The sequence below is a fragment of the Mesoplodon densirostris genome, chromosome 16 (genome assembly GCF_025265405.1).
Source record: "Mesoplodon densirostris isolate mMesDen1 chromosome 16, mMesDen1 primary haplotype, whole genome shotgun sequence".
In the NCBI taxonomy this organism is placed as follows: Eukaryota; Metazoa; Chordata; class Mammalia; order Artiodactyla; family Ziphiidae; genus Mesoplodon; species Mesoplodon densirostris.
The window spans coordinates 24,094,027-24,150,640 of record NC_082676.1 but is presented as its reverse complement, the minus strand read 5'-3'; the positions used below and the strand labels follow the sequence as shown (position 1 = coordinate 24,150,640).

At 48.9% G+C, this 56,614-nt stretch overlaps 1 protein-coding gene across 9 annotated transcripts; it reads left to right on the top strand.

The window, feature by feature from the left end:
- Positions 1-3,759: 3,759 nt before the first annotated feature.
- On the top strand, positions 3,760-53,560 carry CEP250 (centrosomal protein 250). 9 transcript variants are annotated; one of them, XM_060120451.1, is made up of 33 exons: positions 3,760-3,848; positions 11,161-11,455; positions 11,920-11,976; positions 13,085-13,167; positions 13,393-13,558; positions 14,301-14,407; positions 14,665-14,919; positions 17,546-17,642; positions 19,721-19,822; positions 20,345-20,506; positions 21,046-21,224; positions 21,537-21,719; positions 23,499-23,643; positions 24,493-24,639; positions 25,335-25,565; positions 26,417-26,610; positions 26,834-26,961; positions 27,147-27,316; positions 33,186-33,353; positions 33,760-33,894; positions 35,172-35,315; positions 35,941-36,074; positions 37,032-37,170; positions 38,112-38,454; positions 39,732-39,853; positions 40,842-40,962; positions 42,006-42,127; positions 42,602-45,217; positions 48,473-48,586; positions 48,769-48,924; positions 49,330-49,431; positions 50,377-50,439; positions 51,771-53,560. In XM_060120451.1, the coding sequence occupies exons 2-33, from the start codon at positions 11,270-11,272 to the stop codon at positions 52,032-52,034; spliced, it is 7,335 nt and encodes a 2,444-aa protein (XP_059976434.1). In that variant the 5' UTR covers positions 3,760-3,848; positions 11,161-11,269; the 3' UTR covers positions 52,035-53,560. The 9 variants fall into 9 exon arrangements, with proteins under 9 accessions (XP_059976434.1, XP_059976436.1, XP_059976435.1 ...); XM_060120452.1 differs by having other exon boundaries at positions 3,761-3,843; XM_060120453.1 differs by lacking the exon at positions 25,335-25,565.
- Positions 53,561-56,614: the final 3,054 nt, after the last annotated feature.

Below are 56,614 nucleotides of genomic sequence, written 5' to 3'. Positions count from 1 at the left end.
ATAAACCCAAGGAGACTCATACGATACAACCAAGTGGCAGAATCAGCCAGAGGAGTGCCCAGAGGAAATCCCCGGCATTCCCCAAACATCCATGCCTTTGCACATCACTGTTCCATGAACACTGCTTGGAATGCCCTTCCTGCCTTTGTCTGCTCAGCAGCTTAATCCTTCATAATTAGGTTATATTGTCACCACCTCTATGAAGCCAGCCACTCCCTCTTTATAGAATTTACCACCCTGTAAATATGTGAAATATACATTACTCACCTGTCTCTACTTAAGTCTGTGGACGGAGGCTCTAGGCAGGGTCCATGTGTTATTGTTCTTTGGGTCTCTCCCAGTGTCTGGCACAGGATTTGACACATAGTAGGTTCTTAATCAATATTTGTTTAATGATAAATAAATGGACTCTGATGGAAAGCAGCGAGTGGTTCACAATCTATTACGAGATGCCATATTCTTTTGGTGCCTCGAGCTCTGCTTCTGGCAGTTAGCTTGCAGTGAGAAAGAGGGGAATGATTGAGGGTTATTTTTTTTCCCTCAATTTTTCCCCTGTCATCCTCAGCTCACCTTAGTCACTCAGAGTGTTGACATGGAGAGGAAGATGGAGCAAGGGGTGGGAAAAGTCTTTGAATTCGTGTCGTAGCTGGCTTTGTGCTTTCTGGGTTTGGCAGATGTTTATAGCTGTTTCTGTCCATCAACAAAGCATCATGGAGGGCTTTTATGGGCTCTTCAGGGATTCCCTGCTGGAGCCCTCTCCTGCACTCCTCTTAGCAAAGGCATCTCTATTGCCAATGGTCATTTGTCTTCTCACTTCTGGAGTCCCTTTACCCCTCTAGGAGGCCCTACCGAACAGGACCCAGGATAGGCCTATGCAGCTCTCCTTCTTTTACTTAGTCTCCATCCAGCCTACAGAAAACATTCCCTGACAAATTCTGGGAGAGCAGGACAACCCCAACACAGCAGCACTCTCCTGGGTCTGCCACCAAATCAGTTAGCAGGCTTGTCTCTTGTTGATAGATTTCCTGGGCAGCAGGTAGATCTGGTCATTATGCTCCCCAACTGCAATGGGGTTGGGATGTGGTACCTCATACCCTCCTGGAACGCCCCTCTTCCAATCACTTGGCTGAAGCAGTTACATCTTCCCTGAGAAGGGTGGGGACTCACAGCCAGAAATACCTCCACACAAATTTTCTATCCTCCATTCTCTTGACACCATAGCTAAAGGATTTAAGAACGTTAAAACAGATTTTAGGCTACTAGAAAAAAATATATATAGATAGATAGATATATATGGGTTTTTAGTCCATCACTTTGAAATTCCACATATGTAAGTTTAAAAAGAAAGAAAGTCAGTCAGTCCAGGCAGCCTCTTGGTATGGGGCAGGGGGAATATCTATAAATAATGAGCAAGCCTGGGGTGCAGGATCCACTTTACAGTCCTGGAAAAGAGTTGAGATAAAAAGCATGTTCCCAGAGATGGAATTTAGGGCATAAAGAAAGAGCTCCAGTTCACTTGGAGGGGACCACGGTTGGTTTTCTTTCAACTGATTCGTTGTCTCTCCCTCCAATCCAGCCTCCTTTGAGGCCTTCTCCCCACTCTAGTTCATCAGACAGGTTTGAAAACGGCCAGACTCTAATTGTGGCTGGATTAAGTCTTTCCCTACAGGGCTCTTGGGTCCCAAGCAATTTAAGTGCTGTATATGAACACTTTTTTTTGTCCCAAACATTCCTGGCACTTCATAGGATGTTTGAAGGCTGATGTACTCTCAAAGCCTATAGAATCTCTAGGGGGGATGCTACCCACTCTCACACATCAGCTAACTCCACTTTCTCCTCTGGCCCAGACAAAATACCCAGTTGTACTACTTTTTTATGTTTTAATACAATTTCCAACTTGCTGTTAATACATTGTATTATTATCCAATACTAGCACATAACAAATATTCCATAAATGTTTGTTGGATGAATGAGTAAATGAATAAGGGAATGAATGAACGAATTCCCTTTTACAAAAATCAAAGATCACTGTTTATTTTAATCCTCTTTGCTTATTCTTCATGGTCTTAAAGTGTATTATGTAGTTTGTTGATGGATTTTATGTCATTAACCTTTGTAACACTGAGGCTGACTCCATTCATTCATTTCATGGATGCTTATTTAGCACCTACCCTGTGTCAGGCTCTGTGTTAAATGCTAAGAATAAGTCAGACATAGCCTCCTATTCTCATGAAGCTTAAATTTTCAAGGGGGAGAAAGATAATAGGTAAACCAAAATAAGTAAGTAAAAAGTACTATGAAAAGAGTACTGCAATAGAAAATGATAGGGTATTACTTTACATAACATGATCAGGGAAGACCTAGCTGAGGAAGTACCATTTAAGTTGAGACCTGAAGGAGGGGAAGTTGTCAGCTAATCCAAGAGTTTGGGGTAAACTGGTTTAGGAGATGGCAAAGTATGCCATCTCCCTGAGGTTGCAAATGCCCTGAAGTTGGTGTAACATTCCAAATACTGTAGTGAACATTCTTGCACACAACCTGTTGGGAGAATATTTCCCTGGGGTGGACTCCCACACAACTGAGTCTTTGCATCCTTTCGTCTGTCCAATGTCTGGGATGTTTCTTCTTCCCTCTCAGCATAGTTTGCCTTTAAGAATCACTGTCCTACCCCCACCCCCACTTACTTTCTCTTTTTCTCAAGGTAACTATTAAGAACTTGTTTTGTTCTTATAGGAGAAAAATACAAAGATACTCTTATCAAAGTGTTCTCTTTTCAGGTTCCCTTTGGCTGTGAATTGCCTGTTTCACTCCTGCTATCCATTCATACATACATCTATTCACTCAGCACTTACTTAGCTCCTATTTTGTACTAAGCCTTGTGCTGGGTGCTACAGATACACAGTCTTATATAGTGTTTCTCAAAATATGTTCCCAACGCATCGGGAATCACCCAAGGTATTTGGTTGAATTCAGAGTCCCGGGCTCCACGCCTGGTTTACTGACTCTCTAGTGTGGGAATCCGAGAGACTGCACTTTAAGAAGTTCCCCAGTTTTTTTTTTTTTTTTAATCCCAACTAAAACTTTAGACCCACTGAGTGGAGAAGAGAGACAGGTGAATGAAAGTGCATTGATAATCTACGCACAAAACGCTATGGAAAAAACGCCTCTAGAGTCCCCTAGAGAAAATCAGGTTTACGCATAAAATTGGACAAACTGCAGTTCTCCGGACGGATGCAGGACATTCAGGCAAAGAAAACACCCTGTTCAAAGCCATGTGTGTTCAAATGACACTGAGTAACTATGCTGTAAGTGTTGTGTTGCCTGAAGCCTTTTGGGGCTTCGGGGGTCTGAAGATGAAGTTGTATCCCGACGAAGCGCCCTTGTTAATTGTACTCGGGTTTGTGGGTGGAACAGTGCGCAGGCGCACCTAGAACCAGGTGACCATACACATGCGCAATGTGTAATCCCGAAGCCAAAAGGGGTATGATTGAGGGCAGTTTTTTTCTGTTACTAAGACTTCCCTTGCTCGAATCCAGCAAGCCTGGCTGTCCACATTTCTGGCGAGGGAATCTTAATATCTCTTAATATTATCCCCTTTTTTCTTCTGGGCCACACTTTTAAGTCGGTTGCCAGTACTCAACATGGCGGAGGCCCCTAGGTGGCGCAGTTCGTCCTTAGGCGTGCTGCACGGAGGGGCGGGGCCCTTCGAAAGGGCGGGAGTTTGAGGGGCGGGGCCTGCGCCCCAGCCCCTTGGTGGGCCCCCGCCCCCGGCCGGGCCTTAACTGCTGCTTCAGGCGCTGCGGCGCTGAGGAGCATCCGAAGAGTCTGCGGGAGCCGAGCGTGGTGAGGTGGGGCCTCAAGGGCAGGCGGGAGGTGCCCGGGTTAACGGTCTGAGGCCCAGAGGCCGGCCCTCTTAGAGCGCCTTAGGGAATTCCGTTCGGGCAGCGGCCTCCAGTTCCCCGGGAGGAGCCCGAGGCCCAGAGAGGGGCTGGGACCTGTCCTAGGCGGGTGTGTCCGCGTGCTGCTGCCGCCAACACTCTGCAGTCCAGTCCGCGTAAAAAGGGATCTTCCGAGCCCGGGGTTGTCCGATAAGGCGCTGCGCTCTCCTAAGCGTCCCGCTCCTGGCTCCCAGAATTTTGCGGTTCCCTCTGCCTTTGGGGCTTTGCATGTGATCTGTCCGAAAGTCCAGTCCTACTCGCCACCCTTCTCTGGAACGCTCATTCTTCGGGACCCACCTTAAATAGCACTTCCTCAGAAACCTTTTCCAACTGCTTTCTGAAGGCGCAGTTAGCTCGCTGCTGGGTTTTTGCACTCATTGCACCGAGTTACTTTTCCTGCTTCTCTTTTACAGCTGTGCACTTGTTGGGGCGTTATGCTTTGCCTTTTTCATCTGTATCCCAGGGTCTAGCACGTGATGATCATAATAATAGCTAATATTTATTGAACAGTCACAAAGATGCTACGAAATGCATTACCTGTAAAGGCCCATTTAATCCTCAGAGCAATTCCATAAGGTGGGTTCTATATCTTCACATTTTATGCGTGAAGAAGCTAAGGCACTCTTAGATCAATTTGCGTAGAGTCCCACAACTAATAAGTGAGTGGAGCTGGGATATGAATTCTAGGCTGTCCGTCCCCAGAGCATGTAATAATTCCTAGATTGCCTTTGGGTTTGGTAAATGTCTGTTGAATTGGTGTTTACATTAGGTCCATGAGTTATGGAGGCCAAGATTATGATGCACATGAGAAAGCTTAGAAAGGAGAATTGATGTTCCCAAATGTACAGAGTGAATTCACGAGGAACTAGAACCTGGTGCTAGCCCTTGTTCCTTCAGTCACACTCTACCTTTCTTTGGTCCTTGTCCATCAGACAGCCGAAGACTTAGACCTCATCATTTCACACCCTTTAGAAAGTGTCCCTCCCAGAGCTGTGATTTCATATTTCATGATTTAGGGGGCAGCATTTTGTAATGGAAGGGCCTAGAGTTTCGAAGCAGATTGGGGTTCAGTAGTTGCTCTGCCGCTGACCAGTTATACCCCTTCCGTGTTTTGAGCCTTAGTTTTCTTGTCCATAAAATGAAGGCAATAATTTCTTCCCAAAGTGTTTTTTATGAAGATTGCAAATAATTGTGAGAGAGTAAAGTGCTGTACAAACTACATGATCTGTTTCTTTTGGGGTTTTTTGTTTGTTTTACCTTTTAGAAGGTTATAGAATTGTCAGCATTTTGCAAGACCTTTGATATGGATCATGTTGCCTAATGTTCTTATATCCATTCATTTAGTCAAATATCTAATGAGTACCTGCTATATACTAGGCACTGTTTTAGGAGCTGAGAATACAGCAGTCAACAAAACAATATTCTTGCACTTGGGAAATTTACATTGGGTTAGATATAGTACACATAATACTCAGATAGGGACAGATGAAGCATGGTAAGGAAAGTAGAAAAATACCAGGGACTTCTCTGGCAGCCCCGTAGTTAAGACTCCCCGCTTCCACTGCAGGGGGCACGGGTTCAATGCCTGGTTGGGGAACTAAGAGATCCTGCGTGCCGCGTGGTGCGGCCAAAAAAAAAAAAGAAAGAAAAGAAAAATACCAGTTTGTGTGGAGGGGTGATGGTATTTTATATTGGGTGGTTAGGGAACAACTTACTGAGAAGGGAACATTTGAACAGAGAAGGTGGCAAGGGAGCCAATCGTGAGGATAACTGGAAGAAGAGGCCCTGGATGCGTGTGTGGCTTGGTGTGTTCCAAGCATGTACAGCAAGGAGGGCTGTGTGGCTGGAGGGATGTGAGCAAAGGGGAGAGGAGTAAGAAATGGAATTAAAACAATTGGAGGCTGGGATCAAATAATTAGGACCAGGTAAGCCAATACAGTGATTGTGGTTTTTGCTCTTGATTAACCACTGGAGGGTTCTAAGTGACCGAATCTGTCACTGTTTTAATATTTATTTATTTATTTATTGCTTTATTTATTTATTTATGCCATACCATGTGGGATGTGGGATCTTAGTTCCCCAACCAGGGATCGAACCCACGCCCCCTACAGTGGAAGCTCGGAGTCTTAACCAATGGACGACCCAGGAAGTCCCTGTCACTGTTTTAAAAGGATCACTCTGACTATTCTGCTGAGAAAAAGCAAATTTTGAAAGCAAGGGTAGAAGCATTGCTACCACCTAGGAAGCTTTTGCAGTTGTCCAGGTGTATTAGTTATCTATTGCTATGCACGAAATTACCCCAAAACTTAGCAGCTTGAAACAGCAGTCATTTATTATCTCATATAGTTGTGGGTCTGAAATCTGGGAGCAGCTCAGCTGGCTCTTTCTCGCTTAGGATCTCTCAGGAGATCGCAGTCAAACTGATGTCTGGTCTGCTCCCAAGATGTGGTTCCTTACCACTGGGCCTCTTCACAGGACTGCCTGGGTGTCCTCAGGACACAGCAGAGAGAGTGGGGAGAGAGCAAGAGCTAGAGAGAGGGGAGGCCTTTTATGACCTTGTCTTGGAAGTCATTTCCACTTTATTCAGCTTCATTAACTTTATTCCAGATCATGCTCAAGGGGAGAGAGTTTAAGCTCCACCTCTTGAAGGGAGGAGTATCAAAGAATTTGTGGGCATACCTTAAAGCCACCACATCAGGCAAGAGTGGCTTGGCTCAGGATGTTGGTGGGGGTGGGTCAGAAGCGATAGGAACTGGTAGAGCCAACAGGATTTGCTAATGGGTTGGTTATAGGCTGTGGGAGAATGGAGTCAGTATAACTGTAAGGCTTTTGGGCTTGAGCAACCAGAAGGATGGAATTAGCACGTACCGAAATGGGGAAGATTGGAGGAACAGGAGTTCACTTTTGGATGAGTTAACTTTGGGATGCCTGTTAGACATCTATATGGAGAAGTTAAATAAACATTTGGATTTAGTATAGGAGAGTGATGTGCCAGATGGGCTGGAGATGTAACACTGGGAGTCATGGGTGTATAGGTACAGTTTTAAGCCATGAAACTGGATGAGATTATCTAGAAAATGAATGTAAGTGGAGAAGAGGTCTGAAGCCTGAGCCCTGGGGCCTCCAACCTTGAGATGGTGGGGAGGTGAGGAGGAGCCAGCAGAGGAGACTAAGGGGAGAGAGGCCTTAGAGGTGGGAGGAGGACGGAGAGAGAGGCCCCACATATGAGATTTATATAAGGAGCTGTGTGCTAATTTCTTTTTTTCTGGAATAAGAAACAAATTGTCTCTGCAGACAAATATATATATATATATATATATATATACACACAGTTTCTTTGCTCAGGAAATAAAATGTCTGTGCCCTCACGTGTTTTTTCTTTTTTGCTTTAAGTGACAAATTCTGTTTAATAATACCAGTTCTCCTCTTAGTCCTTGTAACATTTACACCTCTACTTCAAGTTTAGGTGGTGTTGCTGCTATTTTTAATTTATTTAAATACTCCTTTTGGAAGAATTTGGATGAGAAGAGACAAAATATATAATTTATGTCACTCTTCTCTCACTCTTCACTCTAGGTTCAGAGGTCACTGCCCTTCCCAGCCTGGTTCCTAGCAAAAGTAGGAAGTCAGTCTTCCTCACTGTGGCCAGTTACCTGATGCTAAGCTGGGGAATTCATGAGTGTTTACAGGATAAATTAACGTATAAAAGAAGTGAATCTTTTTCCTTTTCCTGTGGTAATGATAACATCTATTCAGTGGTTTACAGTTTACGGAGCACACTGACATCCATTATTCTCATTGAATGCAATTCAGTCTGTTACCATTTGCCAGCTACTGACCTTTTCCTTTCCTGAGGGCCATTGAAACCTACCTTTCTTTTGGAGCTATGCTTGTTTATTTATTCTCTGGCTGATCCGACAGTGTGTTAATGAAAAGTGCTGAACTGTGTCTTGAGGAAGCTCAGAACTGAATCTCAATTTCAGAAAAATTCCTAGTGTAATTTTTCTCTGTTCCCTCCATCTTTTTATTCCTGTTTTTTTTTTTTTTGGCAGAGGGGGGGGCATTAATCATAAAACAATTCAAATCATTTTTTAAATAAACTTAACTTTTAGAACAATTTTAGATTTACAGAACTTGCATAGTACAGCAAGTTCCTATGTACCCTGCACCCAGTTTCCCCTGTTAGTAACATCTTACATTAGTATGGTACATTTGCTACAATTTCACATCCTTTTTGAAGTAAGTGGGGCATACCAATAAAATATGAACAAAATGAAGTTACTTCATCTCTGTAAGCCTCAGTTTCCTTATCTGTAAAATGAGAGGGTTGGACTAAATTTTTAAATAGCTCTAAAATTTTTAAGTTATCTGCTAAAGTAAAATAATCATATAATTCTAATATAATTCCATTTTTTTACTGAAGTGTTACTATCATTTTCTAAAATAATGTATACGCATTAACAACAGCCTTATTCTAAAAGAGGATTTAGAGAATTCCCTGCCAGTCCAGTGGTTAGGACTCTTGAGCTTCCACTGCAGGGGGCGCAGATCAAACTAAGATGTTGCAAGCCACTAGGTGTGGCCAAAAATAAATAAATAAATAAAAAGAATAAAAGAGGATTTAACAGGAGAATTCCAGGAACTATGAGAGGGCTGCTTATATATTAGGTTTGTATAATATATATAAATATATGATTATAAATATATATAATATTATTATATTAGGTTGAATTACGTGAAATTATCATTAGGTTTAAAAAAGGGCAGATATTGGCAATTTCATGGGGTTTAACCGAATGCTTTGGGGGTAGGGATTCAGAGGAGGGTTAGGGAGCCTTTGGGGCCTCTGAGACTCTGCAAAAGCCTGGCCCATCCCTCACAGTGTTCGGAGAGAAAAGGCTCTTCAGGTCCCTTGAAGCATCTCAGAGCTACTCTTGTTGTTAGTCGTGTTGGCAGTAAGAGCTATTTCCCAGCAGGTTTGTGCCTCCAACCAGAAGAGAGAGATTGAGCCAGCATTTCACAGCTGTGGTGGAAGGGCAGAAAGGGAGGACACTGGAAGTACTAACCCAGTTGATCAGCTAGGACGAGGCATCCTGGGGTGTTGGTGCCACTACGCCTTTACTGGTGCCACTCTACTCTTCCTACTTTATGCCCTTTCCTTACTGTCTACTACAAGCTCAGCAAACCCGGGTATCTGCAGTTGCCCAGGAGGTGATTAGTAAGCTGAGTTTTCCTCTGTAACCCTGTTATAAGAAAAAGAATAGCACAAGTGCAATGACATGACAACTAAAATCTGCTATCGGTGTGAGGGAGAGGCTAGGCCAGGGCAGGGGCCTGAGGCTAAGGTGAACTGGAGAGCATATGCCTTATCTAAAGGGACCAGACACTGTTGCACTGCAGCCTGTTGTCACCTTGTGGGAATGTGGGTCAAGGGTCACTAGATGTGCTGATTATCCAAAGGAGCCAGAAATATGAATTTTTATATGTATTTTGCCAATGGTAAATGTTGGCACCTAACTTAAGTTCTTAAAAACCATTGTATAGGCCACACAATGATTGAAAAGAACCCGCAGGCTACATTTGTAACCTCTGGCCAAGGGTTTAGATCTGCCAGGAGTGAGGCCCACATGCATTTCTTCATTATGCGTTGTTGACAAGTTACTAATGACCAAAATGAATTAGCTCCTGCCTTTGAGGAACTCACCGGTTAGTGGAGAAGATAGACAAATAGTAATGATAAGATGTAACATAGACATTCTCTCTATACATTAAATATAAATTTATATATATTGTATATATGGCTATAAAACGGATAAATTATTCCTGGATACGTCTGGGAGGACCTGATAGGAAGTGGCATTTGAGCCAGGATGTAGAAGATCAACAGTTTGGTGCATTAAAGGGACATGGGGCCCCTGAAACTCCCACTGTATGTGCAAATGTTACATTTGCATTTGCTGTATATGCCATTTTCTTCAGATTATGAGACTGATGCTGCCAAGAAGGCAGCTCTAATAGACCACTTTCTTGATAGGTAGCTGGAAATACAGATACTCCTCAAACCTGCTGATGGGTGTCTCAGGGCTGATAAGATGAGAGAACTCTACCCCCCTCCTCTGCCCCCAGGTTATCGTGTGTTTTAGAGGCCTAAGCAACTCAGAGGTCATGGAGCTGGGCACCCTCCTTTTTGGATGAGGAGCCTGAGGAAGTGGCGTGCTCGAGGTCCTAGAGCCCATTAGAGACAGAACTTGGACTAGCACCCCAAACTCTTGGTCATCTTGCCTCCCCCTCTCCTGGGTGTCTCTGAAGTCACTGGTTAGGCTGGCCTCCCTCACCTGCCCCCATTGCCCTGTTCTGGCCCATCTCCTGGTGGATGAGGAGGGTTTGCCATCCTGCTGAAGCTGGTCCCTTCTTCCCTCTGTTTTTTGGTTCCCCTGCCTGAAATGCCTGCTACTCTCTGTCAGAGAGTCAGATTGCTTGTATTCAAATCCCTAGTCAACCAAATGCCAACTGTGTGAACTAGGACAAATTGTTTAACCTTTCTGATTTCTCAACTAAGGCTTAGCCTTTGTAAGCCTCAGTTTCCTCATCCATATGTAAAGTTAAAATAGTACCAATGCTGAAGTATGATAGGAAAGCATTGGAAGGTTTCAAGATTCTTGTGAAGCCAAAATGACATGGTATGTGTAAAGCACTTCAAGTGACTGACCCATAGAAGCACTTAACAAGTATTAATTATGATGATGATGATTCACAATGTTCACAGCCCCACAGGTTGGGTTAAATGTCCTTCTGTTGTCTTCCCATACTATCCTGTGATGTCTCTGTTATTACTGCACAGACCACATTGCATGGTAATTGTGTCCATCTCCCCTGCTAGCCTAAAATCACCTTCAGTGATTCATTCAGCAGATGTTTATTAGGCACTGTGCCAGGCACTAGGGATGCAATGGTAAACTAGGAGCTCTTGGTTGAGTGCAGAGTTACAAAAGTCATGCCAGGAAACACTAGTCCTGTGAGCTTGTGTCATGGTCCAATAAATTTGGGAAATGATGCTCATCACGTTTCCCCCCCCCCTTTAGAGATTAGGTCCATCTTAGTATTTGAAAAGCTCTGAGGAGTACTGTACTTTGTCCAGCCCAATTTTACTGGACTTAATGAGTATTTCCTGAATAAATTTGAGTCATCTAAGTAGTTCTTTCATCTCCACTGTGTGCTTTAGTCCCCAGCTCAAGAGGAGGTCCAAGGGACACAGCAATGATTAGAGAGCCTGCTGGGAGCGAACAGCCTCTGGCTGCATAGGGACCTGTGGACTTCTGTCTGGTGCCCCCATGGAGACAGGGGGCCCTGGGTTGAACAATATGAAGCCCCGGTCACTGCAGCGGATGCTGGAGGAGCAGGTGCTGGCACTACAGCAGCAGATGGCAGAGAACCAAGCAGCCTCCTGGCGGAAGCTGAAGAGCTCCCAGGAGGCTCAGCAAAGGCAAGCAACCCTCGTGAGGAAGCTGCAGGCCAAGGTGAGGCAGCTGCCCTTTCAGGAAGGGGAAAGAGGAGGACACTTGGGGCTGGGGACTGAAGCGGGATGAGGTTTGCAGAAGATGGAGCCACGTGGTGGGAATGTCCTAAACAGCTCTGTTTTGATATCTACAACTTCTCCACCAGCCATCTGCGATGTCCCTTTCAAAGGTGACCTTCATGAGGGTTAAGTTAGTTGTCTAGGATTGCTCTCCTAGTCTAGAGCTAGGATCTGATCCTAAGTTTTCCGGTTCCAAAGCCCATGAACTTCCTTCTCCAATACAAGAGCTGTATAGAACATATGATTAAATGACCAAATGGAAACTGTAAGATGTTATGGCCTCACTTCACTGTCATCACCCAGTCCCTCATTCACAGCGCGTTTGCCCATGACCCTTGGGGACCTTTGCTTTGGGCTGTTGGTACCAGCCGTGCCCATTGCCGTGTCCTGCTCTGTTTGCCTCAGGTGTTGCAGTACCGGAGCTGGTGCCAAGAGCTGGAGAAGCGGCTGGAAGCCACTGGGGTGAGTGAGGCTCTTCTGTGTTCCTCCTGAGCCCTCAGGGAGTATAGTTAGGCCTCATTTGCCGACTGAGGGAGGCTGGGGTGTGATAAGGCGGTGTTTGGAAGAAGCCTCTCTTTCGTCAGCCCCTGAGAGCTTCATCAGATACCTTCACAGGACCTAGCTATTTCTGCCCCATCAGACTCCAACCCCGGGCTCTCTAAGGACAAAAGGAGCTTTAGGAGACTTAATATTACCAGATTGGAAGGGGTGTGGAATCCGAGAGAAGAGATGCATTTTTCCTCCAGGAGGTGTCAGTGTTTATCTGTCTTGGAGAGATGTGTGCCTTTGCAGGCCTGAAAAAAACGTATTTGTGGCAGAGAGATTTCTTTGTGCTGTGGGCTGGGTAGAACTGGCTTTCAAAGACCTATCTGCCTTTCTTCCAGCTCCCTCTCAGCATCTTCTCACATTACCCTCGGAAGAGTTCTCTCAGGAAGGAAAGGACGAGACTTAACTATGTACCATTCTATGTAGGCCAGGCACCCTTAGGCATTGTCATAGAATTATGCCACTTAACCTGCAAAGCAACTTTCTCAGGGGAGTGATATCACCTTCATTTTGGAGCTGAAGACTTTGTGGCTTAGAGAAGTTATAACTTCCCAAGGTCCAAAAATTAGTGTAGTAGAAGCCAAGACCATTAGTGAAAGCTGTATTTTATGCTTCTTAGGTCAAAAATTCTTTTCACTACCAAATGCCATCTTTCAGGAGAAGTCACTGGTTTACGTTTGGAGAGAGGGATGCAGTGGGTTTACTTGCAAAATGCAGTGATTGAGAAAAGAGACATATTACTAACAAAGGCGAGAGAATAAAAAGAAAGCTGGGGAATTCCCTGGCAGTCCAGTGGTTAGGACTCTGCGCTTTCACTTCTGGGGGGTGGTGGTGGGGTTATCCCTGGCTGGGAGGGGTGCTAAGATCCCATAAGCTGCTCGGTGTGGCCAAAAATAAAGATAAAATAAACGGATGAACTTTAAAAAAAATAAGCAGGCTGCAGTAGAAGGGGGCATCAGGGAATTGGTCTGTGGGATGTTCTCGTTGGAGGTAAATAAAGAAAGCTTGCTTTTGTCTGGCTAAGGGACCGGTCCCTCAGAGGTGGGAAAGTGTGGAGGAGCCAAACCTGGAACGGCTGCTAACCCGATTGGAGGAGGAGCAACAGAGGTGATGGGCCCCAACTTTCTGGCCTGGGTGGTTGGCAGGCGGGTAGAGAAGGTTGATGGAAAACCTCTGTCTCGAGGGCTAACATGGATTAGAACCAAGGACTTCAGCCTTAGCCCTCCAGTTCCTGGCAATGGAAAGTTCCAGTGGTTGTCATCTTACTCCAAGAGGTCCAAGGGTTGGCTCAGACCTTTGTTTAGTACTTGCTCCTACCCCTCCCCAGTGCAGGTGTGAGAGTCTAGCGGAGGTGAACACCCAGCTTCGGCTGCACATGGAAAAAGCTGACGTGGTGAATAATGCGCTTCGGGAAGATGTGGAAAAATTGACAGTAGACTGGAGCCGGGCCCGGGATGAGCTAATGAGGAAGGAGAGCCAGTGGCAGATGGAGCAGGAGGTAAGAGAAACAGTGGGCAGGAATGGTGAGAGGAGGACTTGCAGTCTGGGCGCTGCCTGGTCAGTGCTGGAAGGGGTTAACTTCAGGACTTGGATGGAAACTAAGCTGTTGTTAAAGTCTCTGGCCGTCCTTACCTCTCATGCTGGCAGCTCTGCCCTGCTTGGGCTGTCACCTTAGTTCTGTGCTTACCTGCCCAGTCGAGGTTTTGCTGGCAGGTAGCATGACACTCAAAGCAACTCTGTTCCTGCATAGGTTTTAGATGTATCTTAAAGTTTACTGACCCCGCCTCATCTGGAAGTCTGCAATCTAGATGCTAAGGAGGTAGCTACTGAAATTGAATGGGGAAGACATTTTCAGATCCCAGTTAAAGGAAACTAATGTTTCCTGGGCCGTTGCTCTGTGTCAGGCATTATGTTAGGTGATTTACATATGTTATATCATTTAATACTCATTATAAGTCTGTGGTGATGATGGTCAGAGCTCCCCTTTGTTGAGCAGCTACTGTTTATCCTTTTCTAATCTAGCTCAAAGAAGGCCATATACCATCCTAGGCCCTTTGACCTCGTGAATCCCACTAACTTTATTAAACACTTCAGCATCGCCTGAACATAGACACCCATTCATAAGCTATCTCCTTTAAGTCCCTCCACTTCCCCCCAATAGTCAGGAGGAATCCAAGACTCCTGTGTTGGCAAAAGACGTCCTCTGCCCTTTGATATGACCTGGGTTTCTGAACACACAGTTCTTCAAGGGCTACCTGAAAGGGGAGCATGGTCGCCTTCTCAGTCTGTGGCGGGAGGTGGTGACCTTCCGTCGCCACTTCCTGGAAATGAAGTCAGCCACTGACAGGTCAGTGTGGAGGTGTGACGGGAGGAGGTTTGCCCCTACCAACTCTATTCGCATGACAGTGGGCTGCTATAGAAGGGAATCAGGTTGTGGGGGAAAGGCAGGGGTGGAAGAGTTGGGGAGGGATGGAATTGTTGGATTGTTGGATTGAGATAACTTTTCCCAGATCTGCTCCTCAGGCTTCCCTGGGCCTGACCTCCACGCTCCCTTTCCTGTTCCTGGTCCCTGTTGGAGTCTGCTCTTTCTTTGCTTGTACTCAGAGACCTGACGGAGCTCAAGGCTGAGCATGTGAGGCTTTCAGGTTCCCTGTTGACCTGTTGTCTGCGCCTGACTGTGGGAGCACCACAGTCTCGGGAATCTGATGGATCTGGGAGACTGAATGGGAGCGAGCCATCCCAGTTGATGCTGCTACTAGCCAGGACCCAGGAGCTGGAGAAGGAAGCCCATGAAAGGAGTCAGGAATTAACACAGCTGAAGAGTCAAGGGCATCTGGAGAAGACTGAGCTTCAGGATCGGTGAGATGGCCTGGGTCCTGGGAGGGGTTCACTAAGAGAAACTTGACTCCTTTAGGGAGTCAAGATAGGTGGGGGAGATGTGAAGAGCATTCCTCCCACAAGAGGGGAAGGAGATGTGCCAGAGGGAGTCTAGTTTGAAACCCAGTGCCACAGCTGGGGCCGTGTCACTGCCCTCTGCCCTCAGACTATCTTGCAGCTCAGTTTCTCTCCTGTTGACTTACAGAGCTGGCTGTGATTCTCCTCTATCAACACCAAACTATTTGCCATTCCCAGAACAGCCAAGTTCTTCCATGTTCCCTGCCTTTGTAGATGTTGGCCTTAGCCTGGAATGCCTCTCTCCCTTCTCTCTCTGCCTTATCCTTTAAGGCATAGTTAAGTGTCACCTATTCTATGACCTTGATAGCCTGTTACATTACTGTGCCCCCATATGGTCTTTTTTGTTGTTGTTATATACATTAAAAAAATAAATTTATTTATTTATTTATTTTTGGCTGCGTTGGGTCTTCATTGCTGCACGTGGGCTTTCTCTAGTTGCGGCGAGTGGGGGCTACTCTTCATTGCGGTGCACGGGCTTCTCATTGTGGTGGCTTCTCTTGTTGCGGAGCACGGGCTCTAGGTGCACGGGCTTCAGTAGTTGTAGCACGCGGGCTCAGTAGTTGTGGCACGCTGGCTCCAGAGCGCAGGCTCAGTAGCTGTGGTGCATGGGCTTAATTGCTCCACGGCATGTGGGATCTTCCCGGACCAGGGATCGAACCTGCGTCCCCTGCATTGGCAGGCAGATTCTTAACCACTGCACCACCAGGGAAGTCCCTGAGTCACTTATTTGAAGCTTCACTCTCTGTTATCACACAGAACAAGACTAAGGGCTAATCTGGCTTTTATGACCCGTGCCCAAATCTTCCCTCCACTCCTCTGGGGATAGCAGAGTTTGTTTTTAAATTTCACATTAATTCATTCAACAAACCATTAGTGAGCACTGTCAGTAGGCACTGTGCTGGCAATCAGGAATCAGAAATCCAACTCAGTTGCAGCTCCAGTCCACCCAGGAAGACAAACACAAATATGAGAAGAGATGAACGAACTCTAACAAAGGGCAAGGTGAGGGACAATCACCTGAGAGTCTCAATTTAATTTGACAAATCTACTAAAGAATAAAAAAGAGTTCAAGACAGAAGCAGGAATTAAAAAGATTACATAAGAAGTACGTTTTTCTCACATTTAGGTTTTGTGGGGTTTTTTTACTTTATTTATTTATTTATTTTTGGCTGCGTTGGGTCTTCATTGCTGCATGCAGGCTTTCTCTGGTTGCGGTGAGCGGGGCTACTCTTCGTTGTGGAGTGCAGGCTTCTCATTGTGGTGTCTTCTCGTTGCAGAGCATGGGCTCTAGGCGCGCGGGCTTCAGTAGTTGTGGCATGTGGACTCAGTTGTTGTGGCTCGCAGGCTCAGTGGTTGTGGCTCACGGGCTCCAGAACGCAGGCTCAGTAGTTGCACACAAACTTAGTTGCTCCACGGCATGTGGGATCTTCCTGGACCTGGGCTTGAACCCGTGCCCCCTGCATTGGTAGGCAGATTCTTAACCACTGCACCACCAGGGAAGTCCCCCCTATGGTCTTTTGACATGCTTGTTACAGCATTGATCTCGTTGATTATTTAGTTCTGTTTTGGGTTTTTTTGGTTAGGCTCTTTTATTTTTTGGATTATAATAAAATAGATTTTTAAAAAATGATAAGAAGGGCAGGGACACAAGCAAAGAGCTCCGTTTGAATCTTGGGGCAAAGTTCAGTTTATACCCCATGGCTAGGGTTGTGTCACCACCTATTGGTGGTGTATGTAAATTGCAGTTTGTTTTGTTTGGGTTGTGAAGGCACTGGGAAGCACAAGGACAGAGACCATGTCTTAGTAAGTTTTGTGTTCTTGTGCTTTGCACTTCATCTGTGATATAGTAGACACTTAGTAAATGTTTGTTGAGTCATACAATAACTAAATGAATGACCATACAGTGAGTTAAAGCTCTTAAAGATGATACAGAATAAAATTATGAAGACTTTGAAATAAAAAATTAAGCTCCTTGATAACTTCATTCAAGAAATATTTATTTAGCTACTTATATAACACCAGGTACTGAGCTCCAGGATATGGTGTTAGGTGATAAAGATGCCTGGTGATTTCCCTGAACTTTGAGGTTAGTATCAGGGAGGTTGACCATAATCTTTCCCAATTCGCCCCTCCTCTTTCTCTATCGGAGTTAGAACCTTGGGCTTGAGGGACCTTGGGACTATCCCATGTGGCAATTCTGATGTTCTTGTTGGCTTCAGGGTGCTTGACTTCAAGATCAAGCGGGGTCTGGAAGGGCCTGGTCCAGGGCTTTCCTTCAGCTCTCGGGCCCCCAAACACGTGTTCCAGTCTTGAGATGTGGTAAATCCCTGCATGCGTCTGAGTGGCTTTTGGCTCCCCCTCCCTGAGTTCAAGGCTATAGCATCATGTATTCAGGGAGTGCAGGGGCTGGGGGCACCCAAGGGACTCTGGGGGGTGGCAGTGGGGGTGTCTGGCTTGGGTTAGGGTGCGCTGCATAGCTCTGTCCACATCAGTGGGTGCCCAGGTAACTGTGCTGTGCTCTTCTCTTCAGGGTGACCGAGCTCTCCGCTCTACTGACCCAGTCTCAGAAGCAAAATGAAGATTATGAAAAGATGGTAAAGGCTCTGAGAGAGACGATGGAGATCCTGGTTCGTGATCCTTTGTTCTGGGAGAGTTGGGAGTGGGCCTGTAAATTCCTGAGCTTTATGGACAGAGAGTGCAGGATACCAGTTAAATGTTCCTTGATGAAATCCCCTAAAGCTAAAAAATTAATTTTGGTTGAATCTGAAAATTATTTAACTCATTCATTTATCTATTTAATAAACATTAGCTGTCTACCGTCCCTACTATATTCCTAGGGAAACTACAGCAGTGCATGCATGCAGTGTGTCCTCTTCCGAGAGAGTGAGACACATGAAGAGGCACACTAGCCAAGTAGGAGGTGGGGATGTTTGGAGAGTTTCAAAACCTAGTCATATGGGAAACACCTGAGGAGCATGAATGTGGTTAGCCTGGAGAAGGAGGGCTTGAGGAAGACGTGATGGCTGCCTTCACATAACTGAAGGACTGACACCAGGGAAGAGAGTTGGCTTGTTTAATGTTTGCCAGCGGGGCACAATCACTGCCAGGGACTGGAAGTTACAGGGTGGTAGAGCAGCTGGAGCCGCTCGGTAGTTGAACAGTCTGTCTTGTGAAGGAGTGAGGTTTGTGTCACTGGCTTAACATCTGCCAGGGATGTTATCAAAGGGATTCTCTAAGGTTGGACGTTAGGACCTCTGGCTTGATTGCACGTTTCCTTTCATCTCTAGGAATCTTCAGATCTCTGATTTTAGGCAAATCCTGCACCCCTATCCACATACATATCCCTAGTCTTCTCATCCAAGCTAGGATCAGCTGGGAGCTAGACATGCTTATGCCTTTTTGGTTTCTTTTTGTTCAGGAATTTGCAAATTCAGATGTCCGCAGGGCCCAGGTAATATAAATGAAGTGGGTTCAGCTGTAAGAATTCTGATTTTCCAGTGTTGTCGTATTTAGTTTTCAGTATAACAGGGAACACTTGATCTCAATAGTAAGGAAACAGTGACGAGTGGTGAGGACTGCAGGACCCTGAAGAATATATGTCCCATCTGGAGGAGGCATCCACTATTCAACTTCAGTAAATTATTGCCATGTAGGGATGGGGGCTGGTGTGGCCCATATGTTAAGTTTTTGAGAGAAGCCAGAAATTCAGATTTTTATGAATTTTTATGAATTTCGCAGCTCAGAAAAATCTCTCAATTTACAAATGTTGGTTCAAATTTTGTATAGGCCAAAAAAAAACATAGCTGCAAATCTGCGTCTTTAAGCCTTCACTAGCACAATAAGGTAGGAAGGAGGAGGGGACATTTTGAGAGTTCAAATTTATTGCTGGCCTTGGGGCTAGAGGTTCCTCTGGCCTTAAGTCTCAAGTGCCAATTTGCTGTTCAGAGACAGCAGCCATCCTTCATCCAATGATAGCTCACATTTAATGAACATTTGCTTTGTGACAAACACTATGTCGAGTAATTTACTTGCAGTTTTTTCATTCAAGCCTCAAAACAAATCTATGAAGTAGTTGCTGTTAATTATATCTATTTTATTTTATTTTTTAAGTTTTCCCTTTTTTAAAAAAATTTTTGGCTGCGTTGGGTCTTCATTGCTGCGCACGGGCTTTCTCTAGTTGCAGCAAGTGGGGGCTACTCTTCGTTGCGGTGCACAGGCTTCTCATTGCGGTGGCTTCTCTTGTTGCGGAGCACAGGGTCTAGGTGCGTGGGCTGGTAGTTGTGGCGCATGGGCTTAGTTGCTCCACGGCATGTGGGATCTTTCCAGACCGGGGCACGAACCCGTGTCCCCTGCATCAGCAGGCAGACTCAACCACTGTGCCACCAGGGAAGCCCCCTTATTTCTATTTTAGAGAGAAGGAAGCTCAAAGAAGGAGTTGCCTAAGGTTACCAAGCTAGTAAGTGATAGAACAAGAACTCTTATCTAGGCAGTCTAATTTGGAGCTCTTAATCCCTTAATCTGAATTCTTAATCACCACATCACATTGTCTTCAGAATCCTGGGACAGTGTTAGCATTCACACGTGGTCAGGGGAAAAGTGGGATTGACAGAATAGACAGAATGAGACTCTGGTTAATTTGGGGCCTGGAATGATAAATTCTCTTCTGAGAGTTTGGCTCATAGGCTCTATTTGGTTCCCTGTCCAGGAGGCAAATCACGCAGAATTAATGGAACATGAGGCATCTCTAAGTAGGAATGCCCAAGAGGAGAAGCTGTCTTTACAGCAAATGCTCAAGGACATAACCCAGGTACTGGTAAGCCTCCGGTTCACAGTAACCGGTCCAGCCTCACCCTCCCCAGACCTCCCCGTCCTCTCAGGTGCGCCTAGAGGAGTCTGGACTTAAGGTCTTGTGGGGAGGAATTGTCTGAGTACATTTGAAGACTGGAGCCCTAAGGAGTAGCTAAGCTTTCACGTGTTGGCACTGCCTGCTAAAACGCCCTCTTTCTTACTGCTAGCTGCAGTTCTCAGGCAGCGGCTGGATTCTGGCCTTTGCTACCTCAGCAACCTCTTCTTCCGTCATTTATTCCTTGGGTGTTCAAGGGGTGCTAGTCTTGTTGCTCATTCGAGGTTTGGGTGACCGAAGGGGAAGAGTTGGTTTGAGGAGTTGAAGGAACCAACCTTTTTTGCTCTTAAGATACCCTCCTCCCACCCCCCAGGGAGAGGACCTGAGAGAGAAAACATCAGGTTTGTCCAGGCTGACATGTTAGTCCTCTACATGGATTCTAGGCCTTGGTCAGTAAGATGGTGACCCTGCTGTGTTGGATTTCAGGCCATGGTAGAAGAAGAGGACAGTGTGGCCCAAGGCTCTGGTCATGAGAGCTCCCTGGAGTTGGACCCTAGTGGCTCCTCCTCCCAGTTTGATTCCCAGCATCCAGACAAGGCTCTTTCTCTGGTGTGTTCAGTGCTGACTCAGAGACGCCAGGCTGTGCAGGTGAGAACCCCAGCACTCCTCCTCAGCCACAGGGATGGGTGTCTAAACTGACCTGGGCCCCAGGTACCCTCCTAGCCCAGACTGCCCCTTTTGCTACATTGACCAGTCACAAGGTGTTTTGTCAACACCCCAAAGTGCCCATTAGAATCTCTGTGTCTGCCCAGTTGTGCTCGTGGGGAGCAGGCACACTGTCCGTGCCACTGGCACGCTCCATTTTGATGCAGTCTTTACACAGCACTGTGCAAAGTGGAGCCCCAGGGGAGTGTGGGTAAGCGTTCCCCAATTCTAAGGGTCCCAGCCACACTTACCACCCCCACCATTTTACATTTGAAGATGATGGACTCTGACACTCTGGGAGCCACAGAACCCAGTCATCTCTGATGCTCTGTCTCCTCGACTGGTCTCATCTCTTTTCGTAGCTTCCCTTTGTTGCACCAGCCCCCAACCCCCTTGCCCAGCTCTACTTTCAGGCTTATGACATCCCTCCTCTGCCCTGCGCTCTTGTTCACCACCTCACTTCTGATGCTCTCCCTCCGCAGGACCTAAGGCAGCAGCTGTCAGGCTGCCAGGAAGCTATGAGCTCCTTGCAGCAGCAGCAGCATCGGTGGGAGGAAGAGGGTGAGGCCCTGAGACAGCGGCTACAGCAGCTCACCGGGGAGCGGGACGCCCTGGCAGGGCAGACTGTGGACATGCAGGGGGAGGTGGACTCTCTCAGCAGGTGAGCGGGGGCTGTTCGTCCCCCCCTTCCTCCCAGGCTCAGTCCCCGCCCAGCCCATGTGTTTGGTTGGCTGACCCTGTTCTTCCCTAGACCCAGAGCTGCTCAGGGCTGCCTTGCTTTGTGTTCTGCTGGTTCCTGCTCACTCAGTTTTGGGTCTTTGTGATGATAAAAAAAAAAAAACAGTTTCCTGCTCAAAAGGGAAGATGAGATATTTAAAGGAAACATAAACCTCTCTTCTTTGACCCTGTGCTGTCTGCTTCCAGGAGGGCTTTTAGGTTCCAGGGTTTCTGTTCATGTCTGGTCTCCTTCCAGGGAGCGAGAGCTCCTGCAGAAGACCAGGGAGGAGCTGCAGCAGCAGCTGGAGGTGCTGGAGCAGGAGGCGTGGCGACTGCGGAGGACAAACGTGGAGCTTCAGCTGCAGGGCGACTGTGCTCAGGGCGAGAAGGAGGAGCAGCAGGAGGAGCTGCACCTGGCCATCCGTGAACGGGAGCGCCTGTGCGTGGTGACAGTCCCTCCCCCTCCCCCAGCCCCTGCTCCCTCTTAGAAAGTGGAGTAAATTGAAGCCTGGTGTTCAGTGGGTTCAGATTAGCTTACTGCTCCATCCTTTGCAGGAGGATGAAAACAGAAAGTTCATCCAAGCATTGCTGAACACCCAGGAGGGCCGAGGCCCCGTTGGGGGTACAGAAATGAATAAGACACAGGCTCTGATCTCAAGCAGTTTGCAGTGTAATGGGGAAGTCAGACAAGTAAACCGTGGCCAGATGAAGTATGAGCTAAAAAAGAGCTTCAAGCTAGGTCCTCTGGGAGAATAGGAGTAACAGTTAATTATTGAAAGCTTCATGGATGAGAGGGTAGCCGTTGAGCTGGGCCTTGACATATTTTGATTGGTAGAGAGTGGGACAAGGGCTAAAGGAACAGATTAGCAAAGAAAAGGAGTCAGGAACGTTCATGGCATGTTCAGAGGAGGCCGGGCTGGCCAAAGGGTAGGACTGATCCTAGGAAGTAATGGGAAATGAGCTGGTCAAGGAAGGGAATTCCAGAGTAAAGGGACCCAGCTCATTTGTAAATTCCCCGATACAATGTCACAGAAAAAGCAAGGACTTTAGAGCTGGGCAGAAGCTTGGTTTAAATTATGGCTCTGCCACTTGGACAGATTATTTGTAAAATGGGGCTGATAATATTTCCCTTGAAGGGTCTTTGGGGAGATTAAAGCAGTGTTTTGCAAAATGCCAGCACAGAGCCTGACATATGGTAGGTCTTCAGTACCTGGTAGCAGGGGCTGTATCTTCTTCTTTTTTTTTTTTTTAATGAGCAGAGGGTTTTTTGTTTTGTTTTGTTTTTTTATTTATTTTAATTTTGGCTGCATCATGTCTTAGTTGCGGCATGCGGGATCTTCATTGCAGCATGCGGGATCTTTTGTTGTGGTGCCTAGGCTTCTCTCTAGTTGTGGTGTGTGGGTTTTCTCCCTCCAGTTGTGGCGCACAGGCTCCAGAGCACGTGGGCTCTATAGTTTGTGGCACGTGGGCTCTCTAGTTGAGGCACGCAGGCTCAGTAGGTGTGGTGCGCGGGTTTAGTTTCCCCTACGGCATGTAGGATCTTAGTTCCCTGACCAGGGATCGAACCTGCATCCCCTGCATTAGAAGGTGGATTCTTTACCACTGGACCACCAGGAAAGTCCCTGTGTCTTCATCTTTGATGCTTCCCCTCCTCACCTGTTCCCTAGCTCCTTCTGCCTAATAGGCACAAATAACGGAATCTTGAATGACTGCTCTAAGGATCGTGACTTGCACAAGGAGTGGTCTCCCCTCTACTAAGGAAAAGGAGAGACAATCCCCAAAGATAGTTTTATGTTTTTAAATTTAATTTGTGACTCGATAATACACTTATTAACATTTATATGATTCAAAAGTCAAAACTATTTTAAAAGGTATACAAAGAGAAAGTACTACTTCCCTCTGCTTCATTCATCCCATATTCCTTCCTTCTGTTTGTAACCATTTAAATTAATTTCTTATTAATATGTCTAGTGCTGCTTTATGCAATATATGCATATATCCTTATTTCCCCCAATTTCTTGCATAAAAGATAGTGCACCACGTATACTGTTCTGCGCCTTGCTTTTTTCACGTTATGTGTCTTGGAGACCTCTCCTTACCAGTTTTTAGAGACCACCTTCATTCGTTTGCATCGCAAAAGCAATTACATTCCTGTTATCTTTTGGGGTGTGGCCACTCCCTGAGATTTCCTCTAGCCCCCTTCTGTTTCCCATCTTAGTCAGGAGACGCTGGCAAGCTTGGAAGCCAAACAATCAGAGTCACTCAGTGAAGTGATCACCCTTCGGGAAGCCCTGGAGTCCAGTCGCCTGGAAGGGGAGTTGCTGAGACAAGAGCAAACAGAAGTGACCGCCGCACTGGCCAGGGTGCGTGGCCCTCCCCCTCGCTGGCTGGGTGGGGCGGGTGGATTGGAAAGTTGGGTCTCCAGGAGAAAGGCGTGCAGCCTGCCTCGTTCTTCATCCTGCAAGTCATGGCCCTTCCTGTTTCTTGTCTCAATGCCTAGTTACTGCTTTGGGGTTCTGTCCTTCCAAACAGACTCTCTGTATTGCAATTAGAATGGTTTTCTAAAGTGTGAATCTGGTCATGTCAGTCTCTTTCCTAAAACCATTCATTGGCTTCCCAGCTCCTTGGTACCACATGCAAAGCCCTTTGCCACCTGCCCCGAACTGTTTCTAGCCTCCTTTTCCCTCCAGATCCCTGTCCTAATGCCTCACATACCTTCGTTCCTGGCACATAGCGCTAATTGCATTCTCAGTTTTACCCGTTCTTTCGTGATTTTAATACTTTGTATGTACTTTTCCCTTTGCCTGGACTGCTTCTTTCCTCCCCTTTTAACCGCAAACTGTTCCTCATCTCTCAAAACCCAACTTAACTGTCGACTCTTCTACCAAGCACTTTTGATTCTCTCAAATTGGATTAATGCTTTCTTTGAGTTCCCAGAGCACTTTGTGCTTACATTGGCTATGGTGTCATCACCGTTGTAGTTGTTTATACATCCTGATGTCTGTGCCTCTGTAATGTGAGTTCCTCTCTTACTCTTCAGCGAATGAATGGGTAAGTGAATAAATAAATGAAGGGAAAAGTTGTTCAGAATGTAAGGGAAGGAATGAAGTGTTAACTGATCTCTGTACAAGGAAAGCAGCAGATGTTGGGGATGTGAGCTGTTCACTGTTGCAGGAAAACTGGAAAATGAAACTCTAACTCTCTGCTTTTAGGCAGAACAATCTATTGTGGAGCTGTCGAGTTCTGAGAACAGCCTGAAGGCTGAGGTAGCTGATCTTCGGGCCGCAGCTGTCAAACTCAGTGCCTTAAATGAGGCTTTGGCCTTAGATAAAGTTGGGCTGAACCAGCAGCTTCTCCAGGTGAGCAAAGGTTTCTCTGATCCACAGGGTAGAGCTGGGCCCCAACCGAGGGCAAGGGAGAGACAGACAAAGCTGATGCCTGTAACAAGGAGCAGTTCTTAAATGGATCAGTCCAAGACAGATCAGCTCCCAAATGTAGTCCTGGAATGAGCAAAAGGAACATTTATAGTGCAAAGGAGAGCAAAGATTACAAGGCCCGGGCTCAGCCATTAAAAATAGACCCCTCCCACATCTACAGCAGAACTACCTTTGGGCTTTAGGGTAAAATCATCAGGGCTAGGCCCATGTCCTCTGGAAGGAAGACTGGGTTTTAATCCTGTTGTATGAGATAACAGCAATCACAGAAAAGGATCTGTTGAAGAGCCCAAGTCTCAGAATTTTCTCTAGAGGTTACAAATTTAACACGTCTCTTCACTACCCCATTCCCTTGAGCCCCAGAAATGTTGTATGTTCCCTTATTCTGAATTCTTTAAGAGCAGGATTTTGCCTTTTTTCTCTCTGTCCCCAGCATCAACCCATCTAGTACCTGGAGTAAAGACCCCAGACCAAATGTGTGCATAGTCCTCCTCTCTCGTAAGCACTCCTGTGTTCATCTGGGGAGAACAGATTCATATCTCACTTGGATTTCTGTCTCAGCACTTCATCTCTAAACCGTAACCCTTTGTCTTTGATGTCCTTCCCTTTTTGGCCAGTAGTTAGAACAGGAGAACCAGTCTGTGTGCAGGAGGATGGAAGCAGCAGAGCAGGCGAGAAACACTTTGCAGGTGGGCCTGACAGAGGCCGAGAGGAACAGGGAAGCCCTGTGGGAAAAGAACACCCACCTGGAGGCTCAGCTGCAGAAAGCGGAGGAGACCAGGGCTGAGCTGCAGGCAGATCTCAGGGGCATGCAAGACGAGAAGGAAGAAATTCAAGAGAAACTAAGCGAGGTGAGAAGACAAAACTGCTACCATCCCATTAAGGATGCTCAATATACATGCTCATTGTACATACATGCTCACTATAAAAAATGAAAACACTACAGAAATGATTCAGGAAGGGAAAATCTCACTTCCTAGAATTGACCAGTGTTACTAGTTTGGGGTATGTCTTCCAGTTTTTTTAAAAGAATTCCTAGAGGAATCCTTCACTGATTCTCCATTGCTTCACATCCATCAGTTTGAATTAGATGCCTCTCCTGTGTTTTCTGATAATACATTGTGTTTATTCAACCACCACACCCTTCATACTATATTATAATTATCTGTGTTTATGTGTCTCCACCATTAGACCAAAAGCTCCTTGAAGGCAAGACTATGTCTTACTTGTTTTTGTAACTCCAGCTTTTAGTCCAGTGTGTAACACATAGCAAGGGGTTCAGTGAGTTTTTTCTGAACCAGTGCCCCAACTCAAAGGTCATCTTTCTTCTCTACCAAGCTTCTCATTGCCCTAGTAATTATACATAATCTCCCTTCTCAGAGCCTTTTTTCTCAGGGCACTGATCACTTTCTTCCTGGTATTATGTGTGTGTCTTACCTCTCCTTAAGACTAAAAGCTCCTTAGAGATAGATCTCTTGCAGCTGTAGCACAGGGTATTGCTCAAAGGAGAGCGTGTTTCCTGGGCTGGGGACTCTGGGGGTTGATCAGGGGGAATAGATAAATGGTACTTGGTGTGAGTGGGCAGTGCTCAAGGCTCACAGAGCTGGGTCCAGAATCTGAGGAGCCCATGGCCCTAATCTGGTGATAGCAGCCCTGGGGGGGATCCTGCCTCGCTCTGTATCCCATCAGTTCTTTCCCTCAGGCACATCACCAGCAGGAGGCAGCCTTAGCTCAGGTGGAGCAGCTGCAGCAGGAGGCAAAGCGACAGGAAGAGGCGCTTGCCCGGGAAGTCCAGGAGAAGGAGGCTCTGGCGCGGGAAAAGGCGGCTCTCGAGGTGCGGCTGCAGGCTGTGGAGCGGGACCGGGAGGACCTCTCTGAACAACTGCTGGGGCTCAGGTAGGGTCCAGACCTGGTTCTGCCAAGGGCAGAGAGAGCTTTGCAAGGCAAGGGGGAGCCAACCTAAGTTCCTTGCCCAAAGTATATGGGGCCTAAATGAGTTATGAATTTGTAATTGCCCCCCCTGCCCCCAAATTCTCTCGGTGACCAGTAGTTAGAACCCAATTCCTCTTAAGGAAGGGGCTTGATGGGTAAGAACTCTCCCGATTCTTGAACCCGACAGCTCGGCCAAGGAGCTACTGGAGAGCAGTCTGTTTGAGGCCCAGCAACAAAATTCTCTGATAGAGGTCACCAAGGGGCAGCTGGAGGTCCAGATTCAAACCGTCACTCAAGCCAAGGAAGTAATCCAAGGTGAGAACCCAACTTGGATGGGCGCACTTCATTCCACGGGGATGTTGAAAGCTAGGAAGACAGTGGGAAGCTATTAGAGCCAGGCCCAGAGCCTCTGAGATGGGAGTTCCTCATGAGGTCTGGGGAGAGGGGTGAAAGATGGAGGGCAGAGGCTCAGAGACAAGATCCTGTCCCTGGCATCTTAGGGGAAGTGAAGTGCCTGCAGCTGGAACTGGACACTGAACGGAGCCGGGCAGAGCAGGCACGGGATGCGGCAGCCAGACAGCTGGCCCAGGCTGAGCAAGAGGAGCAGGCTGCCCTGCAGCAGCTGAAGTCAGCCCATGAGGAGGAGGTGAACCGGCTCCAGGAGAAATGGGTAGGTGGTGGTTGTGGCTAGGGGATGGGAGAGACAGACAGCAGCAGATACTCCTGCTTATAAAAGTGAAATCTGAACAGGACTAGCCTGGTTGGTCACCGTGGTGCAAAATCCAGCTTCTAGCTAGTAAATGAGTTAATATATGGAAAACACTAATAATAGTTCCTGGTATACAGTAAGCTCTATATTTGTGTTGGGTATTATTGTTGTTGTTGTTTCTGTATGTATAGAGACTTAAGAGTGGATCCTGGGATTTAGGATTGATAAACTGGCCCCAGGGTGTAAAGGGAGCAGAGGAATGCCTTGGAACTATTATTGCCCAATTCAGAACTGTGTTTCTTTTGTCTTTTAATTATTTAATTTAGACCATTTGCTTTTATTGTGATTATAGGCATATTTGGATTTATTTCCACCATCTTATGCTATTTCTCTTGCCTTTTTATACCTTTTGGGGAGGGGAGTTCACCTTTCTTAACTTCTTTTAGAGGGTTATATTGGATTATTAAATTATTCTTTTCTCACCTCTTTTTTTCTCTCTACTACTTTGGATGATATGTACTCTAGTTTTTATTCTTTTGGTTGTTCTTTAATGTTTTAAAATACATACTTAATAAAATCTCAAGTTAATCAGTATATTTACCCTTTTCCTGAATGACACAAGGACCAGAGAACATTTTACCTGCATTCACTCCTCCCAGCCTATCAACTGTATTAGTCATTGTGTTTAGTTATTACTAGTTGTTAACACCATACATTATGTGTTTTGATTATTTTATACAGTCAATAATTGTTAGATACACTGAAAATTTTACGAGGTTTTTTTTGCTCACCATTCCTCCTTGTGTGTCAGGCTTTCTATTTGGATTTGTTTTCCCTGAAGTAGAATTTCCTTTGGTGAGGGTATGTTGGTAGTTAGTTGTCTGAAAATGTCTATTTTACTTTTATTCTTTTTTATAGCTTTTTCCTTTTTTTAATTTTATTTTTTTATTGAAGTATAGTTGATTTACAATGTTGTGTTAGTTTCAGGTGTACAGCAAAGTGTTTCAGTTATACATATATATTATGTCTTTTTTTTGCAGATTCTTTTCCCTTATAGGTTATTACAAAGTATTGAGTATAGTTCCCTGTGCTATATAATAGGTCTTTGTTATTTTTTTTTTTTTTTTTTTTTTTCCTTTTTGCGTTATGTGGGCCTCTCACTGTTGTGGCCTCTCCCGTTGCGGAGCACAGGCTCCGGACGCGCAGGCCCAGCGGCCATGGCCCACGGGCCCAGCCGCTCCGCGGCACATGGGATCCTCCCAGACCGGGGCACGAACCCGTATCCCCTGCATCGGCAGGCGGACTCTCAACCACTGCGCCACCAGGGAGGCCCTGTTATCTATTTTATATATAGTAGGTATATGTGTTAATCCCAAACTCCTAATTTATCCCTCCCACTTTTATTCTTGAAAGATAGTTTCACTGGGTATAAAATTCAGGTACAAATTCTAAGGTAACCGTTATTTTCTGTCAGCACACTGATTATTCTGTTGTTGGTATTGAGAAGCCTCTAATTAGTTGTATGTTAGAACTTGGTGTAACCTTCAGGTATCTTAACTTTCTGTCTTACATTTTCCGTGTGTACTTTTTCTACACTGTATTCTGGGTGATGTTTTTTCAGATCCCTCTTCTATTCGCTAATTTCCCTTTTCAACTGTGTCTAATCTGCTTTATAGTCTATTCACCAAGTTTTAAATTTTATTTATTAAATATTTTATTTCTCAACATTCTGTTTGGTTATTTTTTCAAATCTTCTTGGTCATTTTTTAGTGTCTTCTCCCTAATTTATATTTGCAGTCCCCTCTTTTATTCTTTAAACATGTGAAACATACTTTTATGCTGTCTAATAATTCCAACACCTAAAATCTTTTTGGATCTCTGTTATATGTTGTTCCCCTTGGCTCTCACTGATGACCTTGGCCCCTATGTGTTTTGTGATTCCTGACTCTGAACTCATGTTCTCTGGAAATTTTTCTGTGGGAATCCTTTTAGGCCTGAGGCAAAGGAAATTTTCCTCATTTGCTTTTGCTTCTCTGAGGAAGCTGAAGGACTAGCATCCCAGGACCACCTTAAAGTACAATTTCTGTTTAAAGTTTCTGGGCCACATTCAGGCCCTGAACCCACATGAAGACCAGCTTATGGTTATGAATTCTCAAGATATATATATATATATATATATATATATATATATATATATATATATATCCCTTTGTGAAGGTTAAAACAAATTTTCTTGCTATTCCCTTCTGTACAGTGTTTTGTTTTCTCTCTCCCCCACTTTTTCTCTCTCCCTTTTTCTTCCCCGTTTCTCCCTCTCTCAGTTTTATCCATTTACTGAGGACTGTAGCCCAGGGATGGGTGGGTGTTTTTCTGAAGAGCCACATTGGGCCTTGCAGACCATACAGTCTCTGTCACACTCACTCTTCTCTGCCACTCTAGTGCAAAAGCAGCTGTAAACGACATGTATGTAAATGAGCGTGGCTGTGTTCCAATAAAACTTTATGTATGGACATTGAAACTGAATTTCATATAATTTTCACATGTCACAAAGTCTTATTCTTCTTTTGACTTCTTATCAACCATTAAAAACATAAAAACCACTCTTAGCTCACGGGGCCAGGTTTGGCCCACATGCCATAGTTTCCTGACCCCAGATAGCCCTTTGGAGGTCCAGCCTTATGTCTCCTGTCAGGCTCCCCACCCTCTGTTTTCTGTTTTCTTTGCCCACATAGCCAGAAAATGAATTTCAAGGTTATTAGGTATAGTAAATACCTCCAGTGGAAAGCCTGTTCTGTGCTCATTTACCTCTTTAGATCACAAGTCTTGCTTTGATTTTGGCTCCAATGAAATTTTCATTATTTTCCTGCTGGCTCAGTGATACATTAAAATATATACTTAATAGTTAAATTGGCATTTTTTTTGTTTGTTAGTTTGTTTTGCCCTTTTACAGGTGGAGGGTTCAGAGAGCTTGTTTGTCAGATTTCTGGAAATGGAAGTTGACTTGTGCTTTGTGTGTATTTGTGATTTGATAGTTATTACAAGGCAGACTTGTTGGCAAGATGGTAGCCAGAAGTTTGCCTCTTTTTAGAATTATGTGCCTAGATTATAGTAGGTACTTCAAAATATTTATTGAATGACCAGTGTCCAGAGGCAGGTCAGTTTCCCAGCAAGAATCAGGCATACCACCCACTGAAAACCCTACAAGTAAAAGAAGCTATAAAACTTCTGAATGATGTGTTACCACCTGACGTAGACTTGGTATCCGTGGAAGGACTGACCATCTCATGGCCACACCTGAATCATGGGAAAGTCTCTTCCGTCTTTTCCTTTCTTCTCAGTCAGATAATCCCCCTGACTTCTGATTGTCTGACTTTATGATCTCCCTACTGATTGAAAGGGTTGAAAGCCCTCATAACTCTTGAGAGTCTGTTAGTTTTTTGTTTTATGGCCATGCCACACAGCATGCAGGATCCTAGTTCCCTGACCAGGGATTGAACCCAGGCCCTTGGCAGAGTCCTAACCACTGGACCGCCAGGGAATTCCCAGAGAGTCTGTTAGTTTTAACAGTGCCTGCCTTGTCCTGGAATCCTACCAATTAGAAAAACTCTTAGGGGTTATATTCTCCATTCTTCCATCTAGTGTCTGAATCCCCTTTAATAGCAGTGATAGTGGATACTTACTTACTGAGCACTTTCCCATGCCAGGTACCATGCTGAATGCTAGTCACGTTATTTCAGATAGCCCACACAACCACCTAGTGAGGAAACTGAGACTTAGAGAAGTCACTCAGGGTTACCTGGCTAAGAAGTGGTAGAGCAGGGATTAACCATTTCTTAGCATTTATGCTATGTCCACTTCTACAATATCCCTTCCAAGGGTTGCTTAGCTTCTGTTGTATTCCATCCATTGGAATGCCCATTTATTTTTAGGTAGATCTAGTTATTAGAAAATTATTCCTTAAGTTGAGCCAAAATCTATTACCTGAAACAAATCAGCCTTAGATTTGCTTGAAATACCTCACCAACATGGTTGCTTTCCTCTAGACATGATACACATCACTCACGAACCAGTGTGCAGAGTATCCTGATCCACAAACTAGGCAGCAACGCTTGACTGTTACTTCCTGGACATCACAGAATTAGCTCTTCTAGTAGCCATAACACACTTCTAACTCATATTGAGCAAATAGTTCAGTTTTGTTTTGTTTTGTTTTTAACACTTAACTACTATTAAATTCATCTTTCCCATATTCTTACAGTTGGCTTTTTGAACCAGAGTGTATGATTTGATATTCATAGCTGTTCTATTAACTGTGGTATTATAGATCACTGTTCTTAAGCATCTTAATAGTCCAGTAGCTGAAATGTGATTCATTCAAGCAATGCTGAGTTCTTACTGTCTGCCAGGCATGATGCTGGGCGTTGAGGATACAGCAGAGAGCAAAGTAGACATGGTTCTCCTGATGGAGCTTCAAGTCTTGGGGGAAGATAGGTATTAAATAAATTCATACATAAGTGAGTAACTGATGATGGAAGTTCTATGAAGAAAAAGAACTGGGTGATAGAAGAAGAAGAACAAAGGGGGACCGTTTTGAGCGTATGGTCTGGGAAGGCATCTATGAGGAAGTGTCATTTAAGCCATGAGTGACGGTGGGGTGGGAAGAGCAGTCCAAGTAGAAGGAAAGCATGAGCCAAGGCCTTAAGGAATGGAGGTGTGTGGTGTCCTTCAGGACCTGAAAGGCGGCCAGTGCAGCCAGAGTGTAGCGAGTGAGGGGAGAGTGCACAAGACGATATTGGAAAGGGGTGAAACACTAGAGGCCTTCCCACTAAATGTGGATAACTACGACTTACAAACATTTTAGAGGAAAGGTGATGAAGATGATGATAGCTATTGGCTACTGAATGCTTTCTGGGTGCTCAGCACCACTTAAAGTGCTTTACACGACTTACTTCACTCGTGAGAACAACCCTAGGAGGACCCTGTTGTTATCCTCATTTTTAAAGAACTTTTTTTAAATTTTATTATTATTTTTTACACAGGATTTATTTATTTATTTAGGCCACGCTGTGCAGCTTGCAGGATCTTAGTTCCCGGACCAGGGACCAAACCTGCGCCCTCAGCAGTGAAAACGCAGTGTTCTAACCACTGGACCGCCAGGGAATTCCCTGTCCCCATTTTTATAGATGAGGAAACTGAGGCACAGAGATGCGGTAGACCTGAACTGAGGTCACAGTAGTAGTACTGGGGTAAAGACTGTAACCCAGGCAGCCTGGCTCCAGTGCCCTTCACCACCATCCTGAGATCCTCATAGCGGGGCTGGATTCATCTAGGAGATCAGGGAAGGTGTCGGTCAGTGATGGACCTCTGGGAGGACCGGGATGCCCCATCCTAACGCTCTTGTATCGCATAGGAGACAGGCTCAGCCTGGCTTTTTGGGAGGCTCATCCTGTCACTCTGAGCAGGGGAGGGGGGACAGCAGAGAGCGAGTCCGCCACCTCAGTTTGCTGTTACAACCACCAACCATGATGTGCTTGCTTTAAAATAACAGATCTTTGTAGCTTATATGAAGGACAGTTGCGCTTTAGAAGACACTTTTCAATGTATTATATCATTTGATTTTTTTTAAAATAAATCTCATTTGATCCTCATAAAATTTGGCGAGATGGGCAAGGCAGGATGATTAGCCTCACCTCGCAGATGAGGAAGCAGGCTTGTCACGTGAGGCACCAGGGTCACACAGCTGGTGAGCAGTAGGCTTCTTGCCCTAACCCGGTTCTCCTGCCTCCTCCTCACCCCCTCGGCTCTAACGGCGCTTCCTTCGTACGACCAGGAGAGAGAGCGCTCCTGGCACCAGCAGGAACTGGATAAGGCTCTGGAGAGCCTGGAGAGGGAGAAAATGGAGCTGGAAACGAGGCTGAGGGAACAGCAGGCAGAAACGGAGGCCATGCGGACACAGAGGGCAGAAGAACAGGCCGAGGCCGAGAGCGCCCTGTGCCAGGTGGGCAGCTGGGAGGACTGGGCTGCACGTCCACCCTGTGATCCCCCTACCTTGGGCCACTTCCTTTCCCACTCCCGAGGGTGGTGCTGCAGGGGCTTCCAGAAGAGAATGTAGCTTCCCACTCTGCTCCCCATGAGCAGGTGATCGGTACCGTTAGCTGCACGGCCGGCGGCATGTCCTACTTCCTGAGGGAGGGCTGTCGCTTACCACATCCTGTCAGCTTGCAAACCAGCAGCAATCTTCGTACTTCCTGGCTCTCAGTCAGTGGGTCCAGACCTTCCTTCACCCTCAGCCCCCACCCCATTTGCTAGAAGAGCCCTAGAGCAGCTGGCGTGTGCTTGTGGCCTAGTGGGTGAGCATGGTGACCCCTAACCCAACAAGCCCTCGCCCTCCTGCCCCTCCACAGATGCAGCTTGAAACAGAGAAGGAGAGGGTGTCCCTCCTGGAGACACTGCTGCAGACCCAGAAAGAGCTGGCAGATGCCAGCCAACAACTGGAGCGGCTGAGGCAGGACATGAAGGTTCAGAAGTTAAAGGAGCAGGTACGGAGGGTGGTTCTGGGCAAGGAAGAAGAGGCAGCGTTGATTTATTCATTCACATTCACCTGCTCTTTGGCACTTCTTTGCACCGGGCCCTGCCTAGGTGCCGACATTTGACCAACAGAAAGGTGTGGCACAACGGTGAACATGACAGTCACGGAGTTCTAGTGGCAGAGCAGACACAAAACAAGTGAGATAATTACCGGTTGTGATAAGGGCTGTAAAGGAAATAAATAGGACGATGTCACTGAGAGTGATTCAAAGGAGGCCTCTGGACAAGGTGGTCATGGAGGGCCTCACTGAGAAGATGACATTTGAGCTGAGCCATTAAGGTTGAAGAGCCAGACCCGTAGAACAATAAGGATGAGCCTTGAAAGCATTATGCTAAGTGACAGAAGCCAGTTACAAGAAGCCACACAGTGTATGATTCCACTTGTAGGAAATATCCAGAACAGGCAAATCTACACAGACAGAAAGTAGACGAGGAGTTGGGAGTGAGGATGGGGGACGGGGAGGGTACAGGATTTCTTTCTGGAGGTGATGAAAATGGTAAAAAAATGATCATGGTGATAGTTGCACAACTCTGTGAATATACTAAAACCATTGAATTGTATGCTTTAAATGAGTCAATTGTAGGGTATGTGAACTGAATCTCAATAAAACCATTAAAAGGAAAAGAAAAGAAGCCAGCCGTTTGAAGAACAGTTTAGGCAGAGGAAATAGCTATCATAAGGGCCTGGGCCAGGCAGAAAGGGCCTGGGACAGTTCAGGACAGACAGGAGGCAGCATGATAAGCTTGGGGGCAGGAGACCTTTGTCAGCCGTGGTAGGACCTTGGACTTTGTTCTAAGGGCAGTGGGAACATGTTGGATGGTATTTAAAAAGCAGAGTGGGACATGAGTTATTACATATAAATTTAAAAAATACTTTAGCTGCTGAGGGGAGAATTTTGTGTGTGTTTGTGTTTGCCTGCTTGCACGTGGGTGTGGTGGCATGAAGTGGAAGTAGGGACACCCAGCAGGAGGCTGCTGCAGTGGTCTGGGTAAGGGACCCTGGCCGAGAAAGCCTGGGTGAGCAGTGCACTTGGTGAGGGAGGAGAGGGAATAGGAGGTGAGGACTTGAGGTGACGGTATCATGGAAACAACGTGGATAGCTGGACCCTGCCTCAGCTTTTGGCAACCCAACCAAAAAACTAGTATTTATACAACACAGATTTCTGTAACATGGATTTCAAGACCAAGGAAGCTTTCTTCTGCTCCCTGCTGTCTTCTCCCTTCTCAGGAGACCACTGGGATGCTGCAGACCCAGCTCCAGGAGGCTCACCGGGCACTGGAACAGGCAGCCCAGCAGCACAGAGACAGCCTCGCTGCCCTCCAGGAAGAGGGCGGCACCCTGCTGCGGGATAAGATAGACCTGCAGAAGCAGGTCCCTGCTCCTCTCTCCCAGCCCAGCATCCTTCCCCAGCACAGGCTCTCCCACTCCCTCTGGCAGGACGGGGGAACCTTGGCTGCCTGAGCCTGGGAGGGGAAGGGGAAGCCCCAGTACTGAGTGGAAAAGTGAAGGGTGCTCAGAGCTGCGCATGTGCCTCCCAGATCCCTGGGGTAGTTAGTAACCTCTCTCAGTGGGGACCACAGACCTCATATTTTCTTGGCAGCCCCACAGATCCAGCCTCCCCATAGATCCAGCATTTTTATACCAGATTGCTTTTCCTTCTCAAAATCCTATATCAGATGGTGTTCGGGTTGTTTATTTAAAAAAAAATACAATCACTTGCTTATCACTTGGCCTTTGGACAGAGTTACATTCAGCCAAGGTTTTCATTTGTGCCTGCCTCTATACAGCATATGTGAGGCTGGGGAGACAGGGGACTAGGCTGAGTGGTACTGGCAGAGGGAGGTGGATAAGAACCGCATGTAAGGGTTGGCAGGACCTCCAGAGCTTTGAAAATGGGCTGGTGACTGTTAAACCTTGAAGGACCCTAAAGCCCTAGGTGAGAAGCATCCTCCCACCAACCTTCCTGCCCTTGGTCCTCATGCCCTTGACTTTCCAGGTGGAGGACTTGAAGTCTCAGCTGGTTTCCAAGGAAGACTCCCAGAGGTTGGTGGACCAGGAGGTTCAGGAGAAGCTGAGAGAGGCCCAGGAGTGTAGCCGAATTCAGAAGGAGCTGGAGAGAGAGAAAGCCAGGTAGGCTAGACAGGCCATGGAGTTGGCTTTTGCCTGTCTGGGTCCAGAGGTCACTGTGAGGTTAACAGTTTGCTCAGGGCACCTAACCTCTCACGTCTCCAGCTCTGGGCTGTACAGGTAGCTGTGTGGAGAGGGCACGGTCCTTGTCTCCAAAGCTCATGCTTCATTCATTTAGCAGATATTCAGAGAACACGTAGCACGCACCAGACGCTATGCCAGGGGTTGGGGATATATTAAGACAATAGAGTCTCTGCCTCAGTAGAAGTTATAGTTTTGTGGGGAAGATGTTAATCAAATAACCTCCAAAGGAAAGTATTGCAGATTATGTTACCTGGAGTCTGAGGAGGGAGAAATCCTTTTGTTGATGAAACTAGAGGCAGGAAGACAAGGTAGGAGACTGGTACAATTGTCCAGATAAGAGAACCAAAGCTGAACCGAGGTAGGGTCATAGGGAAGGGGAGGAGGGAAGGGGTTTAAGGGGTGTTAGGGGAGTTGGAATCAGTTATTTGTAGTCTTAGAGTGGACTCAGGTGGGATGAGGGGAGGATGCTGTGATGTGGTCAAGACTTCTCAGGGTGAATGGAGGTGCCATTCAGTGAGCTGGGGAACATAGTAGGGGTGACTGGTGGGAGGGGAGGTGCAGAGGAGATGGGAAGAATTGGACATGTTGAATTTGAGGTATTGTATAGATATTTCTGGAATTTGCCAGAGAAGAATAAACTGTGAAGTTGAAATGAAATATTATATGCATGAAAGACCTAGGAGCACTCAGTAGGTGCTCAGTATACTGAGCTTTTATTGTTGGAGGCTTTTTTATTGGAGGCTTTTATTGTTATACTGGAATCATTATCATCACTGTTTCTGTGAATTAGCAATCCTGTGTTAGAGCAGTCAGATGAGAAGGTAGTTCTTCATTACCTGAGAGAATGACCCAGCCCTCTGAACCCTCTCTTTTTAGCCTGACTGTGTCGCTGGCGGTAAAGGAGCAGAGACTCCTTGTTTTACAAGAGACTGACTCTGTTCGACAGCAGGAGCTGAGCTCCTTGCGCCAGGACATGCAGGAGGCCCAGGCAGGGCAGAAAGAGCTCAGCGCCCAGGTATTTCCCACCCCACTAAGAGCCCTCTTCCTTGGTGGAAACCTGCTTCTGGAGTCGGCAGGTGATTGCTCAGTCACAATGAGACCTTAGCAGCCCCGGCAGGAGGGGGAAGCCAGGACCGGGCTGCGTGGGGCTTGGGAACCTGACCCAGAGTTGAGAACGGACCCTGTGGGGAACCTGATGGCCCAGAACACAGTGCCCAGAGGGGCAGAGCTCACGCAGGCCTGGTTCAAGCCCAGCCGCTGCCAAGTGTGCCTGGTCTGCCTGGCAAGACACAGCAGGGGGAACAAGTATTACTCCAGATGGGGTCAGCGGCAGCCTCTTGCTTCCAGGGACTTGGTCTGCTCACAGCAGGACCCCAGACCTTGTGCAGAGAGGAAGGATGGAACCGGGAGGAGAATAATGAGGGAGTAAGAGCTAGACGTAGACTGCGGCAGATGAGGACCCAGGTCTGCTTGTCAGACGGTCCTGGGTGTGACTCCCAGCTCTACTGCTTCCTGGCTGTGCGAACATCACTTTATTCAACCATAAAACAAGGATGATAATTCTTAATCATTATAGGAATGTATAAAGTGTCAGGAACATAGTAAGCATTCAATAAATGGTAGCCATTATTATCGTGACTGGTCTTTTTAGGCTCAGTGTCAGCGTTTCAGGCCGATTTCTAATCATAGCAGGGAGCTGGCATAGTTGCCAGGGGGACCAGGGCCAAAGCCCATTTGCATAGCCCAGGCCCATGTGTCAGGAGTCCGTAGGTGGGCATGTAGGTTAGACCTAGGGTTCCACTCATTCCGGAGCCCTCCCTTCCTGCTGGAGAGGAAGGGCAGTCCTCCCAGCCCCAGTCAAGGTTTGCACAGGGATTGAGTGGGGTCAGGCCTGGGAGGGTCTGGGGAGAGGGTATCCATTCCCTGCTCAGAGTGACCATACTTCCTCTCTGGCAGGTGGAATTACTGAAGCAGGAGGTGAAGGAAAAGGAGGCTGACTTTCTGGCCCAGGAAGCACAGCTGCTGGAGGAGCTAGAGGCAGCTCGAGTAATAGAACAGCAGCTACGAGCTTCCTTGTGGGCCCAGGAAACCAAGGCAGCCCAACTACAGCTGCGACTGCACAGCACGGAGGGCCAGCTGGAGGCCCTGGCAGTGGGACAGCAGCCTGGGCACCAGGCCCAGGTCCAGCTGGCCAGCCTCTGTTCTGTCTTGCAGCAGGCCCTGGGGTTTCCTTATGAGAGCGGGCTTGAGCTGAGTGGTGGGGGAGACTCGGCTTCCTCCCTCTGGGGCCCTGAGCCAGGTGAGGCAGCCACCCAGGAACTCAGTCCTTTGGTCAAAGCCAAAGCTCCCAGGGGAGAAGGGAAGGGAATGCAGTTCCTTAGATACTCATCAAGGCCAAGGCCACAGACTCTGGGATTAATTCAGAGTTTGAATCCCAGCTCGGCCATTTGCTGGATGTGTGTCCTTGGGCAAGTCACCTCTCCTCTTTGAATTTGATTTTCTCAACTATAAAATGAGGGTGTTAAGAGTACTTACCGGGGGCTTCCCTGGTGGCGCAGTGGTTCGGAGTCTGCCTGCCGATGCAGGGGACACGGGTTCGTGCCCTGGTCCGGGAAGATCCCACATGCCGTGAAGCGGCTGGGCCCATGAGCCATGGCCACTGAGCCTGCGCGTCCAGAGCCTGTGCTCCACAACAGGAGAGCCACAACAGTGAGAGGCCCGCGTACCGCAAAAAAAAAAAAAAAAAAAAAAAAAAAACTTACCGGGACTTCCCTGGTGGCGCAGTGGTTAAGAATCCGCCTGTCAATGCTGGGGACACGGGTTCGATCCCTGGTCCAGGAAGATCCCACATGCCGCGGAGCAACTAAGCCCGTGCACCACAACTACTGAGCCCATGTGCCACAACTACTGAAGCCCATGTGCCTAGAGCCCGTGCTCCGCAACAAGAGAAGCCACCGCAATGCGAAGCCCGCACACCGCAACGAAGAGCAACCCCCTCCATCCGCAACTAGAGAAAGCCCGAGCACAGCAACGAAGACCCAACGCAGCCAAAAATAAATAAATTTTTTTAGAAAAAGTACTTACCTCTTGGGTTTTTGGGGGTTTTGGGGGGTTTTTTTTGCGGTACGCGGGCCTCTCACTGCTGCGGCCTCTCCCGCCGCGGAGCACAGGCTCCGGACGCACAGGCCCAGCAGCCACGGCCCACTGGCCCAGCCGCTCTGCGGCATGCGGGGTCCCCCCAGCCCATGTCCCCTGCATCGGCAAGCGGACTCTGAACCACTGCGCCACCAGGGAAGCCCCCTCTTGGGATTTTTTTAAGGAGTTAATGAGATGACAAATAAAATGTTCACACAGTTCCTGGCACTGATCAAATGCCTAACAAATGATAGTATTTTCTAGTGCACATCACAGTACCTGGCACGTAGGTACGCAGACAGGGCCTGATGAACAAACTACTGAGAAGGGGTTCTTTGAGGAGAAGAGGGATGGGTGGGAAAGCCAAGGCCAGGTCTGGGAGGTATGGCTGTTTCTTTTCATAGTGCAGCCAGGTCAGGAGGTGTTTCCTCATTTTTTCAGACCAGAATGGAGCTAGGATCCTCTTTAAGAGATGGCCCCTCCAGACGGCTCTCTCAGCTGAGGCGGTGGCGTCTGCCCTCCAGAAGCTTCACCAAGACCTGTGGAAAACTCAGCGGGCCCGGGTATGTGTCTCTCTTCTCCTTCCTCAGGCTCTTCACCTACACCGAAAAAGACTTGTGAAGCACTTTGACCTGTTTTATTTCTGATGTAAAGTTGGGATGAGTTCCACCTCTATCACTTACTACCCGGCAACTGTGAATAAAGCATTTGGCTTCCTGGGCCTTGTTTTCACTAGTAAAGTAGGGCAAATCGTGCCTGCCTCACAGGGCTGTGAGGAACAAATGAGTGAGGGACTCGAGTGAGCCCTGTAAACCATGATACTCTATAGATCTGTGATCCTGTTTTGCACCATTTTCCTCTCAGCCATGAATTGTTCTTGGTGCCAAACCTCCAAGAAAAACCTGACAAATTGGGGATCACTGAGATTTGAGGTTGCCGTTTATAGGAACATTCTAGGCCTAAGACTGAACTAAATGTCCCCCAAATTCCACCTCCCAGTGAACCCATCAGTCAGTAAAAATTGAGTGTCACCTATATGCCAGCCACTCTGAGCTGGGGATACAAAAAGGAGAAAGACCTGCTCTCTGCCCTCAAGAAGGCTTGTGACAGGGCTGAGCAACCAGACTGCATCCTGAGATAAAGCAGAACTGATAGAAATTATTGGATCAATAACAGATGTACATGATAATAATAGGAGGAAGGGACAGTTGGGAGGGTCAGAAGGAGGGAAGCAGTGACCTTTGAGCTAAGCTTTGAAGTAGGAGTTTGGGGAGAGGAGAGGTGACCCCGGGCTAAGACTTCAGCAGGAGTTCTGTTTCAAAGACACGAGGCAGAAGGGGAACCCTAGGCTCCAGCCGGTTGGAGCAGAGCCTGTCATCCCTTCCAGGAGCCAAATGCACATGAGTTCAGAGGTAAATAACCCAGCAGTCTGAGAGTGGGTCCGTGATGGCAGACCCTGACAGAGGCTGAGGGAAGAGAGGGATCGGGCCCTGAACTTCTGCGGCTTTTTGGAAGATGAGGAACTTGAGTTCCACACCCTTTCTTTCCCAGGATGATCTGAAGGATCAGGCCCGGAAGCTGGAACAGCGTCTCACTGATACAGAGGCTGAGAAGAACCAGATCCACACAGAGTTGCAGGCTCTGCAGAGACAGCTCTCCCAGAACCAGGAAGGTGAGAAGCTTAAGGCAGGGGTGGGTTTGGGGGAGAAGAAAGAGGAAAGGCAGGAAGCCCAGAGGGGAGGGATCAGGCCTGGGAGCCACTCCTTACTGCTTACCCACAGCTGTGAGATTTACCTAGAGGCGTCTCCAAAGGGGCGATGACCCCCGTCAACTATTTTTTGTACTTCGCTTGGCCTTTGAGAGCTGTCCTGGAAGAAGGGATTAGGAGGAACAGATTTGGTGAACTGAGGGACGTTGCTAGCTAAGCCTCTGTTTTTTCTGTGAAGATTTAAAAACTGGCAACCTAAGGTCAGGTCTATAAGAACACTGTAAAATTCTATGTCTTTCATCATTTATCAGTGTTACTTCTTTTGTTATCTCAAACTATGTTCTCAAATGATGAACCTTTGACAGCAGAAGGATTATGGGCTTGTTTGGGAGATAGGAAGAGGGGGGAATCTGGGGAGAAGCTATCTGTGCCACAGCCAAGGGCTAGGAAGGGTGGTGACTACTAGGAAAGGAAAGGAGAGGGGAGGGTCTTGTGACTCAAGGCTCAACTGTAGAAGGGAAGAAGACAACGTGGGGAGTGGGTCTGGGTCTTAAAAGTATCCCAAACGGCTCCCTGAGAGCCACACACATACAGTTGGGTTCCGGTGCATTTTGCAGAAATGGAGGGTACCCAGCAGAGCAACCCTGGTCTCTAGGAACCTCTGCAAAATCATAGACTTAGGGACTGGAAAGGACCTCCAACATCATCTAGCTCAACCCTGTCTGGAATCCAAGGTTGAGAATCTGTGTGATCGGGATGGGAAGTGTTGGCATGATTGTCAGGCACTGCTGGAGCTGGGCAGCAGATGCAGACACGAGTCTGGAAGCAGCAGGGAGCCTAGACAGACAGGAGCAGCTGGCAGACGGGTGATGCCTCTATGAAACTGGATGTAATTCTCTCCTTCTTGGCCTTTTCCTCCTTTGATTCTATTCCCCATCTTCCATCTGCCTCTACATCCCTCTTTTCCTCCAATCATGGTTCTTCCTCCACTACCTCTCTTCCCAAAGAGAAATCCAAGTGGGAAGGAAAACAGAACTCCCTAGAATCTGAGCTGAGGGAGCTGCGTGAAACTGTGACATCCTTCCAGAGTCGCCTACGGCAAGCAGAGCTCCAGGGAATAGAAGCCCAGGTAAGGTGTTTCTGGTTTGGGGGAGGGGTTGCTTCAGGAGTAGTCCCTCAGGGCCCAGGATCGAGCCCATCCTGGCCCACGGTTGTATCCCATCCATCTGTAGTGCCCAGCTTCCTTCAGCAGTGTCTCTGTTTCTCTGGCTCTCCCCACATCCCTGAGGGCCATTATTGAGGCCCTAGTGAATCCGCCTTTAATTACTTTTTCTGAATTGAGGTTGAGGTTTTTGTCCCTTTCCCTGAAGGGCTAGAGTCTGGGATGACTCATTTGCACCAGGTTTTCCCCTCTGAGCACAGCAGAGCCCGGGGGTGTGGTAGGGATGTTCTCTTACAGTATCAGCCTAAGTGGAACACCCAGTTCCTTTTGCCCAAATCCTTGACAATGCTGGTGCCACAGAGGAAGGAAAGGAAGGGCCTGTGTTGGAGTGACAGTTTCAGGGAAGTATAGTTTAAGGTGGTTTTGCATCTTGTTTTCCAGAATGAGCGAGAGTTACTGCAGGCAGCCAAGGAGAACCTGACTGCCCAGGTGGAACATCTCCAAGCATCTGTGGCAGAAGCCAGGGCTCAGGCAAGCGCTGCCGGGGTCCTGGAGGAAGACCTGAGAACTGTGCGCTCAGCACTGAAACTGAAAAACGAGGAGGTGGAGAGTGAGCGCGAGCGAGCCCAGGCCCTGCAGGAGCAGGGAAAGCTGAAGGTGGCCCAGGGGAAGGCTTTGCAGGAGAATCTGGCTCGCCTGGCCCAGACCCTATCTGAAAGAGAAGAGGAGGTGGAGACTCTGCAGGGAAAAATCCAGGCGCTGGAGAAGCAACGGGAAATGCAAAAGGCTGCTTTGGAAGTGCTGTCTCTGGACCTGAAGAAGAGGACCCAAGAGTTGGATCTGCAGCGAGAACAGATCCGGGAGCTGGAGGAGTGTAGGTCTGCTCTAGAGCACCTCCCCGCGGCCATCCAGGAGCAAGAGCAGAAGCTGACTCTGCAGAGGGAGCAGATCAAGGAGCTTGAGAAGGACCAGGAGGCGCAGAGGAACATCTTGGAGCAGCAGCTTCTGGAACTTGAGAAGAAGGCCCAAGTGATTGAGTCCCAGAAAGGACAGATTGGGGACCTGAAGAAGCAGCTGGTTACAATGGAACGCCTGGCCCTGGAACTAGAGGAAAACCATCACAAAGTGGAATGCCAGCAGAAGGCAATCGAGGAGCTGGAGGGCCAGAGGGAAATGCAGAGGGTGGCTCTGACCCACCTTACACTGGACCTGGAGGAAAGGAGCCGGGAACTGCAGGTGCAGGGCAGCCAGATCCAGGAGCTGGAGAGCCAGAGCACCCTCCTGGCAAGAGAGCTCCAGGAGAAGGACCAGGAGGTGACATCCCAGCAAGACCAGATCAAGGAGCTGCAGAGGCAGAAAGAGCATCTGACTCAAGACCTGGAGAGGAGGGAGCAGGAGATGGTGCTGCTGAAGGAAAGGATTCAGGTCCTGGAAGATCAGAGGACCCTGCAGACCAAGATCCTGGAGGAGAACCTGGAGCAGATCAAGCTGTCCTTGAGAGAACGAGGCCAGGAGCTGGCCTCTCAGAGGCAGCTGATGCAGGAGCGGGCAGAGGAAGGGAAGGGCCAGAGTAAAGCTCAGCGAGGGAGCCTGGAGCACATGAAGCTGATCCTGCGTGATAAGGAGAAGGAGTTGGAATGCCAGCAGGAGTGTATCCAGGAGCTTCAGGAGCACAAGGACCAGCTGGAGCAGCAGCTCCAGGGCCTACACAGGAAGGTGGGTGAGACCAGCCTACTCCTGACCCAGCGGGAGCAGGAGATAGTGGTCCTGCAGCGGCACCTGCAGGAAGCCAGGGAGCAGGGGGAGCTGAAAGAGCAGGCACTTCAGGGTCGGCTGGACGAGGCCCAGAGGGCCCTGGCCCAGAGTGCCCGGGAGCTCGAGGCCCTGCAGCACCACAGGCAGCAGGCCCAGGGCCAGGAGGAGAACGTGAAGGAACAGGCGGGCTCCCTGCAGCAAGCTCTGGAGCAGGGCCACGCCACACTGCAGGAGTGCCAGGCTGAGCTGGAGGACCACAAGGAACACACGCGGAGGCTCCAGGAAGAGCTGGCGGTGGAGGGACAGCGGGTCCAGGCCCTGGAGGAGGTGCTGGGTGACCTAAGGGCTGAGTCTCGGGAGCAGGAGAAGGCTCTGCTGGCCCTCCAGCAACAGTGTGCCGCGCGGGCCCAGGAGCATGAGGCGGAGGCCAGGACCCTGCGGGACAGCTGGCTGCAGGCAGAGGTGATGCTCCAGGAACGGGACCGGGAGCTGGAGGCCCTACGGGCAGATGGCCAGTCCTCCCAGTGTCGGGAGGAGGCTGCCTGGGGCCAGGCTGAGGCTCTGCAGGAGGCCCTCGGCAAGGCTCAGGCTGCCCTGCAGGAGAAAGAGCAGCATCTCCTTGGGCAGGTGGAGCTGAGCCGCAGCCTGGAGGCCAGCACGGCCACCTTGCAGGCTGCCCTGGACTCCTGCCAGGCACAAGCCCGGCAGCTGGAGGAGGCCCTGAGGAAGCGGGAAGGTGAGATCGAGGACCAGGACCTCCGACACCAGGAGGCCATGCGGCAGCTCCAGGAGGCACTTGCCCAGAGGGATGAAGAGCTGAGACACCAGAGGAGGCAGGGACAGCTGCTGGAGAAGCCTCTGGCCCAGCAGGGCCTAGAGGATGCAACCCAAGAGAAGCAGGAGCCGAGGCACGAGAGAGAAGAGGAAGAGACGAGGGGCCTTCGTGAGAGCCTACGGGAGCTACGGTGGACTCTAGCCCAAAAGGAAGAGGAGATCCTGGAGCTGAGGGAGGCCCAGCCAAGGAAGGGCCTGGAGGACTCGCCCCCCAGCCACAGAGCCTCCCCAGGGGAGGAGCTGTCTTCCACACTTGATTCCTCAGGGCCTAGGCTGCAGCGGGAGCTGGAGCGACTACAGGTGGCCCTGAGGCAGACGGAGGCCAGGGAGATAGAGTGGAGGGAGAAGGCCCAGGACCTGGCGCTGTCCCTGGCCCAGAGCAAGGCCAGTGTCAGCAGTCTGCAGGAGGTAGCCCTGTTCCTGCAAGCCTCTGTCCTGGAGCGGGACTCGGAACAGCAGAGGCTGCAGGTGAGTCACCCCGTGGGTGGGAAGGGCTGGGGCAGAGCCCGGTCTGCCTGGGCTCCGGGGCTGTCTGCACCTCAGGGTATGAGAAAACTGAGGTCACGAGCACCTCAACAGAGTGGAATCCAGGTTACTGTGGTAGTGCGTGGGGGAAGATGTGGCATCCACAGTCCCCGCCCTCCTAGAGCTGACGGTCTAGTGGAAAAGCAGTTACAATGCAGTGCCTACTTAGGGTTGGTGCCTGACACGTGAAGTTTCGTGTGCTCTGAGCATACCGGAGGGACCACCCCACCTTTCCTGGTAGACGTGGTGTTTAAGATTAGATCTGAAGGGACCAGTAAGGAAAGAGCCAAGCACAGGTTGGGGGAGGGAGAGGAAGAAGGAGGAGGGAGAGCGTGGAGTATCTGTGAGGGAGTTCAGGCTGCCTGGGACAGAGAAGAGGCTCTGGCAAGAGAAGAGAGGACAGCAGGGGGCCATCATTTAGGGCTTGTCAGCATGTTAAGGACCTGGGTGACCAGTGCGAAGTGGATGAAGGGTTTGGGGCAGGGGAGTGACACGATCAGATATATAGTTCAGAAAGATGGCTCAGGCTGCCAGGGGAGCAACTGTAGACCTGGGGAGACTGACCAGGAGGCTGTAATGGGAGTCGGTGGACAGGTGGTGACCTGAGATAGGAAGTGTGGATGGAGACTCATGGGTGGGCCTAGAGGTTCACAGGATTTCCAGCAGGTGATTGCCCAAGAGATGAAGGGAGTAAAGACAAGACAGAAATCAAAGGCAGCGCCCAGGTTTCTGCTCACTGGGATAAAGGCAGGTTTGGGGAAGTGGGGTGGAATAGGGAGTTCAGTTTGGAAACGGAGCCAAGCAAGCGCACACGTCAGCGGGCAGATCTGCTAACGTGATCCGAAGTTAAAGCGTGAGGTTGAGGCTAGGGGCAGAGCCTCTGGAGTTGTCAGCAGTCAGGAGGAGTGGGCTCCTCTAGGTGGGATGTTGAGTGACAGAGGAAGTGACCTTAGGGTCTAACCTTTAGCCTCAGGTCACGGCCACGTCTCAGTCATCTTTGCACCCTGCACTGAGCGCAAGGTCTGCAGAGTGGGCAATCAGGAAAGCTGGGCTGGCTACTGGACATAGTATTATCTCTTTTGCCAAGAGGAACCCAGCCCATTTTTCCTGGGAAGTTGACTATATCCTGGTCCCTTGACCTGAGGTGAGCCCTAGAGAACCCCCTCCCTCAATTCAGACACATGATCCTGCAGGGACTTGCCTTCTGGGAGCCCCAAAAGCTCTGCTCTGGTGAAAAGGCAATATGCAGACAAGGGGTTACGTTTATGAGCTTTGGAGTCGAGTTCTTGGATTTGAAATACAGTTCTGCAGTTTATTAGCTGTGTGACCTGAAGTGCGTGCCTTTACTTCTCTGACTCTTGGTTTCCTCATTGATAAAATACGGAATGATAGTACCAGCCCCATAGAGCCATTTTGAGTCCAAAAAGCGATAATGTGAAAAAAGTGCACAGGAAAAAGGCATTCAGTACGTGGGACTCCTTTCCTGTTTCCAGTTCTGTTCTTACGGGCACAGAAAAAGTCAGATACGTAGGTGGGTGGGAAGGCACTTCCTGTCCATACTTTTGAGTTACTGAGCAGTAGTTACTCAGTAATGAAGCTCAGGTCAGGGTCCTCCCATTCCCAAAACACTCAAGGACACCTTTCAGAAACAGCCCTTCATCACAGTAGCCTCATTTTTTTTAAATCAAAGTATAGTTGATTCAGTTATATATATATAAGGAGATATATTCTTTTTCAGATTCTTTTCCCTTATAGGTTATTACAAGAGGTTGAATATAGTTTCCTGTGCTATAGAGTAGGTCCTTGTTGTTTATCTACTTTATATATAGTAGTGTGTGTTTGTTAATCCCAAATTCCTAATTTATCCCTCCTCCCCCTTTTCCCTTTGGCAACCATAAGTTTGTTTTCTACGTCCGTGAGTCTGTTTCTGTTTTGTAAATAAATTCTTTTTTTTTTTAGATTCCACATATAACTGATATCATATGATATTTGTCTTTGTCTGGCTTACTTCACTTAGTATGATAATCTCTAGGTCCATCCATGTTGCTGCAAATAGCATTATTTCATTCTTTTTTATGGCTGAGTAGCATTCCATTGTTATTTACCGCCTCTTCTTTATCCATTCATCTGTCAATGGACATGTATATAGTAGCATAATTTTTTACTTTAAGCATTTTACATGCCAGGAGCTGTTACTCTCACTTTCTTCTACAACAACCCTGAGAAGTAGGAATGGTTATTATCTTCATTTTATAGTTGAGGAACGGCAGTTAAGAGAGGTTAAGTAACCTGTCCAAGGTCATCCAGCTAGTAAAGGGCAGAACTAGGGTTAGACCTAAGCAGGCTGGCCTCGTACTACTAAGCTCCTTCTCTCTCCCAGACAGCCTCCACCCACACGTGTACCTTATGTTCCTCTTCTCTGTCTGTCCTCTTGACCTTTACCATTTATGAACCCTAGGGTGCCTAGAAAATATCTAGCACTAGTCTTACCATTTATCTAAAGGGGTTTAATCCCAGAGGCTTAATCTAAGCTTCACGTGGTCTTTGTGTGTGTGTGTGTGTGTGGCCGCGCCTCCCAGCATGTGGGATCTTAATTCCCTGACCAGGGATCAAACCCACGCCCCCTGCATTGGGAGTGCGGAGTCTTAACCACTGGACCACCAGGGAAGTCCTCATTGTGGTCATTTTACAAACGAGGTAATTGGGGTTTGGAGAGAGCTCATACCTTGACCCAAGTCATATAGCCAATATGTGGTGACACAATACCCGGCTCTATGTGATTCCTGAGTCCACACTCTTTCCACAACACCTAGTGCTCCCAATTGTCGCTTAGCTTAGGGGAGATCTAAAACGGGAGTTCCCTGGTGGCCTGGTGGTTAGGGTCTCACTGCCGTGGCCCTGGTTCAATCCCTGGTTGGGGAACTAAGATCCCACAAGCCACGTGGCGCGGCCAAAAAAATAAAAATTAAAATTAAATAAATAAATTAAATGAGACAGGTTTTAGTCCTAGTCCACCACGTATCCTTGGGAAGATCCCTCTCTGCTCCTTTGTTTTATCCACCTGTAAAATGAAAGTTATCCACTAGAATAGCTCAGAGCTGCCAGGAAAAGTAAGACTATAACCTGATGAGAAAATTGTTGAGGACGGAGGGTGGACTGGGTCTTGATATGAGGTCCTCATGGTGTGACTCACCCCAGGATGAGTTGGAGCTCAGCAGACAAGCTCTGGAGAAGGAGCGACTCCACAACCCAGGCCTGACCAGCCGAGCAGAACGGGGACCCAGAGGAGACCCCGGCGCCCAGCTGGGAGAGGTGAGCTGGGGGCCTGGTGGGAACAGATGGCCCAGGAGGGAGCACCTGTCCAAGGACTTGTCCCCTTCCCCTGGGAATTGGGTCCCTGAAGCCCAGACCTGCCAGGTTAGTCCTTTGCCCTCTGTCTGTTCCCCACCTGTCTGAGGGGCTGCCCGGGTGAGACTGACAGGTCTCTCCTTCAGGTCTCGGGGGCAAAGACTGAGCCGAGTCCTGAGGTGGAGGAAAAGCAGCTCTGGGAGCAGAGGCTTGAACACCTGCAGCAAGCAGTGGCGCGGCTGGAGGTTGACCGAAGCCGACTGCAGCACCACAATGCCCAGCTGCGGACCACCCTGGAGCAGGTGGGCGACTCATGTCCTCAGCTCCCTCCCCGGTCCGCTGGGCATGCATCTCCACTTCTCATGCAGCCCCCAGAGCAGGGGTTAGTAAACTGTAGCCCAGGGGCCAAATTCGGCCCACTGCCCGTTTCTGAAAACAAAGCTGTTTGGAGACACTGCAGTAGTTGTGACACAGACCGAATGGCCCACAGCCCCTAAAATACTACAGAAAAGGTTTGCTGGCCCCACCTCCTCTGCGGCAGCAGCACTTTGCACTCAGGGCTGCCCCAGCAAGTGCTCTCCTCAGCGCAGTTCAGCTTCCCGTGGCTGCTGGCCCCTTACGCTCACACCGGCCTCCTCTCAAAGAAGGCGGCTCTGCTCAGACCCAGAGCCAAGCCCAGCCCTGACTGCTCACTCGCATCTTGGCAGGTGGAGCGAGAGCGGAGGAAACTGAAGAGGGATTCCCTGCGAGCATCGCGGGCGGGCCTCCTGGAGAGCGGGGACGCCACCGCACCGTCACCCACCCAGCAGGTTTGTCTATTTCATTGACTGCAGCCCCAGGAGAGCCCAAGCCCAGCCACTAGAAATAGCCCTCTGCAGTGCGTACCCCAGGCTCCCCTTGCAAGGGGAGGAGCCACTCCAGCCAGTCCGTAGGGCCCCTCCCGACCGGGCTCTGCCCCACCCAGCACTGTCCCTGACCCGGGAAGGAGGCCCAACATCAGTGGGTGGGGCTGGAGTCAGCCCTGCATTCTGAGGAACCCAGCCTTCACTGATACACAGTCTACCTGCCCCCCAGACCAGTGCTTCAGGCTCCCAGGAGCAGGCCTCATGGGGCTTCTGGTCTCTCCCTGCATGTAGGTGTTGGGTGGTGCTTGACAGACCTGGATGTTCCTAGGAGCTTGATAGCAGCTTCGTTGACCTCTTAGACTTCCCTGCCCTTTGCAGTACTGAATTTACAAGATATGGGTCCAGGGTATTTTCTGGGGCCAGAAGGATCTGGGGGAAGACACCACAAACCAGCACTCTTTTAGTTGAGTTATGCCCGTCAGTAGGCAGCCTTGGGGCCTGGCAAGTAGGGACTGTTTCTGGTGGCTGAGCACCTCCTAACCCTCCATCCCCCTTCCTTCAAGGAAAGCTTCCCAAGGGACAGGCCCCTTGTCTTACTTCCCCTCTGCATCCTTAGCTCACGGACCAGGGCTAGCACGAAGCAGGTGTGTGCTGAACTTTAAATGAGGAGGTACCTCAAAGAAGCCAGTCCCATACAAGCCTTCGGGACATTTGGCCTCAGGTCTCCATTGGGTTGGTTTGGGCCCTCTGGGGCTTCTTGCCCCAGGGCCATGGTGCCCCAGAGAGTTCAATCTGAGTTCAGGCACTTCTGGCCCATAGCCCTTGCCCTGGTCCCCAGGATTGTGAGGAGGCCTGCACAAACCCTGGTGGAAGGCCTGTTCCAACAGGAACGGCATTTGTCTTCCACAGGATGGAAGAGGAGGACAGAAGGGCTCCTCAGATGCCAGGCACGTGGCTGAACTGCAGAAAGAGGTACGTTCTGGAAGGATCCGTTTTCTAAGCCCCTTTTCCCTCCCTTGCACTCAGGCAGCAAGGCTTTGGTGTCTGCTGTGTGCTTGGCCCTTTGTGCACCTCCAGCAGGGAGAGGGGAAATAGTTCCTGCCTAGAGAACTTCAGTCCTCGTGGGAGGCAAGCAGAGCCCCTTCCCAACTCCACCTCCCACACTGAGTGGACTTAACCTCCCATGTGCTTAGGGTGGGACTGGGGAAGAAAGCACACTCCAGGCCCCAGACCTCCTACTTAGGAAAGGAAAGGAAAAGGCAGAGGAGCAGATGAAGGTTCTAAGAGGACAGACTAGAGCAAGCAGAAGCATCCTGGCCTCCTCTGCCCTCACGTGCACCCAGCACACCAGGCAGAGTTGCCTGGCACCAGCGCCAGGATCCATACCCTAGAGCTCAGGTCAAGCTCAGGGAAACTGTATAAAGTGCCTTCTTGCCTCTTAGGCCTCCCCTAAAGGTTCACCCTGTCTTTCAAGGCCCAGGAGTAATTAGAACTGTGGAATTTTGATTTCTGAGCCTGTTTCAGAAATCAGTAGTCACTACTGGCAGGGCCGGACTATACAGCTAGACCTAAGCTATTACTTTGAATTCTCTTAAACTCATACAAAGCAATCGCTGAGACAGGGCCCGGACTAGGGGGAGGCAAGACAGGCGTCACTGTTGACCTGGAGCTCCTCCTTAAATTTTGCACCCTAGGAGCATCTGTTGCCCCACCCTAGTCCTGGATGTGCCCTGACCTCCCAATAACTTGACCTCCTGGGGCCCTCAGCATACTCACCTTGAGAAATGGATCAATCAGTGAGTGATTCTCAACCCTGGCTGCATGTTAGAACCACCTGGGGAGCTTTGAAAAAAATACTGATGCTCAGGCCTCACACCTGTCTAATTAAGTCAGAAGATTTCTTAAAACCTTCCAAAAGGGGCACGATGGAGCTTTCTGCAGGGATTAAAGCATTCTGTATCTTGATTGAGATAGTGGTTATATATGGGTATGTATGTTATGAAATTGGTCAAAATGTACTTAAAATCTGGGCATTTTATTACATGTAAACGTGTGAATAGTCTGGTTGGTTTTTTTTAAGCTCTCTCTCTGAGCCTCCTGTGCAGCCAGGGTTGACAATCACTGGATTTTCTGATTCCCAGCAGCCCTTCCCCCAAACGCTGTAAAGCCTCATCCTGAGATTCGTGGGTGAGGTGTTCATTCAAACGCTGGTCTGACAGGAGCCACAGGAGCCGAGCAGGAAGGGTTGGGGCAGCTTCGAGGCCCTCCACTGCTCTCACCCTCTTGGTTTTCCTGCCCCCCAGGTGGCCCTGCTGCGAGCCCAGCTGGCCCTGGAGCGGAAGCAGAGACAGGACTACATCGCCCGCTCAGTGCAGACGAGCCGTGAGCTGGCGGGCCTGCACCACAGCCTCTCTCACTCCCTCCTCGCCGTGGCCCAGGCCCCCGAGGCCACTGTCCTGGAGGCCGAGACCCGAAAGCTGGATGAGTCCCTGACTCAAAGCCTGACATCCCCTGGGCCGGTCCTGCTGTGCCCCAGCCCCAGCACTGCTCAAGGCGCCTCCAGGTAGCAGCTGCAGCGAGGGCAGGACACGGGCCAGCCTGGGAGCACACAGACAGACAGATGGCCATAGAGCGGGTCGTGGCCCCTCCACACAGCTGCTGTTTGCCAAAGAAAATTCTGACTCTGTTACCCAGCCTGGGAGCCCCAGGTCAGCTGGCATTCCCAGGAAGAGGGAGGGAAAGCTGCAAGGCTGGGGGAAGGCCCTGACTCACATGGGAATGAGGCACATCACACTTGCTGCCGGCCTGCAGTCACCCAGAGAGCGCCTTGCCCTGGCCAAGGGGCGTCTGCCGCCTCTCGCCTAGAACTCATTACCCAGCACTTCACCCTCTCGGACTCCTCCCCCTCCAGCAATAAACCCTGGGTCTTTGCATTTGTTCTCTGCTGCTGTCTCTGCCGTGTAGCTGGGCAACAGCCGTACATCAAGGGCATCTATTAAGGAAGAATTCACTGAAGATTCCTGTCAGGTGGCGTGCATTTGTCATCTGCCTGCATTCTGATAGAAGGGCTACAGAAGATACACAAGACAAAGCCCCTGCCCACAGGAAGCTTGAGCCCAATTGACAATAACAGGCAGATGAGTCAGAGACAGTTGTGTGTGCTGCCTAGAAGTGCTGTAGAAATTCCAGGGGCTGAGGCAGGAAGGCGTGAACTGGCCCTTGGTGGCTGGAGAGGAGTTGGGAGGGTTGCTAAGGATACTGGTGAGAAGACTGGTCGGCCTTAGCAGGGTGTGTTTGCACTGAGGGATGAGTCGCGAGGGAGAGGAGGGAGGGCCTTGGGATCTAGATTTGAACTCATGGATAATGAGGAACCATCATATGTTCTTGACTTAAAACATGTTCTGGGGACTTCGAAAACACTGAGTTGGCTTTTGGCTAAAGTCAGCCTCTTGAGTTCAGAAGTTCTATCTGGCTTCATTCCCCTTCTGCACTGGGTGAAAGGCCCTGGGGTGTCCCTTTCTGGGCATATCAGCTGCAACCAACTGTGGCCCCCTATAGAGTCCAGCCATAGGTCAAGACAGGAAGGAGGATGGAGTGTGGCAGGACTTGTCACTTACAGCCTGGCCCTGGTTTAGGCAGTGTACAGGCTTAAGACCTATTGTTGGCAACTTCCTCAAAGCCTAAGAGAGAACAGTTTTCTTTAAAGAAGCAGGCATGGGACTTCCCTGGGGGTCCAGTGGGTAAGACTCTGCAGTCCCAATGCTGGGGGCCCAGGTTTGATCCCTGGTCAGGGAACTAGATCCCCCATGCATGCCACAACTAAGAAGTCTGCTGCAACTATGAGCCCACATGCTGCAACTATGAGCCCATATGCCACAACTAAAAAAAAAAAAAAATCCCGCATGCCGCAACTAAGACCTGGGGCAGCCTAAATTAATTAATTAATTTAAAAATATATATATAGGGCTTCCCTGGTGTCACAGTGGATAAGAATCTGCCTGCAGGGCCTCCCTGATGGCGCAGTGGTTGAGATTCCGCCTGCCGTTGCAGGGGATGCGGGTTCGTGCCCTGGTCTGGGAGGATCCCATATGCCGCGGAGCGGCTGGGCCCGTGAGCCATGGCCGCTGGGCCTGCGCATCCGGAGCCTGTGCTCCGCAACGGGAGAGGCCACAACAGTGAGAGGCCCACATACCGCAAAAAAAAAAAAAAAAAAAAAAAAAAAAAAAGAATCTGCCTGCCAATGCAGGGGACACGGGTTCAATCCCTGGTCCGGGAAGATCCCACATGCCGTGAGGCAGCTAAGCCTGTGCACCACAACTACTGAGCCTGTGCCCTAGAGCCCATGAGCCACAACTACTGAGCCCAAGAGCCACAACTACTGAAGCCTGCATGCCTACTAGAGCCCATGCTCCGCAACAAGAGAAGCCACCGCAATGAGAAGCCCACGCACCACAACTAGACAAAGCCCGCATGCAACAACGAAGACCCAACACAGCCAAAAAATAAATAAAAAATGATAATAAAAATTTTTTAAATACAATAAAGAAGCAGGCATGACCTTCCTCCAGCCCTCCAACCGTAATCTGTGATTCCTCTTACCTAGGCTTGGGGATGGAGCTAAGGCCGGCTAAGAATGTGGGAGTTTAGGAGCAGCACCATGGTCCCCCAGACCTACTTACCCGGGGCTCAGGCCCTGTTATATCCCGTCACACTACACAGTGGGTAGGGGGCTGTTCACAGCTGCTGGAGCTTGGTTCCAAAGCCCATGCATGGGACTCCACACAGATGCTTAGTAAAAAACAGTTTAAAACCCCCCAGAGCTAAATCTGGGGCCCCCAAGATGCCAGCTGGTCCCTGCCTCTAGTCACATCCCTGTGGCTCAGAATCCTTACCTGGCCTTTTCGATGCTACGAGTTCTCAGGGACAAATGAGATTTCTCTGGGTTCCTTACCTTTTTTGGTCCCCCAACTCTAGTTCTGTAGCTTAGAGCCTGACAGAGGGACCCTGTTGTTTACCTTGGAGTTTCTTCTCAGTTCCATTATCTGTAGGTTGTAAGCCAAGGCCTTAAGCCCCACACACCTGGGAGCAGGGAGAGAGCTTTCAGCAGATGAAAGGCGTTGTAGAGGCAGCCAAGCAAGGTCTTCAGTAATAAACTATATCTGCTCCTCACTCCCCATCCAACCCTCAGTAGCCCCTCACCCCCACTCTAGAGCTCAGGCTAGGGCCTCCCCTCCCCACCAGATACTTGGTCAGGGTTAGTCTTCAAGTGTAGACTACGATCTTGCTCTCACATTCGTAGCTTGTGGATGATTTTCTGCTCCAACTTCCTAAAATACACTTTCTTTGACCAATAGTAGGATCAGCTGTTCGGAGGGTCCCACCAGTAACAGCACCAACTGCTCTTATCAGCTCCAAATCCAAAGAGAGAGACCTGAATTGGAGAAGCATGAAGGAAAGAATATGGGTCTTCCAGGCAGGACCCAACCTTGCCCCAAGGCATCCGGCCAGAGCTCCCTTTCCTTCTCTTTGTCACATGCAACAGGGCATAACCAGAGCAGTGAATCCAGTGGATGGGCACTGTCTCTGACCAGCCAGCCAGTTCTCACGGATACAGTAGAGGGTGGTGTGATTGATCTCCAGAAGCTGGGGGAAAGGAGGTCAGAGCTGAGCACGCAGGTCTCCATCCACAAATCCTCCCCCGCCCTCCAGCCTTCTTTCCTGCTTTGACAGAGGCTGCTACAGGCCCCAACGTCCTGAGAACAGAAGGGGGCGAGAGCTGAGTCGGAGGCTGGGCAATGTTCTTGTTCCCAGGGAGCGCTGGGTCTGGTGGGTGTGACACCCTGCTCTCTCAACAAGCCTCCATGCTTTGCATGTTAGAGCGACAATCACCACATTGCAACCTAATTACCTTTTCTCATCTGCTTCCCGCACAGGGACTAGCAGGGTGGTCTCTAACTCCATCAGGAGCTGCAGGGCCCATCGGGAGTGCTAGGCAAACCAGGTAGACACCCTGCTGGTGCAGGCAGGCTATGTAGATGCTTTGGGGCCAGCAGCAGAACTTCCAGAAGTACCTGTGGAGGTGGGGAGACCCCACCCACAAAAGCAGCAAGGCATCCTCCAGCCCGAGACTTCACATGCAGGCCTCATCTCAGCCCATGGGACAGGTCCCCTGGGCAGTGAGTTGATTCAGTTGTTGGATCTTAGGACAGATGATGCCTTTAGCTGTTCCCCCTGCACTACTGCACCTCCTACCTCCCGTCCCACGAACCACCTACTCGCACTTGCTCCCGGGGCTGAGGAAAGGACCAGCTGAGCAATATGAAAACGCTGAGTCCTGAAGAGCCGGGGGAGTGGTGAGCAGAGGCAGGGAGGGGCAAGGAGCGGGGGCCCCCAGTGTGCCCCGAGCCATGAGACCCCTCTGCGCAGTCCTGGTGTGCAGGCTTCGCTCCGCTCACCACACCGAGAAAGGAGGCAAGGGAGAAGGAAGGACAAGAACAAGGGGTCTCAAGGTTCTGGGGCCCTGCAGTTTACTCCCCTGCTCTCCTGAGACCAGGGTTTGCCTAGACCCTGACGGAGGCGAAGGCAAGGAGCGAGGCTTCTCCAGGGAAGAAAGGACTGTGCTCCCGGCCCCGCTGTTGCTCACCTGACTCACATCAGTAGCCTGTCACGGAGTGGACATTAGGACCTCTTTCTTCTTAGTCCTTTGTCATTAATGCCCCCAGCTCTTTAAGTGCCTTCATAGGGCCTGAAGCTTGGCACAGGTGGAAGGGCTTGGAGGCAAGAAGTTGAATGGGTCGGGGGTCAGAGGAGAGACGTGAGCAAAGGCTGTGAGGTGGCCATCTGAGAGTGGGTGCTCGCTGTTCCCAGCTCATGGTCATTTGTGTGGAGGCAGAAAGCGGTAAGAATTAGTATTCAAGTTTAGTTCTTCCTTAATTACTACCACTTGTTGGGTGAGTGAATCAGGGAAGGCTTTTTTTCAGTGCGTGGTAACCCATACATTGCTCCTGCACCTCCTGTCTTGGTTTCCTGTCATTACCTCTCCTGTATCTGCATATTCCAACCCTACCAAGAGTCTAAGGCTTGTTGCTGGCCAAGAGTGGGCTCACATCCGAGCTGGCTAATTCCCTTGCCTTCTGCTGTTGCGTGA

Bases quoted from the DNA above. Each gene is read 5' to 3' on its own strand.
- CEP250 (XM_060120451.1), top strand. From the start codon at position 11,270: ATGGAGACAGGGGGCCCTGGGTTGAACAATATGAAGCCCCGGTCACTG. The intron at 48,925-49,329 runs GTGGGCGACTCA...GCATCTTGGCAG, and splicing joins TGCGGACCACCCTGGAGCAG to GTGGAGCGAGAGCGGAGGAA. The intron at 50,440-51,770 runs GTACGTTCTGGA...CCTGCCCCCCAG, and splicing joins TGGCTGAACTGCAGAAAGAG to GTGGCCCTGCTGCGAGCCCA.